The following is a 72,089-nucleotide window of genomic DNA, read 5'->3' on the forward strand; positions in this document are numbered from 1 at the left end:
GTCAGCCCTGTGATGAACTAGCTACATCTCCAGGGCGTACCCCCCCACCCATAAGTAGCTGCAAAAGTCTCCGTCACCTCCACAACCCTCACAGGAAATAAGTGGCTGAGAGAATGAATGAATAAATGAATGGATGTTTGTCCTTTCAGTCATTTTCGTCCTGTGCTTTGTTTTCATCTCGTTGCATCTTTTTTTGGTGTGTCTTTTTGCATATTTCATCTTTAAATTTCATCCAGAATCAACTATCAGCCTTCAAACTTAAAAGAAATAATGATTTGACATTGATCATGATAATTGTTAGCATCAGCTGACATGAAAATGTGTATGTTTTGGCCTTAAAAGACCAGTAGAAGAGTGTGACTACAACACATTCTCTTACTAGAAAATATATAGATGGCTCACAACAATATTTGCTTATTCTATGAATAAAAGGAGACTGTTGGCCTGAAACACTATTAAGTATGCAATTTAGAAACACCTGGAGGTTACATCAGGGCTTGACACGAAGGTCCGACTATTTGAATACTCATTCAATGGACAGGCACCAGGTGTCAGTTTTAATACATTCTACATTCACTTTTTAAATTTTCCAGCAGCAATAAGCTGGACATTCTTTGTAACTTAAAAGCCAGTGGGACAAAGTGAAAGATCCTGTCACATAAAAGCTGTATTTATTAAGATGGGAAGGTCATCTTCAGTCCAGTGCTTTTAACTATTGGTGTCCAAACTTTACTATTCTTCATTGAAAGTAATTAGCATTACTGTCCCTAGACTAGTGTTTCCCAACCAGTGTGCTGCAGCACATAAGTGGGCCGTGAGAAATCATCAAGTGTGCTGTGGAAGATTATCCAATTTCACCTGATTGGTACTCTAACTGAGCAGCGTGATATAGATACATATGACTGCACACACCAATGATCCACTCTACAACAGTCTCCTGTTTCCCTTTGCAAAATAAAAGTGAAAGTGGACCGGCCCCGATGCGGTGCGTTCTGTTGATAAAGCCACCCTCACTAGTGATGCGCAGATTAGCAGGTTACCCGTGAACCCTGGGAGAGTGTCCGGTGACTGCTGCCAAGGAGTTCCCCATTCTGGAAAACAAAGCTATTTGTACTGCTCCCTTTCTCCACAACCTATTTATGCGAGGTGGGCTTTTCAAGCATGACTGATATAAGGACGAAAAAAGAGAAACACTCAGAGCTGTTGAGGAAGATTCGTGTGTGTCTTTCTTCAATTCCTGCAAGAATATCAGCTTCGTGTTCAACTAAACAGGCCTAAGTTTCACACTGAGAAAGTAAATTGAGACTAGATTTGGATTATATTTCAATAAATATACTTTTTGTGACATTTTTGTTTGGTGGTGTGCCCTGTGATTTTTCTAATGTAAAATATGTGCCATGGCTCAAAAAGGTTGGGAAACACTGCCCTAGACTACCAGGTTTATTTCAGCCTGTTTTTGGTCATTCTCTAGAGTCTGTCAGCACTAGAAGTGTTTGGTTAGTTCTCTTAAATCAGAAAAATGGTGTACTTGTACTTACTGCCACTATTAAGTCATGATATTAAAATACATTCAGCTCACGCTCAGCTGCACATGCCCTTGAGTGACCATCTAAGTACAACAAGTCTGGATTCCAGTGGGCAACAGAGACTTCCCAGAACATCAACCTGTAGATCAATTCATGGACATTATTGGAACATTTACACTTATTTTGCCAGGTGCTATGTTCTCTTCATCATCTTTATGGCTTAATTTATCGTGTTATGTGTTAACATACATTTAAATGAGTTGTCAAAGCTGTGAAACAAAAAAGACTGGGTGTATATGTCCACTGTGGTGGTGGGGATTTTCACAGTGGCACTGGAATGAAGCCTTCAGTAACCGAAGATGTGTGTGAGGATTGTGAAAGAGATGTTTTGCTCTATATTTGGGGTATATGCTGTGAGAACCTTTTTTGAATTATCACTATTATTGTTATTGTTCAATTGAATTCTACTGCAAATTTAACCCACTGGCAAAGCATCAGAGCACTAAAAAAGGTATTCAGGCCAGCCCTAGCTCACATACAGTATTTATAAGACAAAACCTCACAGTTAATTGTGTGGAATAGGCTATTACAAACCTGGGAAGTGTGGTTATGTCCTGGCAAAGAGCAGAGATGTAAGTTTACATTTGTGCTGTGTGAACTGTGCTTCACCCCTTCAAACAGCCGCCACTGACAATGTGTTATGTTCTTCCGATGTCCCCAACAGCCAGGTTAATACAGCTGTCAGCAAGGCGTGTGTGTGTGTGTTTCTGTGTGAAACAGAGCTGACACCTCAGGAATGAGTGTGTTGTGTCTGTTCATGTATCCTCAGTTCCTGCGCAAAGAGATGTGGTTTTCATGCACTCTCCTGTCTAAGCTTCAGACTGAAAACAACACATAAGCACAGAAAGATTATTTTGTCTGTCACAGCTGGGAATGGACAATAGGACGAAAGACCAAGCTGTGTTTAGGTTTGTTTTTAAAGTGTGTTTTTTGCTGATCAGAACTCAAATGGACAGCCAAGACACTTCCTCATATATACCGTGGTCTATTATGTCCCTCAGAGCTGACAAAGTGTGGTCAGATTTTGTTACTCAGTGCATCAAGAAGGTACACATACCGTTAACACCAGTCTGCTGACAGATAAACACCAGATTTATTTTATCAGGAGAAGCAAAGAAGGCACAAATGCTTCAATAACTAATATGAGGTTGGTCACTAACATTTTTGGGGCCAATGCAGGTTGTTAAGGGCTAATTCAACAGGTAGTTTCTAACAGTCGACATCACCAACACCCTTAAAACAGTTTGATAGGGTTTGAACAGTTCTTTTGTTTTTTTTTTTTACTTTACTAGAAACTAAATAAATGTCAAATTAAACATCTAAGTAAAAAAAAAAATACCTAAATGCATAAAATAACCAATATAAAAAAATTCCTCACTGAAGATTAAAGAACATCTATGTAACTGTAAAAATAAAGTTTGTTCAAGGTGTGATTTTTAATAAATCTTTCTGAGCCATTATTTTCCTTTGAAGTCAGCAATTTTACTCTATACATTATGTATAACCACTGACCACTACCAGAGCTACCTTCTGCAACTACCAGTAATATTGAAAACATGTTATCAGTGTCTAGGGATGTCCCGATCCGATCTAAAGATCGGTATCAGCTGTCGATGTGGCATTTTTTACAAGATCGGATCGGATTTAGTCACAAGATCAGGCCGATACGGGCCCGGTTTTGGGGGGGGGGGGGGCAATGCCCTCTTAAACAAACGTCCTGCCCCCTCAAATGAAAGTTTCCAAAGGTAGGGAAAAGGAAAATGAGATGCATAAAAGAGGGAGACATAAGGCCCCCACAGAGTCGGGCGTACTGTGTCGTACTGTGAGTGTCGCGGACTCCACGCGCTCTGTCTGCGGGTGTTTGAAGTTAGATAGTTGAGCGTGCCAATTTCACATTTAAAACAGGTCGATGCAAAGACTTCCCACCGAGCAGTCTATTGTGACACCGAATATGCGTACGTGGAGTTTTCACAGTCGTAAAAATTAGGCTTTGTGCAGACGTCTTCTTTGGGTCTGCATCGAGTTCACCTCGAGTACGTGCAGACGTCTGTGGGGTCAAATATGCCCGACTCTATAGGGGAAGAGTCGCAGACATCCACAGACGTCTGTGAAGTCAAGTACACCAGACTCTGTGGGGGCCTTTAGGGAATTAGTAAAACATCTTAAGTTTCACTTTCAGTTTGTACGGTCGTATGGTCTGCGCATTGTGAGGTACATACGGCATGGAACGTACCCCCAAAATTATCATTGTCTGGACATGTCCATAGACACACAATAGCAGGGGTGGCAAACATACGGCCCGTGGGCCAAAACCAGCCTGCCAAAGGTTCTAATTTGACCCATGGTATGAATTTGGAAAGTGCAAAAATTATACTAAAGTTATTAAGAGTAAAAAGGTGCCATACTTGTTTTGGGGCGCTTTCACACACAGTACCTGAGTCCGTATCTCAGTATGTTTGACCCCATAGTCTGCTTAATTTTATCAATGTGAAGGCAAACGTTCCATGCTCGAGTACCGCACCCGACTCCTGTTGAGTAGGTAGTCCTGGGTACCAACTGCATGGATTCCAGTATGGTACGTTGCCGTGTGAAAGCGATCCATGCCTGAGACCGAAAGTGACCTAATCACTACGAGACCATAGATGGCGCTCCTGTAACTGTTGTCTCCTGAAAAACCTCAGATCCATGCGGCACGGGCTCACCTTATCGACCGAACCACTCAGTGATATATCAGGGACAACGAAGCTCACTCTTCTTCACTTTGCCTCAAATAGGCTAACAGATAGACATGTACTGCCACCATTGTAGACAAATGAACAGAACAGTTGCTCAGTTGATGACGTAAGGGTTGACGTAAGGGGATGACGTGGCGCCTTCTCTCACTGAGGTCCGCTCCTTTCTGGTGGGTGTGGGGCCCCAGTTGGCCCTCTCCCACTGGTTGGGATGCGGGGCTGTGTTGCTGGTGCCTGGTTGCCGGGGTCGGCGGCTGCCTCCTGGTGCAGATGGCTCCCTGAGACAGCGCCTCCTCTTTTACTTTTACTTTTATATTTTTGTTCTGGTCTACCCGTGCTCAGCCAGTCTTCTTAAGTATGTGTGAGCTTGTAGGTTTGCATATATATGTGTGTGTATGTGTGTGTGCGGGTGGGTGTGGGTGGGGGGCGGTACTGATTTTTAAACTGATATGTAAAGCACTTTGTGCTACAGTTTTTAATGGATGAAAAGTGTTATATAAATGAAGATTATTATTATATTATTATTTATCTTCTGACGTTCACGTTTGTTGGATAGCGACAGAATTCCTTCCACACCACCACCTACTGTTTCGGCCCTGTAACACCCACTCGTACTTGGGCATCGGCTGCAGTACATGCTTATGAATGCAACATCTGTGAGAAAGGTGTGAACGTATCCAAGCACAGTACGGACTTGAGTACGCTGTGTGAACACGTCCTTAGTTCAGGTTCAACATTCAGCCCAATTGTGATCTCAAGTAAAATAATAAGATAATAAAATATATATAACAACTCCAAATTTAAATCTAAATTTCATGGTAAAAAGTACTGGAGTGGTATCACCAAAATTAATCATAAAACAAATCGGAAGCAAATAATCCAAATCGGGACATCACTATCAGTGTCCCATCTCTAGTTTATCTACTAGAGCTGCATGCCCAATTGATTCAAACAATTAAAATTGCAATTTCAGCTTGAGAAATAATAAAATTGCAAAAGGCTGTAAGTTACAGTTCCAGATTTCTGGGGATTTAGGCAGATCTAACAGAAGTGTGAAAGGAAATACACACAACCTCTGTTGTCTGGTGATGTTTTGGATTTAGTCAAACTGAGCAGAGATAGGTACTTATTAGTATTCTTTATATCTCATTTAAATTTGTATGTTTGACATGACATTTCTAAATTAGAAACTTGCAGACATTACTGTCTGAGTGGGTGAGTCCCGCATGCCACAGGTAGTCATCAAGTGGAGTCTGCACATAGTTGATGCTAGTGCAGAAAGTGATGTCTAAGATGTTCATATTGAGGTTATACATCTATGATGCCGTGTTTTGCATCCACTTTTGCTGTGCCTGCTGCATGAAGTATACCACAAGTTTTACAGAACCCCAAAACAAGGGCATGACTGTAACTAAAAGAGCTGAAACACTGATTTACACAACACACTAACAGAAGACTGGATGCTATCAGTAACAAGGCGAGCCATCTGGACTGGAAACTTCAAACGGCTTGAAGGTGTTTGTCAGTTATACCGACTCATGTGACCTCAGGCCCAATGCATGCTACAATAGGCTCCAGGTCATTGGAAAGGTCACTTTTCACAGTGACACAGACACAAACGAGAAGTGTCATTTACCCAAAAGGCAGATATGAACACATTTCAAATGACAAAATCAAATAGTCCATCATGTAGATCATGAGTCATCTACAAGTTGTCCATTGATCCTCTGTTTATAATAAAAGCTGTCAAGATACACTGCTTGATCAACTTAAATTCACTCATTACATTTCATGGGGTATTCAATAAAATACCTGACACTAATAAGAAGTTTTTCCAATTTAATGATTCGTGTGTGTGTGTGTGTGTGTGTGTGTGTGTGTGTGTGTGTGTGTGTGTTTACAACTGACATATTTAGAATTTCATAGACACAGAACCAGACAAAGCATCACTGTTACCATGGTTAAATTTCACATCTGCATGCACCACTGTTTTGATTCTCTACTTCATCTCATGGACATATCATTTTCTGTCGTAGTCTTTTTGCTCCACCACCTTCTCAGTACTTAAGTTGTTTTTCACCTTGTAAAACAGACATTCAGTGCTAGAGTTACACTACTGAAGTGAGAATCCAAGTGGGATCAAAGTAACAACGGACATGTTTGTCACTGTAACACACACAGACATGTGCAGTCTGTCCTGACCTGTGGGCTTGGTAACTTATTGCTGCTTTGTTGCTGTTAACATTTATACTCATCTTACCACACTGAGTTGGTTGGATTTCTCCATTGTAGCTGCAACTGTCAAGGTTTCAGAGGCTGTTTGTTCTGTGTCTGGTTCGATGCATCTTGCACACATACAAGCACCCACGTACACACACAAACACATATTGTAAAATGGACTTTGTGAGGTTAGTTTCATCTTTTTCACTGCCCACTGTACTGATAACAAAACACTTAAAGTTCATTCCAAAATTAATTTACATAGTTAGCAACATGGTTAGGTGAGATTGTTTTTATCATTTGCAGGTCATTATATGACCATGGCAGAGGAAAACAGACTACTGCAACTATACAACACAAACGAAACAATGAGGTCTGTCGTGTGATGACATCAGAACCAGACCTACAACAACACATTATTTGCACTGTTCCAGCTCTGGAGAAAATACAACAATATTCTGAAATAGGTTCAAAACTCACTTGCTTGTCTGGTTAGTTCCTTAAACAGATCACAAATGTTTTGGGCAGCACCGAGTGAAGGGTGCAGCAGCAGTGACTTTGCCAAATAGTGTGAAGAGATGTTTTGATGAAACATGTGCATGGGGAAAAATATAATGGTATTAAAATGACTGAAAATCTACAAAAGAAAATGCCACAAAGTGTCTTTGTCAAAACTTGCCCCTATCAGAATGTAGTTTGAAGGTCACAAGTTGTGCTTTCATAATCAGAGGGGGCATTGAAAACAGTAACACACAGGTAACAGACACATGAAGAAGGAATATACTGCCACAGTGAAACTGAAAGGTTCTTCCAGTGGAATGCATCCTGCGGGCCAGACCAGTGGGTTGTAGTTGTTGAAAAGAGCAACAGCTCCGAGTTAGGACTATCGAGGTAACAACTACACTGTAATATCACATTATTTATAAGTAACTACAACAACCGCTAGGGTCACAGTGGTTCTTTTTGTTTAGAGGCTAGACAAAATCATGGTTTCCTCCAGAACTGTTATTTAAATTTGTCATCTAATCTGCTTGTCAGAGGAATCTGGTTCTCCAAAATACAGTCAGTGTGTATCTCATGTATAGACTCTTTATATGGATGGACAAAATGACAGTTCCCCAAAAGTGAAGCCAAAGCTGCCCAGGGGCAAGCTAGAGTACCAGTGTTTCCAGTGGAATTGGTCTCTTGATGTGTAATCCAGGGGGGTCCGCCGGTTTTTGTCCTACTTATAATAATATAGGCAGAAACGCTGTTAAATAAAGGTAAGAGCCACCCCCGTTCATCTGGTGGCACTTTATTACCTCCGCCAGGAGGTATTGTGATCGCTTTGCTTTGTGTGTTTGTGTGCGTGCGTGTAAGTTTGTTTGTCTGTTAGCAAGATAAATCAAAAAGTTATGGACGGATTTTCATGAAATTTTCAGGAAATGTTGATACTGGCACAAGGAAGAAATGATGAAATTTTGATGGTGATCCGGGGGGGGCACTGATCTGCCTTGGTGGAGGTCTGTGCTCTCTGAGTGCTTTTCTTGTATGGATTTTGTGTACTGGTCCTACTCACGCACATCCATTTCTACACTTCATCAGTTCTCTGCCAGTGCTCTAGCTAGGTCTGGCATCCTCCACTACCATTCTGAAATAAGGATAATGGTTCTATGGGTTGTTGGGCTAGTTCTTGAAAAGCACTGAGTGCAGGATGATGCATTTAGGGGTTGCATGAAACTGGGTCTATTTTGGTAGCCAGCTTTTTAAACCCAATAATAAAAGAGAAATTTAGACATATTTCCTCCTAGGATGTACCTAATGATGACCTCAGATAAATGCACAAAAAATTACAGTATGATCTTGCTATGAGACATCCCAAAATTAATGAATTTTTAATAAAATACTGGGGCCAAAAATAGGACCAAAATTGGAACAGGAAAAGCTACTGAGGTGTCAGCACATTTTATCTTGAAAAAAATCGCTTGAAACGGTCATATATACAGCTATAAATAAAGACACTGTGTTAAATTTGATGATCCTAGTGGCTTTCCTAATCCAGATATGCGGGTCTTTCATGAATCGGCAGTCTCATTTGAGGTTTCGTGCATAACCCATCATGTCCAGTTGCGTTACATGCAGAACCTGCTCATTTAAACACAAATAAATCACAAGTGAGTTTACAACAGTGGTCAATGGTGTGAAACACTCTGCCTTGCATATTTACTTAGATTCCGAAAGGTACCTATGAGAGAATTTTTTTCTAAAATTCCAAAAAATAGTAATTTTCATGTCCTTTTTATTTTGGTTACATCAAGGTAATCATTGCATAGCAGAATCATCCGCGCACCGCTGGAATACCAACTAGATCTAATTTCAGGGGAACAATCAGATATCACTGAGTTGTCTGTGGATTTGCCTTGTGCAATAGTGTTGGTTTGTGAAAAAAAGGAAAGAAAAAGACAAGGGAGTTCATTATAGAAAACTGATGTCTGTGTTACATGCAAATTTTTGTATGTGCGCATCAAAAAAAAAGTGCAACATCTGAAAAATAGTTTCTTTTATCTCAGTAAATATTTAGTTTTAAAATAGACCCAAAGTGCTTCCAAACTTGCTTCATAACATTAGTCTACATCTTGTTTGAATTTTTACCTCCTCTGCCCTGCTTTTAGGGACCAGTTGCATAGATGCACCCAGTTGCAGCTCACAGGCTATTCATTCACTCTGCAAGAGGACTTTCAATTTCATGACGCAAAGACTGTGAAAGGAAGGTGAATACCAGACCACCACAGAACAGATATTCACCCTTACTCCAGTAGAGTACTTCTGAAGAATTACACAGTAGATTTTGTGTGTTAGTCATATCATATCTGACTTTGTAAAGTTATCTTACCAAAGGGTAAAGAGAAATATAATACATTTTATGTTATTATGTGACAATAGTTGTCACTTCTTCACAAGGTGTATGTACATAATTATTACTCTTATACTACAGTGTAAAATATTTGTTTTAAAAAGTAAAAAATATAGTTAACACAACATCCAATGATACTGTTATTCATAATTATGTGTTTTACGGTTAAATACACAGTTACATATACTCATTTCCTGTGCTTATCTCTGTGGTTTTGACATTTTAAAATTCATAATTCTACAAATTGTAGTGCTAGAACTGCCCTAGTCTTAGGTTGTTTCATGAGAGTGTATTATTTTAACTCATCAGGTAGGAGAGAAAAATACTGTAAACAATACTGAAATCAGTGTGTCATTATCCCAGAGAACCTAATTCTCCTGCCTGTAAGCCAAAACCAGTCATTTCTTTTTCCAACACTGAAATGACAAATGAATGTCAGTTTCCTTTTCGTCTGAAGCACGTCAAGTATTTCCCTCTGACTGAAACTGATCACCCTTTTGCCTTTTCAGCCTCGAATATCACACTTCCCTGTTTGCACTGAATCAGACGTCACCCCCCATGACAAGCTCTGTGACATCATGGAAGTCCAAACACAGGCCACTGTCTTTGGTTAGCCTCACTCAGCGTCACATGAAACTCAAAAAAAAAAAAACCCAGATTATTGTGTTAATCCTAAACTGGACTAAACTGGACTTTAAAACAACATGTAAACAAATGTGTTAGCTCAGCTGAAAGTGAAGTTTAAATAGTCGGATTTGCGTACCTAGATAATGTAATTGAATGTCAACTTATTCCTACATATATACAGAACAGCTGGACTGGAACTGAATAAAGTATTCTGTGCATGCGTTAAAGATCTGTACTACATTTCATCTGTCTGGTCTACATTTTAGCAGACAAAAAGTCTGCTATGTACAAATTTGCAATGCTAACTATTGTCATGTTAGTTTATCTCTGGTTTAATGACTTGCTAAGTTGCTCCTGACTGTCACTGGCGTCTGTGATGGCATAGGTTAACAAACTGCATATCTCACAACATGATTTCAACAATAAATCTATTACACTCCCATGCATGCAAGACCGAGACAAACACAACAGTCCAATAAAACGGCTTAGACGAGCTGCAGAAGTAGCTCAACTAATTTGCCCATGTAAACATACGGACTGTGACAAACTTCACACAAATAGCAAGTCACACACACACTAATGTTAAGTTGTGGAAACCTAATGGTCTACATTTAATGTGAATATGACACTACTGTAACTACTCTGCTGGACAAACAATACAAGAAGTTCAGTTGGTTCAAAATGAAGTATTTCAGTTTCTTCTCATTTACCAGCTGAGTACTGCTACTGCTCTTGTGTACTGGTGTTAGAGAAATTACAATCATATATTACTGTAATTTCTGGCCCAGTGTGTACCTCTTCTGTGTTTGTTCACATCTTGCAGGTCACTTTCAATCATGGTAAGCTGGGTGACAGGGACAAAATACGTCAAAATTATAGTATATTTTGGCAGTTTCAGTTCTAAGTCAAAGCAATTTCTGTGTTTATATCCACTGTGTTTCAATCAGTTGAATTCACTATAATGCTGTTCTAGTTTACTTATTTGTCAAGTTCTGTTTTCAAACAGCTGAAATACTAATTTATACAAAAAAATTTGAGGCCACCCATTAACCACCAGTCACTGTGAGGTCATGGTAACAATCATTTATTTTACTCTACAACATCAACTGTCAATCATCATTATCTCATCTGCCATTATTGTTATTTTCTTAATTTAACCTTTATTCAACTAGGCAAGACAAATTAAGAACATCTTTTTAATTATTTAAATAAGCAGCAGTAGGACAATACATTACACAAACTCTGCAGGTCAAAGGGAATGGACAGATCCATTTTAACGCAGACAGATGCTAAAGAATTTAAATACAATAAAATTGCTAGCCAAACAACATTTAAGGCCCATTTATGCTGAATGTTAAATATGCATACGTATAAGGACAGAGCATTCATTCTCTGCGTTCATTATGTGCGTATTTCTGTCTGTCCTCTGGGAGCTTGCAGATGTGAACCCAAACAGAGAACTACATATGGAAATTGCAGTCGTGTTGAGATCTGAAGAGAATGATTTCCAGAAATGGCAGAACCTTTTAAAAAGCGGCTGTGTGAGTTGGTGGAAAAATCACAGACATATTTATGACAACTAACATTTTCAATATCAACACTAGCAATACCTCCTCTATCATCACTATGTTTGTAATTATTGACTTTCTTCTTCTTCTTTTTGGTATTTGGCCAATATGTTAATACCGAGCGGCTCCCTCTGATGGATTGATTGTCAAATGCTCATTCAAACACAATGGACACATGAAAGTATAAAGGCAGTGACGTTTGACGTTTGAAACAGACATAATTTCTGTATGTAAAGTAGAGCTGCAAACTAACAATAATTTTAATAATCGTTTAATCTCTAGATTATTTTAATATTTTAATAACTAATTGATTCATCAGATAAAGACAAAAGACTCAATTCTCAAAGATCGGTATTTAACCCAAAGCAATATAGTCTGCAGAAAAGTCACTAATGATTACATCCCCGCAATGGCTTCGGGTAACGTTAGTGAGCACTAACCCGCTACCTAGACTTGTTATAGGTAGAGACTAGCAAGCTATAGTCTTCAACCAGCTTTGGTTATAGGCTATCAAACTAGCGTTGTATGTATTAGGCTATTCCAGTCAACGATATGTAACAATAGTCTGGTGGCCTCATAAACGGAGATGGATGAAAATGTTATAATTATGACAGTAGTGTCTAACTAGCTAGCGGGCTAAAGTAATCATGACACGTAAGCTATCTTAAGCTAAGTTTACATTATGTTCTCATCGGCCACCCATTTTTGTTACATAAATGGCGCACTAGGTTTGGGCCAAATGGGGCTGCTGTGACCACCAGGAACATAATGTAAACCTAGCTTTAAAAATCTGGCCCAGCACCCGAAGCCTTAGCCGTGCTGTTCTGTGTTTTCCTTTGTTACACTACAGAGCGTGTGGGCATGCCTCCATACTAACGTGCTCAAGACCCAACAAACTGACTGACAAATTTGTTGCCAACTCTTTTAAGAATCCATTTGGATCAATTAAATTGATTCGTTGTTGCAGCACTAATGTAAAGTGAGAATAAACAGGCCTTTATGCTGCCAAAAACCTATAATGCAATGCTTTGTAAAATATATTATTCACACTGGTATTAAAAATTAATGTTAGCAGCACAGAAACACTGTTATTTATTTATCCTTCCAAAACACAGATCATGACACATTCAGACCAGCCTTTTATACAATCTGGCATTATAGCAAAAATGCAGATCATAAGAGACACTAAAAATGGTGCCTTGTATGGAGCATTATACCCATCAATGCAGATTTTAACAGAAAACACTGGAATAATGACGTGTCAAATAGGACAGTTCTAGTACCAGGTGGACAACAGCTGACGCCTGACGTGATCCATTACCACAATATTAGCATCTGCTTCCCTTTTCCTGACAAAAATATCCATGTGATGAATTGCACTGTTTCCACATGAGCATCAATCACTTCATGAATCACCACCTGACAGCAGCCGACTCAGGTTTACAAAGAAATTACAACTGTCTAAATACAAACAGCCAACTGTTAACACTGTCCACATGAGTAACCTAGTCCGAGTAAAACACATCCTCTGCCCCCAACTGTTTCCTCTAAAGCAGTGTTGATGAATGATCATGAATATTCCTGCCCACAAGTGCCGTGTGATATGCTGTCACTCATTTACATCCTTTGGCTGTATGGGCAGGGGAACAGTGTTGTGCCATGCTGTTTATGTTCAGATTATTTACATGAGATTATATGATACATAGGCCTGTCACAACTCATACAGTTCCTTATCACAGTCATTTCATCATGTGACATTTGTATGTAGTGTTGAGACTCAGTTTCACATTCATGCTGATGCAAATGCATGCTACATTTAAGTTTGCTGCTAGTTAGCCAACACTGATTTTCAGTGTTAGGTGTAATACTGATATTATGTACAAAGACACTCTAATATTCTCTCCTTGAGTTTCAGGCTTGTACTTAACATGAATTATGCATTAAAGTACATTTATTCAACACTGAGTGAAATGTAGTGAAAGATTCAAAATAAATTGTTCTAAGTTCAGGCAAGTTTGGGAAATGATTTTTCACCTTTCACAATATTACTAAGGATGTCTATCATCATGTTTTACTCCATTCTGTATCAGTATCAAGTCAAACATCTGGAGTGAGCAGCTCTCTGAGTTACTATGAGATGGCCTGTGCTCGTTTTATTTCCTCGGTGACACTTTTAGTGCTAACAAACTCTAGAGCATCAAACTAGAAATGTTTATACCTTCCAACACTGTGTTTTGCACTGTTGATTCAGCAAAAATAAATCAAGTTTACTTACACTCTTAAGTTGAAAGGATGGAGCAGTAGCTCACAGAGAGGAATCATTCTTAACTTATCATTTCATGTCATCATTTCTTCAGCAGCAGTAAAACCACATATTACACAAACTTTACTGGCTAAACTGTGAACTAGCCTAATCATTTTAGTGAAGACAGATGCCAAAGAATCCCTATAAATGGACACAAAAGCCTTAGCAATGAATAAATCTTCTATCATGATACATTCAATGATCTATTGCAACAGCAGTATATATTCACCACTTAACCTTGAGTGGGTCATGGGGGTGCTAGACCCTATCCCCGATCTACCCTACCCCAGTTCATCACAGGGCTGATACACACATACACATATATATATGGGCAAGTCAAGGGAAGGTAAACATCTAGTCAAAAAAATTTAATTACAATAATCTACACAAAACTTATATTTTTGGGTAGGTAATTACTTATATTTTCAAGAAAATGTATTTTGAAATGAGGAAAAAACTGGTGAAAAAAAATTTGAGGAGTTTTATGAGTGTGGATGTTTGGAAAGTCACAAAGTTTTGTGCCGTCATTCTGGGTTCATTGTATAAACTAAATTTATTCTAAAACATTGATATTTGACCATTATATTATTTATGCCATAAACACACAGTGTTTAAAATTAATAAATGCATATATCTATGCAAAATATATTTGAATATAATTTTAATATTAATTGTATGTTTTAAATATTGAAAAAAAAGTTTATGATATTGATAACTGAAATAAAAAATGTCTGATTTGACATTTACTTTTGTTGTCCATCTGTGACGCTGCCATTTGTCAAAACTCTTGCTATTTAGGTATGATAAAATATTTTTTTCCTCTAACCAATTATTAGGTTTTAAAATAGAGGGTTTAAGGTATACACTGAATACACTTCAAGATGAAAATGTCGTAGGAATTTCACTTTTGAGAACTTTGCAATTCTTGCAAAAAATAGATGTAATTTTTTTGTCCATCCGTGACGCAGTAGTTTTTTATATTTTTCATTTAAAAATACTTCAAAGTAAATGTTGCCCTTTGAGTATGTTTAAGATGGCATTAAGACCTTTCCAATTATGTGTAATATTTGTCTTAAACGTGTCTGGTTTAAAAGTTATGAATCAAAAAGTAGTGGGCTGTCCATTCATGACACCCTTGACCTCAATTTTAGCATTTTAATCCATAAATGCAGACAATACCTGTCTTCATGAGCATTCCAGCATATTTTGGAGAGAGATCAATAATTATCACAACAAATGTGAAGTCATTATTTCTGTCCAGCTTCAAGTCTGAGTTTGGGTCCTGAATTGAAGAAACCCAATGGATATTTGTGGGATTGAATTATATGTAAAATACACAAATACACAGTATCAACATGTAAACAACTGCAGTCCATAATTTTTCTGAGCTTTTCACTTTAAAAGCCTTTAATTCTCCATATCTCTACAGAGTCCTTGCTCTTCATCCAAATAAAAATTCCACACTTTTTCAAAACTGCCATTTTTTTCCCACCAAGACCTTGACTTTATGTACCTTTATATTTGTGTGCCTACTTTTTTGGTTGAGATTGTACCGGTTGTGTGAAGTAAAGAATTTCATTTTAATAAATGTATGAATGAATGAATGAATGCATAATTCGCAGTAAATTGTTTTACTGACAGAAACATTTTCAAAACCTATGAAACTCTCTAAAGTGCATAGATATCACACAAACCAGTTTCACTAGAATCATTCCAGTCCCAGCTTGTTAGTGAAATATATCAAGTTTCTTATATGTTTTCTTCATGTATTTCTTATCTTAGAAGATTATATGCCTTTGACCACACTCTAAAATTCGACTATGAGAGAAATTGTTATCAAGACTTTCACACAAAATTCCAGACTTTTCAAGGCCTGGAAAACAGCTTTTCAAAATTCCATACTTTTTAAGACCTTCAAGACCTGTGCAAGCACCCTGCTCTAATACCAATTGTAAAGCATCCTGTCAATTTCAATTAATCATCTACCACTGACTAATAAAAAGTGTTTTTTCCATCTTAAAAATATTCTGTTTAGTTTCAGATATGAGTGAAAATAATCCATTTGTTACATATGAGACACTGCCACAACACCAAAAGCTTGGTAAAAATACCTTCTCTTATGACATGTTTTTTTTTATCATGTAGCCATAGGAAGCCATGGGTCACAGGTTACATTGATCACTTTTTGAGCAGTGAGTGTAGCAGACTGAAATAAGTAATGCTGCTCATCTAAAAGATGGGGATGGGTCAGAGTTGCCACCAAACAAGTGGGAGATGGTGACAAAAAAAGACAGCGCATCATCAGTAGGGAAAAACTAACCTGTCTGACTAAACCCAGCTCGCGTTCCATGTTAAAGTTAATGTGTAAAATTCAAAGAAATTAAGTGCCACGGCTCAGTACCACAATCAGTGCCTGGGGTTCCCCAGCCAACACCTCCTCCTCAAGTAACTGTCTCATGTACTGTGTTGCAGATGCATCCAGAACAATGCAACTTTTTTTATTAGCATATTAATTTGGTCCATCAGCAGACTACACATGTATTATAATGTACATATTCAATAGCACTAATGTTACTTGCAGATTGACAGTTAAAACTGCTAAAAAATTGTATCTACACTGTAAAACACTCTTTGGACAGACACAACCCAAACATGTGGACGATTAGTGTCATGCATACTATTTTAGAACTGTCTAGCTTTCATTACAAAAATCTCCTCTTTCTATGTCATCTCTGTGAAAAGACTCGTAGTGTGAAACCAGATTGGAGTCAAGTGTGAGAGGACTCCATGTTCTTGTGCGGTTAGTTTACAGTAAACACATGCATTATTCGCTTTTTCTGTCACGTTGTCGCCTTCTGAGACTAAGTGAGACGTTTCAGTGCTACGAGCAGACCTACAGAAAACACTGGGACAAATCACTGTGTACAATGTACTGGATGGAATGCTTTAAAAGGACAAGACTGGTCATATCTAAGGAGTTCTAGATAAACACAAAGCGAGAGCCACCGACCGCATGCGCCTCACCGATCCCCCCCAAGTCCAGTCGTGAAGACAAACACAAACATGGGCGTTTCTTGGTCGCAGAAGCAGCTAACTGGACTAGCTTTGTCGAACACACTGAAAAGTGCCCCCGGTGGCTTCAGCTGGAGCTAGCGTGGCTACCAACTTCTAACTCAGTACTTTTAACACACTGAAAGATGTCAAAACAAGCCAACTTCAACAAGTAAGAGACAAATACAAGTCAGTCAACTCTTACCTTTAATAACATTACTAAAAATTGTTGCTCTGAATTCTTCTTTGGCTTTCTGATCGAAGTCCTGCCCATGGATAATGCGCATCTGCTTGAGGAAAGTGGACTTGCCGCTCTCGCCTGCTCCAAGCAATAAAATCTTAACTAGCCTCTTAACATACGTCTTATCTCGATTAATACACTTATCTATCTCTTTAGATTTCCGCAACTGTTCTGCCTCGCCACTTGTAAGGAGACAGTTAGGAAAACATACAGATAAAAAGGAACGGGACGGCAGGAAATCCGCCATCTTTGAAACAACTTCATCGATACAGACAGCGAGGAGGGCTGAGCTCACTGCACCCCACTGAGACGTTCATGAGCTGTAGGAATCCGCTGTTTTTAACGTCACTCCAACTTTCACTATCGTTCAAACGTTTCTTATACGACCTATTATTGGAAATGTACGCAGGTAAACTGTCAAACTCTGACGTTTGAGAGTATAATTTTAATCCCCGAAAGACAAAAGAGAGCTACTTCACAACATTTTTCTGTAGTAACAACAAAGAAGTATAGAAACTAAATGAACTAACAATATGCCCATTCAGGTTAATCCCGTCATACTCCCGTGCGTCAGTAGTTGTCTACAGAAAACCTAAGTGGAACTAGAATCAAATGATCCCCCTTTGTCAGTAGTGTAAAGCTTAGGCGCCTACTGTAGGATAATGTCCCAGTATTTTATGTACACTTGAACACAGCACAGTCGGAAGGTTTGGGCGGGTCGTACAGATTGCTGAAAGCATCATCTCTGTTACTATTCTGACACAGGACACACACTTTCAGATACAAGGGGAAATCCAATCACTGCCACCACTTTGCAGTCAAATCAAAAACATTTCTTTTTTTTTTTTTTTTATTGACACTGCTGTGGGAAATCTAACTTGACATTTGAGAATCACTATATAGGAAGCAAATTCTCTCTTACCATGACTCACAAAGTGGCATATGACTATATTTCATGTGGGAAATTATTAACATGTCATCATTATAAACAGTGGTGGATATCTATTTGAGTATTGTTCTTCAGTACACATCTGAGGAATTTGTATTTTAATTAAGTATTTCCATTTTGTGCAGCTTATAAAGTAAAGACACATCTACTTTAGGCTTGGTCATACACTCAAAAGTGTAATTTTTGTTCCTGAATGAGAGTTTGTGAAGAAACCAGAAAGTTGTTGTGGTTTTAAATTATTTTGAATTGTTCAAATTAAAGATAAAACAATAGGAATACAATCTAAAGTGTATAATTTTCTTTGAGGAGCATTCTTTTTAACATTTCAGACAAATTGAGAAACTCTCTCTCTCTCTCTCTCTCTCTCTCTCTCTCTCTCTCTCTCTCTCTCTCTCTCTCTCTCTCTCTCTCTCTCTCTCTCTCTCTCTCTCCTTATGTTCATGTAAACAGGCTTTTCTTCAGCTCACTGCAGCTGATTGGTGGATAAATCCATCCTGTACCACAATCCCTTTACAGGACGTCCACATACACTACGTTACACACACTGCTCTGTAACGACATTTCACAGGAGGGTTTTCAGAGGTTTTATTTGTGATTTGATTCTCATCTTGCAGCAAATATGACAATAAGAACAGCACGACCGAATCGGGGACAACACTTCAGACCCCGCATGCACTGCCTCAAAAAGGTGAGTGGATTTATCATCATTATTACCATAATCTATGTTTATACATAGTCCTTTCTTTGATCCATATTGTTTAAACTACAGCATTTACTGTTTTCACAAATGATCAAGCACTGGAGGAATGACTGGAGTTTTCACTATTCAATATATTTTAGTAGTTCAATCTTTCCCTCTTAAATGAAGCATCTCTGTAAGTGCACCTACAGCAGATTTACTGCCGAGGCTTGTGAGAGATCCTCCCTAATTCCACCTTAAAGCCAATTTGTGTACTGCTGAGAAGAAAGGGCAAAGTCAATAACAGAAATTAATGGTTTTACATATATATATATATATATATATATATATATATATATATATATATCCAACAAGACCTGCAGTTCTAGAGTTGCTCTGACCCAGACATCGCCATCACAATTTGGCTTTTGTAAAACAAAAACTTATGCTGCCTAGTTTGCTGCTTTTGACACATCAGCTTTGAGTACTAATTATTCACTTGCTGCATAATATATCCCACACACTGACAGATGCAACACAATCAGCAACATTATTACCCCTTCAACTGCTGGTGTCATAATGTTTGGCTGATTAATAGAGTTGACCAGTTAGAGTTTCTAGTCAAACAGAAAACAGGATCATTTGTAAACTCAGCTTAGAGTGTGTAAAATATATAACATAAATGACACACTTAGAATAAATTCTGAATTAGTTTTTTTTGTACATGAGATGAGTATTCAGTATTCACACCATCTCTGGATGTGTGCTGAGTGATCAGATTTGAATGCATCACATATGGCATTAACACTGTCCACATGATCGGATTTGCTGGAACAGATGTTAGAACCAGAATTTAATTAGATTTCAGTCCTTCGCAGTCTGAATATGACAAAGTTGCAAATTTCCCACCAAATCCCCAGCAGAGTACTGCACAGAATTCCAGCCTTTGGGATTTTGACACTTTTAGGAAGTATTTCTGGAACATGTTGTTGTATCTGAGAAGGTGGAAAGAACTTATCCCATGTCACTAGTGAAAGATGAATTACCTTAACATGGAATGAAATCATGTACCGTGACTACCTCACTGTAGTGGGACACACACATGCATTCATGTTTTCCTACTTTTAAATCTGTAAATAAAGTTAGAAGAGCTCTGTCACTATTGTATCATGTAATTTCAAGATTCTGCAAAGTAACATTTAAGCGGCTATCAAATAGATGACTGAAGAACATAGAACATAGTGATCAAAAGAATTTGTGGAGGCATGCATTTACTTGCTCTTGTATTTTAACTGTACACGAGAAATGCATTTCAGTATGGATTAGTTTAGTTTATGGAATATAGGTTATGAGATACAGTATTACTGATGGAAAGAGGAAATAAATATTTAAAAAATAATTTTCATCCCTTGTTGTGGTCTTTGTTTGTTCCAGGTGGAGGCAATCGTGGTGGAGATGCAGGACTCAAAAAGTGGCATTAAAGGCTCAGACCAGAAACTCAACGTCACCACCATCCCCTATGTCATCACTGGTGAGACACACACAGCCTGGAAGTGTTTCTAAAACCAGGAATATTTCTGTAAACCCTTTCCTGGGCACAGCGATGGACTCGACTGTTTTAAATTAATAATGAGGTTTCAACTCACTGAATGGGTGTAAATGTAAAAGCAAGTTTGTATTACATGTAATGTTGACATGATGAAAAACTTTGAGTTTATCTCTATAAAGCCATTTAACTTGATATTTTAGATTTCTGGCCAACAAAACTGAATTTCTTCAAACACTCAAGCAGCCGATACATCCTCTGTACATGACACAGCCTACTATAAAGAGTTGAGAAACACAGTTAGAGACCAGCTGGTGGACATAGTGGTGAAGACAAAGAGAGAGCTAAAAATATCTGTAATGTTAACCCATCTGCATCTTAAAGGGAACACAGGAACACCCCCTTGATATCACCCATAGAGAGTTGGAAAAAAAAAAAAAGTACTTTTGTCAGTGGTCAGAAACAAGAACATTTTTTAGTCCTTTGAAATAATTTACATATATGTTGTATGTCAATTTAAAAGATAATTTCACAAATCTAGGAAGTCACAGTTTTTGTAAAACTGTTGAAGTATAAGTTGTGTATACTCAAAGTTGTAAAAGTTATGCAAAGGTAACAGTTGTTTGTTTGCAGCCCATTAGTTCACTTCTCACTAAACTAGATGTTACATTATTATCTGAACTTGTAAAATTATATCATGAATTCATAGATACAGGGGTTGGACAAAATAATGGAAACACCTTCACCTCAAGATGATAATGCCCCAATCCATACAGCTAGAATTGTTAAAGAATGGCATGAGGAACATTCTAATGAAGTTGAGCATCTCGTATGGCCGGCACAGTCCCCAGACTTCAACATTATTGAGCATTTATGGTCAGTTTTAGAGATTCAAGTAAGACGTCGATTTCCACCGCCATCATCTCTAAAGAGTTGGAGGGTATTCTAACTGAAGAATGGCTTAAAATTCCTTTGGAAACAATTCACAAGTTGTATGAATCAATACCTCGGAGAATTGAGGCTGTAATTGCCGCAAAAGGCGGACCTACACCATATTAAATTATATTTTGTTGATGTTTTAAGGTGTTTCCATTATTTTGTCCAACCCCTGTATAATATATGCAAAAAGTGGCACAATTCAAATAGGATATAAATAATATTGCCTCTTGCCATTGATCACTGATTATATTTTTTCTGAGGTCAGGTCCCATAGGGTACAACAGAAGGGCTAGGACTGAATTTCTCTATTTTTTGTGGATTGCTGCTTTGAAGAAGAACTAGGTATTTTGGGTGTCATCATATTGGTTTTTTTTAGAGTCAAAACTGGCCACATATTTGGACAAAAGTGAAGTGCTGGGGAAGCACGAGGGGTAAAGGTTGCAAAGTTAATGCTATCTTACTGAAAACACTGACTGCTAAGCAACACTGTTGACCACCAGGTAATTTAAGATACTTGATCAATTTTAACATACAGGTAATGACGCTAACATAGTATAATGTATAAATACACAAATTCATGCTATCTGGTCTAGTTAGCTAAGTTATCATGTCATGTCACCATGACATCATTAAGAGTACACTTACAGCTGTGGTGAGCAGTGATTTTAATGAAGTATACAAGACAGAATCTTGTTAGACCCTGTTAAAAATAAATATACTTTATTCAGGAAGCTGAAGCTCAGGCTCAGGAACATTTCTGCATGGACTTCATTTATCAGCCTTGAGCTTTTTTTTGCACCTACTTTATATGGTCCAAGTTTTCAGACTTTCCTGTTTGATTCAAACCACTTGGAGGTTGAAACCTACAAATATGGCAGTTTGTCTAAACTTCTGACCAAAAGTGATGGCCTGGATCCCAATCAAACTAAACCATCCTCCTCCTGTTTAGGATCACTTTTACAGTCCTACAGTCCTTTTCTCTGATATTTAACCCATAAAGACCAAAACCTCCACTGCTCATCATAAGCATCTACTGATGTACAATATTTGCTAACTCTTGATCCACTAATCCTATCAATCTGTGTAAATAATTGGTGTAAAATGCAGTTTGCAATCTTTTCATGGTCATCAGACATGACCCATTTGGACGTTCAGAGGCTCCATAGTGAACATGGAAACACTGTCATCTTCTACAACATTCATCCACCAGTAAAACCCATGGAGTTGAATAAATGACAGTGGATGGAGACATTGGGTTAATGATCAGCTAATGATATATTTTACTGAAAAAGTCACTTTTTTTTTCATTTTTCTCTGTTTTGATATAATAAATGATAAACATAATAATATAAATACCTTGAAGTTTTCATGAACATCTTAATTAAATATAGAAAAAACATGATTCACAGTGAAAAATGCAAAATATAAAGGATAATATTGTAATAAATAGTGACAGATGGCTTAAGAAAGGTTAAATCAAGAGGAAAAAATCATTTGGGAGCTGTCACAGAAGTAGTACTGGGGCTTTATTGGTTAATATTGCATACTATTAAGGGAAAGTATTCCACGTTGTAGTATGTGTTTCATTAGTTTAAGTGCAGACTGTGTGAAAACACTGGCAGCCGGGTGTTTAAGCTGCTAACAGACTAAAAAAAGACAGCCCACAATTGGATGAGATCTGTGCAGTTCTTTAGGAGCCAAAGTTGCTTTTTAATCCAGCCTAAGACCAACATGGGCCAAAAGTCACCATCTGAACTGAGAAGGTCTGAGTAAAAGCACCTCCTGCTGAGAGGAGCTACCTTCCCACACTGTCTGTGCCAACATCATGATAACAATAGTCTGATTTAGATTTAGATAAATGTGGTTGGACTTTCTGGGAAAAGCCTTCTGCTGTCTTCCAAATGCTTCAGTACTAATGTCTCCACAACACTAACTACTGTTTACTGAGAAATAAAGTTAGCTAATGGCAACAAATGACAATCTCTCAGCTCATGAGGCCCCAGCACAAGCACAAGAGCATGCAAGAAGGTTCCATGTATGAAAAGGGGAGCTAGAAAGCTAAAGCAGTTTCATTAACCCTTGAAGACCCACAAATATTTTTGTCACGACTTCCAAATGATTTTTTTTTTTTTTTTTTGTCTTTCCCAAGTGATTTATCATGATCATCCACATTTTGCATTTTCAGTGAAAATCAAGTATTTTCCTATATTTAATTTACTGATCATGTATATGTTTATAAAATGTCACAGTAAATTCAAAGGCTGTTAGATCAAATCATAAAAGAATTAGGAAAATGTGACTTTTTTCAACAAAATATATCATTAAATGAACATAAAAACAAGTATGTTCATCCACTGTCATTTATTAAACTCCATATGATATGTTAAAAAGGAAAATTTACCTGACCTTGAATCCAGAGGACATTTAGATATAAAACAGGGAAAGAAGTTACATCCAGAGGAAGTTTATCATGCATAAAATATTTCTATAAATAATTGTTTTGACTAACTTTCTGTCTATGAATCCATTAACAGTCAGATGAACTAATAAATCTGCTCCTTGATTACAAATCATATTTATATGTAATGTAAATCTTTGTATCTGGTAAGAGTCATTATAGATACAAAATACACAGAAATGTTGATATATATCACATGTTGTGCACTCTGTCTAAGTTCCCTGACTGACTCCATGGCGTGCACACATTCAAACTATATATTAGAGCTGTAACCGATTAATCGACTCAAAGTGATCCAAAAAAATCCTTCAACCACAATTCTCCTGAATCAAAGCTTTGTTTCCTTCATTTCTCCACTGTTAAACATTGGTTCCACTGTTGTGTTTCACACGGACGCTTATTGTGACGCACAAAGAAGCTTCAATTCAGGAAAACTGCGATAGAATATCTCCCTTCAATCAATTCGAGTCGATTAGTCGAATCAGGACTTTTTGCATTGACTTCAAGCACCTAGTCGATTAATCGGTTGCAGCTCTACTCTATACCACTGCTAACAACTTTAGACACGCCCCTCCCTAACCCTAAGGCAGAGGAGGTGGGGGGTCCATATGTCTCACACTGTTCTCAGCCTGTGTTTGTAAATGTACGTGTGCTAATTTTGTGGAAGAGGAACCACAGTCCAAAAGTCCAAATTAAGGAGGAAACTAAAGCATGTATCAGATGTACCCAGTGCATGGTCTCTGCAGTTCTAATGCTCGTCTGTGTCTCCACGCAGGTAAAGATGTCATTGCATGGATTGCCAACAAGATGAAAACCACTGTAGAAGGTCTGGCTGCAAACTGTAGAAAATGAAGACATGTTCTTTGTATTGAAGCATGACATTTCAAACTGCATTTCCTGCTTCCTCATTTACCCATCTGTCTGTGTTCCAGAGGCCCAGGTCTTTGGTAACATGCTGGTGGCCTATGGGTACATTTACCCACTGCAGAACCACAAGAAGCTGGTCATGTGCAACGACAACACTCTCTATCGCTTCCAGGTAAAACGTAATACTCACCACTCCTGTTGGTGGCATCAGTGTCGTACTTTAATAAGATAGCAAAACAGATTAAGGGGAAGATTTTCCATTTATAGACCAATGACAACATTCAAGTAAGGAACAGCTCCTCCTGTGGAACGTTTCCTGTACAGATCATGTTCTATAGTCGTCAGGGATCTGAAGACTAAACAAGGAGAAAAATCTGGAAACTCTGTGGGGTGCTGAATGGGACAGGTGCTGGAGTTCACGTGCTCAATACAGTCCATTTGACACTTAAATATTCCCGGTAAATCTTTTATTTTATGGTGGATTGTCCAACTTTTTGGGCCCAGGATAAAACTTTCCAAAGAACTCCTCAACAACAAAGCATTTATCAAATATATACATTGTCATTTATACTTTATAAAGAGTTACAGTGAGACAGAAACATTTAAGAATGTTGCAGGTTAAGGATGCGACAAAGTGGAGTGACCTATCTTAGCTCAACTCAAACTAGTTGACTTGAGATGCAGTTTGTCAAATTTCCACTGGCTGGTTTCAGAATGTTACGAGCTGTAGCTCCCCAGATATGAGGAAACCCAGTGCTATTGTCAGCTGCTTAACCTATAAAGACCCAGTGTTACTTTTGTGTCAGTTCTCAAATGATTTTTTTCTCTATTTTAGACTTTTTTTAAGTGATTTATCATCATTCATTCTAATATCATGCTCAATATTTTGCATTCTTAAGTGAAAATCATGTATTTTCCTATATTTAATTTACTGATCATGACTGATTTTCATTAAAGCTCAAATTAAAATTAGGGTTATTACATCAGAAACAGAAAAAATAGAGGGAAATAGAGGGAAAAGTGACTTTTTCAGTAAAATATATCAACTGAACATGAAACAAGTGTCTTCATCCACTGTCATTGATCCAACTCCATGGGTTTTACTGGTGAATCAATGTTGTTGAAGATGATGGTTATTAGTTTATTAATTGGTTTGATCCCCATTAGCTGCTGCACACCACAGCAGCTACTCTTCCTGGGGTCATTAACAACATAAAAACAAAGCACCACAATTTACCACAACTCACTCAACAAACAGGATATACACACACTCAACACAACACAAAAACCAAAAATCAACAACAGCACACAATACAAAACAATTACAATAACAATAATGATACCAACAACAACAACAGAAAAAAAAGAATAAATAAATAAACCCAAAAAACAGAAACACTACAGAGCCTCTGAATGTGCAAATGGGTCATATCTGATGACCATGAAAAGATGAAACTGCATTTTACACCAATTATTTACATGTATTGATAGAATTAGTGGATCAGCAGTTATTTATGTTTTTATATCAGTAAATGATCTTGGTCACCAGTGGATGTTTGGGTCTTTATGGGTTAAATACTGTTTCCATTGTTTGTTTACTCTGAAATACGGAAATGTTCAAGCACTATCGTGTCATTTGTCACTGTTTTCATTAATCCCAGAAATGAAACTACAATAAATATCTTACTGTTACTTCTGATTTCTTCTGGCTATGAAGACGTTAAAAGCAAGGAATTAGAAAGATTAGCGAAAAAGAGTCTGTCAGGACGATGACAATAAACCTCAGGTCTCATTGATTGATTAACACAGTGTATGGATTAATACAAGTGTACAGTGCAAAAAAAACCCAACATTAATATTAGTATAACAACAATACTCCATTCTGTGGACAGAACCAAACACTATAACCTCTTGTGTTACCGTGCTTTTGTTTCTAAATAGACTCACTCTAATAAAATGTCACTAATCTGCTTCCTTTCTAGACTCCATACTTCTGGCCAACACAGAAATGGGTTGCAGAGGACTCCGACTATGGTGGGTACAAGGTGAAGTTAAACAGATATACAAACAGCGTAGGCAGCTTTTGGGATGGAATGAAAAAACCTGCTGAGTCATGGTTTTTTTTTGAAGAAGCAGCTTAATTCTCACTCCCAACTGATCAAATGTGGACAAGTAAGGCATCTCCTCCCCAGCCAGCATGTCCATGTGGGCCCTAGAAGGGTTATAATTGGGCTGCATATAAGGGTCTCATTTGGGTTTGTCCACAGTTTCCATGGTGGCCCCACATGTGTTTGCCCATATCAGAATCAGAATCAGAGACCTGAATATCTCATATTATTTATTCTTCACACTATTTATCCCACAATATTTATCTTTCATGTCATTTGCACTACTTCTCATGTTATTTGCACGCCTTAAATTCTGTTATATAAATATCTTAGTTGGTAATACTTGTTATTTTTTAATGTAAATAACTGTGCCTTTTACTGATATTTGTTGTCTGTCTGTAAATTCTTGCACTGAACCTAAGAGCTTTGCCTCAATTTCGTTGTACTTGGAACAATAACAATAAAGAGATTCTGATTCTGATTCTGATTCTGATTCTGATATGGGCAAACACATGTGGGGTCACCATGGAAACTCCGGACAAATCCACATGGGACCCTTATATGCAGCCCAATTGTAACCCTTCTGGGGCCCACAAGGACATGCTGGCTGGGTCTTGGTGTTACTGGCAGATACGGGTCTGGACAATGCCCTTGTTACCATTTGATTTGGTTTACACTTAAAAACAGCTTAGGGCTATAGAAAAAGGATCTCCACATTATTATGTATAATTTCATTAGTGCCAGTGCTGACATCCTTCAGTATCAACTGCAGGGTTAAAATTTATGAGTTGTTTGGCTAGTTCTTTAAACAAATCACACTTATCTTGTGCAGAGAGATGCACCATCAATTCAGTTGTAAAATAGTGTCTCAAAAGAAGTTTTTTTGTAGAACACGTTTGCATAAGGAAGAATGTTTATTAATTTGTTCATTCATTCATTCATTCATTTTCTGAACTGCTTAATCCTGTTGGGGATGCTGGAGCCTATCATTGCTACCGGTGGTGGGGGTGAAAGCGGGGTACACCCTGGACGTTGCCAATTCATTGCAGAACAGGAAGCATGTTGTGGTACGCCCTAAGAAAGAAAGCAACAAATAAACAGATGTGTGTCAGCAAAATTTAACATTTTTTTGTGGGTGTAGTTCCAGTTGTGGTTCGTTTTCATAGCAAAGGGTACTAAAGGGTACACTTACAGTAACACATATAGCAAAAAGATTTACAGCAGGATTTGCAATTACAGTCCTGCCACTGCATAACTGAAAAAGTAATGCTTATCCTAGTAGGGTTCATCCTGGAAGCTCAAATAATAAAGACAGAAAAATAAATAAATAAATAAATAAACACAACATGAAACAGGACGCGAACACTTGAAAACAGATGCTATGTTATTGCCGTCAATACCTGACAACTTGCAAAATGTGATGACCTGGGAGTGAAAACAGGCTCTTCTAATGTACCGCACATACAGTATCTAAATCCCAAAGAAGACTCATTTGGATGAGGAGGATGGATGAGATACATTTGAGTAAGACTTTTCCATACATACAGCATCTCAGAAGGCCTGCAGAGGGACTGGACTCCCATAACTCTAAGGTCCAGTGATATTCCTATAGAAGAGTCTAAAGAGGGAGCAGGTCGCTTTTTTTACAGTTACAGCCATGTTTCTACAATAACTCAGAACAAAAGTCAGTTTCAAAAAAGACTGTAACAAGGGACAGTTGTGGCTTTTGTGGCTACCATAAGAGTAGGTAGGGTGAGGGTATTCAGTTGGATGCAATCTGCAAATTGGCATGAGATGTCACTGAACATCACATAATGAACCTTTAAAGGGGTCATATTTTGCTAAACCCACTTTTATTAGTCTTTGGTTCATTTATTTGAGTATTTGGACCTTAATAGTTCATGCAGTTTGAATTTGAACCCTCCAGGTGCTGCAAAGCTATCTTTATATTCATTTTGGCAAAAATCGAGTGGATTTCTACAACCTGTTTTAACCCTTTCATGCATAGTGGTCACTACAGTGGACAGCTATTCTCCAGCTGTTCTCTTGTGTATTCATGGGTTTTGTTGTTTTAGTTCCATATCAGCCAACACAGTGGACATTTATACATCATCCCATAAACTGCAATTCATCCCATTACTGTAACTTTGCTGTTCTTGGTAAACCTGATCTGCAGTAACATATTTTAGTGTAAATCAATTGTTATTTGTTTGACAAAAAGTTTTTTCTTTTTTTGCATATTACTTCCATGAAGTGAGTATTAACTAGCTGTAGAATATGTTAAAATGTGAGAAAACATCAGATTAGTAGGACTACAATCTTTTCATTTGTTTTTATCTCACTGTCTGATATTGGGTTTTAAACACGTTTCTTTACTTCAAAAATTAAACGCATGGACATTTTTGTAACTTCATTAAAAAAAAACTCAATTTTTTTTTTTTTTATGCCAAAGGGGGAATAAAAACAAGAAGGAAGAAAAAAATCTTGACTCTGGTTGTCATAATTCATGCATGAAAGGGTTAATTCCTGCTTAATTTGTTACGTCTATAACTATTTATGTCACAACATTTGCACAGATAAAGTCAAGACTTCCCTTGAAAATTTGTCTGAGTACGACATAACTGTTTGTCAGCAGCAGCGGTTGTAGTCCATACTAAAAATATGTCCAAACTTGGAGCCGATTACCTAAAATGTTCAGTTGTTGGTTGTATTAACAAACACAAGTGGCTGAACAGGATAGAGAAGCACGGGCAACAACCTGGAGAGGGTGGGGTGTGAAGTGGCTCAAGTGCATTTAAAGGGCCAGCGCTCAAAATGACCTTTCTGGTGTCATTACTCAGAAATAGGGTTGAAGATGGACCTGTGGAATTGAATTAATGAAGAATTCAGACCCAAACATAACATTTACAGTTTATGTAGACCACAGGGAAATGTTTGAAAACGCATAATTCCATTTAAAAAGGCAAAATATCACTATTTAATAATTTTTATAATGTGCTTTGTTCTGACTGTAGCAATTTACCTGGCAAAGAGGAACATCCGCAAGAAAGGCATGCTGGAACCATATGAACAGGTACGATGTGAATGTCTGTTTGTTCGTAAACATCACACACAACAAACAGCACAAGAAAAATGCATCTGATATCTTGACTTACTGCATGCTTTAGTCATTTCATCCAGTAAATCAAAAGCGAAGAGAGCAATCTCAGTACTTGTTTGTCTAGATGAAAACCACATAAAAGGCCTAACAAGATCAAACTGTTTACTTTTTACTTTTATACTTTAAGTGCACCGCTGAGTGTGTAGGTTCTCACGTTTCACTGAGTAAAGGTACTTTTACTTTCACCAGAGCTGCCTTTACACAACTATTTGAACTTCTACTGGAGTAAACAAAGCATTTACTTTTGTCACCTCTGATTATATTACTACAAATTGGTGATAATTTCAATCATAGTCCTTCAGTTTTGTTATTTTAACTCATAAAGACCCAGTGATACTTCTGTGGCAGTTCCCAAATGAATTTTTCTCTATTTTCAACCCTTTTTAAATTATTTATCATCATTTAATCTAATAATATGCTCTGTATTTTGCATTTATAAATGAAAATCAGGTATTTTGCTATATTGAGTATACTGATTATGTAGATGTTCATTAAAACTCAGATTTAAGTTGAGGGTTATTATATTAAAAACAGAGAAAACTGAAGAAAAAGACGATTTTTTTTTCTGCAAAATATATTGTCAACTGAACATAAAATAAATGTCTCCATCCACTGTCATTTAAATCATGTATTTTCCCCTATATTTAATTCACTGATTATGTAGATGTTTATTAAAACTCAGAATAAATTCAAAGGTTAAAGTGTTCTGAGTCGGAATCTGAAAGGTTATTATTTTACAACAGAGAAAACTGAAAAAAAAAGTGACTTTTTCAGTAAATACATCAATGACTGAATGTAAAAACAAGCATCTCCATCCACTGTCATTGATCCAACTCCATGGGTTTTCTGGTGAATCAGTGTTGTAGAAGATGACGGTGTTTCCATGTTTACTACGGAGCCTCTGAACATCCAAATGGGTCATATCTGATGACCAGGGAAAAACGACAAACTGCATTTTACACCAGTTATTTACATGTATTGATAGGATTAGAGGATCAACAGTCATTAAACATTTTATATAATAATGATTTTGGTCACCAGTGGATGTGTGGGTCTTTATGGGTTAAATAACTTTGTTTAGATAAAAGTGCATATGTCTTGTGAAGAAAGTGCATGCATGAATTGCTTTAGCGTTTGTCCAGTGTTATATTTTTATATATGCTTTGTTCTTTATGAACATATGTAAAGTGCTCAAAGTACTAATGCTGCATTTTGTGTTTTTGCACAGGCACATTACAATCACCTCCATAAATGGCTCAACCACAAGTGGGACTTCATTGTGATGCAGGCCACCGAGCAGTACAAGTAGGTGAAACTATGATTATTGAGGTTCAAAAGGGGGAATTTTACTATAGCACTGACCCCTGAACTGCCAACTGAGTAGGGTCCTATATCACTGGTCTCCAATTTTTTAGAGATTATCTGCATTAAAATTTCAAGTAGTATGGGGCTCCGTGGTTTAATACAAAAAAAAAAAAAAAAAGACATTCTAAACTACAAAAATGCTTTTGGTACAGTTTTCCCATACACACATTTTTTCCCCCTGTTTGGCGTGCTATATATACTTGTGTACTCTCTAATAATATTAATAACACTACATATTCTCTCCATATCTTGTGTGTAGGATGTAATTGTGAATAAGCAGATTTGTATACTATTAGGCTAATTTTTTTTTTCTTTCTATGCTTTTATTATTTTATTTTTATTTTTTTGTATTTTGTTCTTTTTTTTTATTTTACCTTTTTTGTTCTATGAGTACTTTGCTGTTCTTTATTACTATCATCAAGTATGTCATGTAGGACCAGGGGTAGGTGGGAAAAATAGGACATGCTTAATGCCTCTGAAATTGAGTATTCAAATGTTCAATGTAACTTAAATCTGCACCAAAAAATGATAAATAGATATGTTAAAAAAAGAAAGAAAGAAAAGAAATTATCTGCCTCAGAGATTAAATGTGCTAAATGTTACATATTTTAATAAGATTAAATGGAAAACAAACGAAAAAAGTGCTGGTTTGCTGATGTTTTCAAGGTACACTATATTGCCAAAAGTATTTGCTCACCTGCCTTGACTCGCATATGAATTTCAGTGACATCTCATTCCTAGTCTATGGGGTTCAATATGACGTGGGTCCACCCTTTGCAGCTATAACAGCTTCAACTCTTCTGGGAAGGCTGTCCACAAGGTTTAGGAGTGTGTTCATGGGAATTTTGGACCATTCTTCCAGAAGCGCATTTGTGAGGTCACACACTGATGTTGGACAGAAGGCCTGGCTCTCAGTCTCCGCTCTAATTCATCCCAAAGGTGTTCTATGGGGTTGAGGTCAGGACTCTGTGCAGGCCAGTCCAGTTCATCCACACCAGACTCTGTCATCCATGTCTTTATGGACCTTGCTTTGTGCACTGGTGCACAGTCATGTTGGAAGAGGAAGGGGCCGGCTCCAAACTGTTCCCACAAAGTTGGGAGCATGGAATTGTCCAAAATGTCTTGGTCTGCTGAAGCATTCCCAGTTCCTTTCACTGGAACTAAGGGGCCAAGCCCAGCTCCTGAAAAACAACCTCACACCATAATCCCCCCTCCACCAAACTTTACACTTGGCACAATGCGGTCCGACAAGTATCGTTCTCCTGGCGACCGCCAAACCCAGACCCGTCCATCAGATTGCCAGATGGAGAAGCGCGATTGGTCACTCCAGAGAAGGCGACTCCACTGCTCTAGAGTCCAGTGGCGGCGTGCTTTACACCACTGCATCCGGCGCTTTGCATTGCACTTGGTGATGTATGGCTTGGATGCAGCTGCTCGGCCATGGAAACCCATTCCATGAAGCTCTGTGCGCACTGTTCTGGAGCTAATCTGAAGGCCACATGAAGTTTGGAGGTCTGTAGCCATTGACTCTGCAGAAAGTTGGCGACCTCTTTGCATTATGCGCCTCAGCATCCGCTGACCCCGCTCCGTCAGTTTACGTGGCCTACCACTTCGTGGCTGAGTTGCTGTCGTTCCCAAACACTTCCACTGTCTTATAATACAGCTGACAGTTGACTGTGGAATGTTTAGGAGCCAGGAAATTTCATGACTGGATTTGTTGCACAGGTGGCACCCTATCACAGTTCCACGCTGGAATTCACTGAGCTCCTGAGAGCGACCCATTCTGTCACAAATGTTTGTAAAAGCAGTCTGCATGCCTAGGTGCTTGATTTTATACACCTGTGGCCATGGAAGTGATTGGAACATCTGATTCTGATTATTTGGATGGGTGAGCCAATACTTTTGGCAATATAGTGTATATGATAAAGTGTTATTACACATAAATATTGCTTTATGTACATTTATCCAATAGATTTATAAATGTTCCACTGATAGAACCTGTAAAGTGAATGTATTGTCATGTGCAGACAGTGTTTTGAAGTAGATCTGGTAGCTCTGACACAAATATTCCTTTGGATTTAAACCCATTCTCTGGTTAATTCTCGAATTTCACATTTTGACCCAAGACTGTATCTTGGAAACTTCAGCCAACCAGCATTTAGGACTTGATTTTCCTTTATCAGTGACTCACACGTGGTAAAATTTGACTACTTTTATTCTGGAAGCATTTGACTTTTAGACCAGTGTAATCAGTAGAGATACTATTTTAATTTCTGTAATTCAGAGATTTGTTTCTACACCTATTCTACATGTTATGAAATAGTTGCTGAAAATATGTGAACATATTGTGAACTATGTAGACATGAAATGTGCAGTTAGACTGTTCATCTATTTTTATATGTTCTGTGTTTACAAGTGTTTAGGCATTACAGAAATGACTTGATGATACGCCAGAGCCATAATTAGTCCAGCCTCACCCCTTAATGCTGTAAGGATATACAGACTAGAGTGCATTAATATCAGTGGCTCTCAATTTCTTGGTTCATGATTTCACTGAGGTCAGTAATACACATTGCTAGTTTGCACTTACAGAAAAAAGAACAGTTGACACAGCTTCAGTTTGAAGAATTTGGCAGCATTAACATCTAAGCTATTTAGAGTACAAACATTTAAATACAAGTTTAAATGCTATATTTAGATATTTTCAGAGCTTTATCTTACCATCAGACAGCTCTATCCAACAAGGAACTGCACTGCTGCAGCTCTTTTTTGTCACCTTTGACAGAAACATTATGTCTGTATTTAGCACAAGCATAAGCTGGAACATATTAATACTGAATGTGTTGTTTTTATTTTTATTTCCTTTGCTTCTCACTGAATTTCAGTGAATTACAAACCAAAAAAAATGCCAGATTTTGGTAATAGTGTGCTGTGAACTATAATAGTATGCTATATAAGTTTTACGGTTTAATTAACCAAAAATGAATACAAAACTGCAAAAAAAAAAACAAAAAAACATTAATTTCCAGTTGTCAGACACAGACACAGTGGAAATGGATGAATCTATAACTTGTTTGGAGCCACATTAAATTTTGTGTTTTTTCTTGTCTGACAATGTGACCCTTAAAGCCTAAAGCAGTGTTTTTCAGCCTTGGGGTCACAACCCCACGTGGGGTCACCTGGAATTCAAATGGGGTCGTCTGAAATTTCTAGAAATTGATTTTTAAAAAATTACTAATAAAAATATTTTTTAATGATTCAATATATATTTCATTATAATTAAAACATCACACATTTTTCCTAATAAAAATCAAGTTCAAATAAAATGCAGGATATTATATCTGAGAGGGCATATCTTGATTTACCCAATCATGTGACCATGAGTGTTATTACGCTTCAACCTGCCCAGACACAGTCAGAAAACAGGACGGAACAGAGAATGGAAAGATTTCTTCACCCACCTGGCCCCGTTAAAACATCTCCAAGAGAAACTGAGAAGCAGACACCAAAAATGTGCATTATATACATTATAGCCTAAATGTTATCTAAAATGTACGTTTATTTGCAATATAGACCAGCAAACTATTACATGATCCCAAAAAAATTAATTTTAGCAAAACAATGTCTCCGTTTTGAATGTCTGGGGTCACCAGACATTTGTGATGTTAAAATGGGATCACGAGCCAAAAAAGGTTGGGAAACACTGGCCTAAAGACTTACAGAATCTCAACTATGAGTCTATTAATTAAGAGTTTCACCCTATTGCCATATTAAACCAAAAATAAATCAGAGCTAACATTTCTGTTCAAATCCACAGAAACCAGAACAGGCCACATCTAATCTTCGTTATGTTCTAAAGGTTTTAGTGAAATGAAGTGTTTGAGGACTACCCTAAGCCAGATTTCAGTCCCTGTTAGCGTTGGCCTCCTGGTTGTTAAGGTGTGATAAACAACCAGGGAAACTGAGTGAAACTATAGATGTATTTCTCTAAATATATTTAAAGTGTATGCTGAAATTTCACCCTGGAAAATGTTTAAAAGCAAATTTGGAATAACTTCTCAAGTGAATTTTTATATTTAAACAAACGAAGTTTTGCTCACTTCAGGTGGTGCTTTTTTTTCACCAAGGAGTAAATGTACATGGAGGAAATGGAAACATATATGGGTGCTTCCATGAAACTGGGTACATTTTGATACCTGGCACTTTACCAGCTTTTTAGACCCAGTAATGAAAGAGAAATGTAGACATATGTCCCTCCAGGATGGACCTGATGATGATCTCAGATAAATGCAAAAAAATTATACTCTTGCTCTGAGCCATCCCAAAATTACTGAATTTTTAATAAAATATTGGGGCCAAAATAGGACCAAAATTGGGACAGGAAAAGCTACCTAGGTGTCAGTGCATTTGATCTGAAAACATGGCTTGAAATGTTCTTATTTAGTGCTATAAATAAAGACACTGTGTTAAATTTGATGATCCTAGTGGTTTTTCTAATCCAGACATGTGGGTTTTTCATGAATCTCAGTCTCATTCCAGGTTTTGTGTGTAATCCATTGTGTCCACTTGTGTTACATGCAGAACCTGCCCATTTAAACACATATAAATCGCAAATGATTTTGCAACAGCGGTCTTTTTTGTGAAACACTCTACCTTGAATAATTAGTTCAATTCTCAAAATGTATCTGTGAGAGAATAAAGAGCTATTGAAAAAAAAATAGTAGCATGTAATTTTCGTGTCCTTTTGACCGTGTTATATACAGATTTTGTATTAAATATAATGTAAAGTTATATAAAAAATGTGTTTTATCTGAAAAATAGTTTCTCTTTTATCTCAGTAAATATTTATTTTTAAAATAGACCCAAAGTGCTTCCAAACTTGCTTCATAACATTAGTCTACATCTGGTTTGAATTGTTAGCCCCTCTGTCCTGTTTTTAGGACCAGTTTCATAGAAGCACCCATATTGCACTGTAAAGCGAGAGGCACATTCAACATTTGGCAGAAATTTTCTACTTTCATTGCACAGAAGTTGCTGTTCTACTGGTGCCTCGATCTACTGTCAACATGACACATTAGTCAGGACAGCGTTGCCAGTTGTGTGTGTGTGTGTGTGTGTGTGTGTGTGCGTGCGTGTGTGTGTGTGTGTGTGTGTGTGTGCATGTGTGTGTGTGTGTGTGTCTGTCTGTCTGTCTGTCTGTCTGTTAGAGGTAGAATAACCATTTTCAACAAAGGAGTCTGATGGCTTTGGGAACAACATAACTTCACTTCCCTGTCAGAAGGGCTGTCTGACAGGGAAGTAAAGCTCAGCAAATAACCAAATATACTAAACGATTTGAGAAATGACTTGCAGGCAATGAGGACCAACAAATATACTATATTTGTGTAAAAGTTTGTTGACTTAGTGATACATAAAGACATATCAAGACAGGTTATGTAATGGCTTTAATTGTCATGAAGTTACAAATGGAAATCTCTGTATCGTCTGTGACCACCACTGGCACCAAGCAGAGCATTGGATGTGCCAGCCTCAGTGTCAGGGAGGCTGATCTGTGACACTGACAGTCAGTCTGTAGTGTCTACCGAGTCTAGATATAGAGCTGTGATAAACTCCAAAGTGCCTTGCCTTGCCTTGCACATCTTGCTAACAGTTACAGAGTTACTTGTTCATGTTTTTGTTGCCACTGGACACAGTGTGTAACTTACAGAAACAACAACCTGGTGACTTCATCCTGACTTTGAAAGCATGACTGGATTTTGTACCAGCTGAGTATAGATGTAGGTACATTTGTTGTGAGACAGTGTGGGAGACCAGCCAGTGAAAACCATAGTGTCAGATAGATGTTTTTGAAGATTTACACTAAAATGTTACTATTTCAAAACTGTGAAAAATGTTTTAAAAATTAAAGTCACTGAGTGTTTACTCGAACAAATATATAATATTACAATCCTTTTGACTATTCATGTATTCCCTGCAGTAGGTTGTATTACTTAGCTTTATGTCAGTCATCCTTCCTTATGAAAGCTAGTTTTATATAACTGACTTTTTCAGTCATTCAGATTTGGCTGGGCGATTAATACTTTTTCTCTGGTGTGACAAATAAAACACATATTTATTACCGATGTACATGTGAACTTAAGTAGAGTAAGAATAACTTATAATAACTGCACCTGGCGTTTGATCGGTCAACCAATCCATCAAATTTTATTAATATAGTGCCAAATCATAACAAAAGTTATCTCATGACATTTTGCATATAGAGCTGGTTGAAACCAGACTCTTAGGCCAGTTTGATTCATTTGGTGCTTTTTTTTTCTTCCAGTGACTGACAGTTTTTGATATATTGGTCAAAATCAAAAATGCATTACAAAACAGTCTCGTGGATAAAGTGTGGAGGTCATTGTTCACAGTCTGACCAGTGACCAGTCTTTGCACTACAGAGTTTGACTCCATACTCCTTCTCTTAACAGGGCTGGAAAAGAGAGGAAGAAACCTGATCGTGTGGTGTTTGATTGCCAGGAGAGGGCTTACTGGATGATCAATAGACCACCGGTCAGTATGTGTGTATAAGTCTGCAGATATTTATATTTATATACATGTTGTGGAACCACAGTATATGAATCATCATGTTTCCTGTGTGTGTCCAGCGTCGTACCCACAGCGCTATGGACTGTGGTCCAGACCGTCTCATTGATCCAAGTGTAGAGGAGGTAAAAGGTTAGTATATGCACATGCAGACTTACATGTACCCACACTCACACCCTTAAGAGATTGAGGTCAGCTGGTCTTTTAAGAAACTTACTGCAGCTTAACACTGGAGAGCAGTGATCTCTAGACAGGTCCACTTAAACACTGGAAGCTCACTGACCTCCCCTCCTCTCCCCTCCTCTCCCCTCCTCTCCCCTCCTCTCCCCTCCCCTCCTCTCCTCTCCTCTCCTCTCTCTGAAATTCTATAAAATTAGCAGTCAGACTTTATATTAAAACATTCTCTGCACATCACAGGAGGTACATGGTCTCACATCTTTGAAATTACATGACAGTGTTTCAGTTTTTACATGATCTGTAGTTTTATCCGGTAGGTAGCTTAAAGACTTAAAATGAAAACACATGTGGGGCTGCCAGCAGATTAGATATTTCAGTGGACAGAGGAACCATGATGCACACACTGGTTTCTGAGCTGCCATTATGAAGCCAGTAGTTTGCGATTTGACCATTGATTTGTTGATTTTTCTGAGCCAGTTGTGACCACATTTGGAAGAAAGGGTCAGAACCATAGGACCATGAAGGGTCAGAGATGAGCTAATGCTAATGCTAAGTGCTAGCCCACTGATTTGGTAAAATGGTAAATTTCATCAAAACAAAGTCATTTTACAGTCTTTAATAGAGCCTAAAAATCTACTACAAATGAAATCTAGTTGTCTGTCAGGAAAAAATGTGTTTTTGTAAATGAACTACAACTCTGAAACTCCAGAGCTGTTGTACAGACCTGTCAATCAAAGACCAACCATGGCAGACATATTGTATTTGACCTAAGATCTGATTAATGGAGAGAAAAACACTTAAAGGGGGACTACAATATCACTTATTAGAGCAGTGGTTTTCAACCTTGGGGTCGGGACCCCATATGGGGTCGCCTGAAATTTCTAGTAATTGATGTAAATTTTTTAAAAACTTACTAATAAAAAATACATGGTGAGTTTACAGAGATAATCCCAATCCATAAAAGACATGACAAACTCTGAAGCTGAAACTGAAGCACTGTGGTTCTGTTTATCTGTCAAATGTTCATTGTGGTTGGTTTCAGATGCTGCAGCTCTTTCATAATTCATAGTTTGAGTTTTTGTTTGTTCAGTATTAATTGTCAGCCTTGTAAATCCAAGCTGGACTGACTGTACATATCCTGACCAAGGAAAATCAAAGTCTCACTTTGTGCAGTAATCTACACCTGGCTTTACTGCCTCCGTCCATAATAATATACATTATATAGACTAAATGTGTCTAAAATTAATGTTTATTTGCCACATAGTATAGCAAACCATTACATGATCAAAAACAAATTAATTTCAACAAAAAAAAGTCTCCATTTTGAATGTCTGGGGTCACCAGAAATTTGTGATGTTAAAATGGGGTCATGAGCCTAAAAAGGTTGGGAACCACTGTATTAGAGTGTCCAAATTAAGCAGATTAGACTCAAATCTGTCCTGGAAAAAATTATTAACTTTTCTGGAAGAGGTTCACTGAAAGTCTTTGGGAGCCGGAACTTTTTGGAGTCAATCATTTTACCATGTTACAACTTTGAGATACTGAAGAAACACTGTTTGTTTGTTTTTTACGTAGAGGACTAAGGCTGGATTTTCCACTAAAATCTTTATGCTCATATTGAGTTGTTCTGTGCCTCTTTTTTAGCTTCTCTGACAGTTAGACACTGTTAACTTGAAAATGGAGTTAGTTTAGCTATCAATAAATGACCACTTCCCTGCACAAAACAGTCACCAACACAAATCTCACACAAACACACAAGCATAACTGACATTACATATTGAACCATTAACCCATAAAGACCCAGTGTGACTTTTGTGGCAGTTCCAAAACATTTGTTCCTCTATGTTTAACTTTTCTTAAGTGATTTGTCACCAATTATAATATTGTCCTCTGTATTTTGGGTATTAGGATTTTTTTTCCAGTGTAAATCATGTTTTTTTTCCTCCATTAAATTCACTGATCATGCAGATGTTCATAAAAGCTCCAATTAAAGTTGAGGGTTATTATATCAAAAACAGAGAAAACTGAAGAAAAAGTGACTTTTTCAGCAAATCTATCATTAACTGAACAGAAACCAAGTGTGTCCATCCACTGTCATTGCTCCAACTCCATGGGTTTTAGTGGTGAATCAGTGTTGTACAAGATGACAGTGTTTCCACAGTAGCTACGCAGCCTCTAAACATTGAAATGGGTCACATCTGATGACCATGAAAAGATTTCAAACTGCATCTTACACCAATTATTTCAACGTTCAAATAGGTTTAGTGGTTCAGAAGTTATTAAACATTTTAGATCAGTAGATGCTTTTGGTTACCAGTGGCTGTTTGGGTCTTTATGGGTTAACGACATAAATATATACTCAAACTTAAGTATTGTTAAGTCCATATGTGTTCCCCATTCTAAAGTAGCAAACCTATCGCAAATAAATAATGAACTATAGGCTAATACGCTAATGTAGGCTAACAAGCAGTCACAAAGGAAAATGGAAATATATGCACATATATTCTCAGATTTTGTTGACACATTTCTCCAGAATCCATTGATAGTGCTCCATTGTGAACAAATGACATTGAAGACATGAATTTATGAATAATATTTTTATGAAAAAGAACTGTTTTATTAATGGCATTTTTTCTGTCTTGTTCTGTCCTTTTGTCTTTTCACCAGATGTCCCAACAATGACATTTATATGGGATTAAAAATTTGTAAAAAGTAGTATAGATTGCTGCTGTTTATATAATGTTGTCGTAGTCAATGTAAGTGTAAGAAGTGTTTAGTCAGTTCCTCCAGGATATGTCAGTGTGATAAATGTATTAATGACGGTGTCTTGTTTAGTAAAACCAAACCGTCTTCTACCTGAGCAAGAAATACTGTCATTTTTTTTTTTTTTTTACTTCAAAAACTAATTTTTGGCTGCAAAAATCACAAACTATTTCTGATGTTTCCCTTATCCTGGATGGACTGTTAATTACTGTGTTTGTGGTTTTCATTTAATCTTCCTGTTTGTAAATGTGTGGGTGTACAACTGTAGAATCAGTGTGTTACTGTGTGTTTCACTCTTTATTATAACACACGTTCACGGTAAGAAGAGTCGACTAAACTGACACACTTTGTTTCTTCTCCTCTCTCAGAAAATAACTTTTGATCAGTACAGGCGCATGGTAAGTCACACTCTACTGAATTATCAATTTTGTTGTAGAACTGGTTCATTAAAGTGCCCTAAAAGTTTGCACATTTTCTAGTTGGATGATGATAGATGATTATAAAGATCATTATAAATGTATTTTTCCACTGCAAATGACATTGTGTGTGCCTATTTCTATTTTAGAATATATTCTATCAACAAGCCATCATGAGGTCAAAGGTCAAATCCAGTGTGTCGCTTGGAGCGTAAGTTTATGTACTCTTGTCTCAACTTGTGATGCATATAAGAAACAGCAGCGGAGAGCGTCTTTCCTGCTGATCTCTGAAAACTTGGAGTCTCATTAATTGTTCTGTTCCTGCAGGTTGGTCAAATATGTCACAACCTACAAAAACCACGACGCCTTCCTGGCACCCTGTCTTCCCAGCAACCCCTGGCAAACAGACAGCGACGCATACTGGAATCTGAACATGAGGAGGTTAGTGTTTCTCACAGTATGTACAGTTAACATAAGGCTTCCTTTTGATCCAATAAAGCTTCAGCTAGCATTTATGTCATTAACCCTGTACTGTCATACATAAGGGTCAAGTCACGCGCCTATTGACTCTGAATCAAAGAATTTGAATTGAGATAATGATTTCAAAATTTTTGTAGTTCAATAGTATAAAACCGTAAGTTTCTAAATCCATTACAATTTTTGTCAAAAAAGGATTTTCAAGAAAATTACGGAACTTTTTATGACCTAAATTCAGTCCCTCTGAAAGTTCTCTAAGCATGAATAATAGCATAACTTATCATTGCTATAATTTGAAATCTCAATCATATATTTCTATTTTCAACATAGTTTTATGACCTTTTATACATCCTTTTATCATTATAAAAATCATTTTGTCTGAAAAATTGGTGTGGTTGGTGAATTGCTTTTTTAAGCATTTTAATATCAGATGGTGCCAGTTATGTAGGGAATTTCAGTTTTCTCAAAAAACATGTTTTTTTTTCATCACTCATTAATAAAATGAGCTAAACCAATAGAAATTTTTGAAAGTAAGCATTTAACCCTCTGCTTAAGCATGGCTTTATTAGAATTTAAGATTATTTTGTCACTTGTTTAAAAAAAAGATTTTTTTTTTTCCCCTACTTAACCAAAATTGTCAGCCCTGTGATGAACTGGCGACTTGTCCAGGGTGTACCCCACCTTCGCCCATAAGTAGCTGGGATATGAATGAATTCCTAATTCCCTGCATAACCATTCCATTCTTCAAAACTCTTGCCAAAAGTCATAGTTATATTTAAAAAATAAAAAATGCATCCATGGCTTATCAAAATAGACACCTTAAAGAACATCTCAGCAAATTTTCATGGTTAGTAGACACTTGCAACTGCACTTTTAAAACATTTAGAAAAAAAGGGAAATTTAGATGTTAATTTTTGCTACCTACATAACCATGCAGTTTTTCAAATTTTTATGGCAAAAGATGGCCTTATATCTTTTGTTTCTTTTTATGAGCTTCAAGTACTAGTTAATACCTTTAATATGATGTGTATTCATGTCTCTATCTTAAATACTTTTTGAATTACAGTATAAAATGTAGTCAGGCACTCCCTACATAACAGCGTGACTTGACCCATAACAAAGGTCTGCTCCAGTATTCAGTAATAAACAGTACCAATGAGCCCGTGTAGTTCGATGACATATAGATGAATGATGGTTCATCATACAGTGTTGTCTGAGGGATTTAAGATCACAGTTTCAGCTTAGGCTCTGAACCTTTACCATTTTTTTTTAAACGTGTAGTTACTGAGATTTTTTTTTAACAATACAAGTTACAAATGAATGAATGAATGAATGAATGAATGAAGGACGGACTGAAGGAATGAATGAATTTATTTTTGGTTTTACATCAATCATTGTACTTAGTTCATTAATTGTAACAAACATAAAAACCAAAAAAAGAATAAGCTAGAAGCAAAAGCTTTTTTTTTTTGCCTATCCTTTTCACCTAATACACTGCATACATCAACTTAAATATGTACAGCATCTACAACATTCACACCATAATAATAATAAAATTAAAAAAAAATCAACAACAAGAAAAACATATCTATCATCTCAGTTCAATATTTCTGAATAATTTTAAGGTTAAGGCACTTTTTTTCTGTTTTTTTTTTTGTTTTTTTTTGTTTTTTTTACTTCACCAAAGGAGTGAATAACTTAAATGCACCATAAGGTCCATTCCATAATTTCACATCCATAATCCCAGTCCATCTAGACTTCTCAATTGTCCTCATTTTAATCCACTCACACATATGAAAATCTCTGAAATTATAATTACTCTCTCCTAATTCCAAGAAACTGCAACTGGTATTTGAGACGATACTATTTTTATCCCTCATCTTTCATATACCTAAACAAACAAGACACATAGAGAGTATATACAGTATGTTAATGAAAATACAAAAGAAACAAGACACAAGAAAGTAACAACTAATAATAATAATAATCATAATAATAATAATAGATTAAAAAAAACATCAAATAAATGAGGATATATATCAACGTATGTCATCCATCCAGCCATCAACAGCTATATTATTATTTCCAAGAAAATTGTAGAAAAGGGACCATATTTCCCCAAACTTGTCAAGTCTATTCCTTGTTATGTAAGTTATCTTTTCCAGAGAAAGATAAGAGATCATTCCCTTCACCTGTTGTGAAACAGTACTGGGGGTGTCAGATTTCCATGATGTAGTTAGACACGGTTTAACTTCCAAGAAACAAAGATTTAACAAGGATTTTACTTTGAACCTTTGCCATTTACATGCTCAAATACATTCAGATTTCTTGAATGCTTTAATTCTATTCTCCAATGAACTTCCCAATGAATTTGTCATGCATTTGTTGACAAATAGGTGATCCTAGCTGCCTTTTGTCTACAAGAAAATACAAGTGTAGTATGCATGTTCCGTACCATCCTAATGTTTTGTTTTTGGGGCTCTACTGTGCATCTTAATCTAATCTCACTCAGTTGCTCAAACTTCGCCTTTATTTCCTGTGTGAGTTTGACACAGTCTGTGTTTGTGTCCAGAGTTGACGTCCCCACTAAGATGCGAGTGGAGCGCTGGTCTTTCAGCTTGTTTGAGCTGCTCACTGACCTGCGAGGCAGAGATGATTTCAAGATCTTCCTCAAGAAGGAGTTCAGTGGTATGTTTCCAAGTCTCATTGCACATACGTCTGTTTGGAGCGTCTTCAGGATGTGAAGTACGTTAATGTGTATATTCCAGGGGAGAACTTGGCTTTCTGGGAAGCAGCTGAGGAACTGAAGTGGGGTACTGCATCTTCCATGAAAACAAAAGCTGAGACCATCTTTAAGTAAGTTCAGTTGTACGGGTAACAAAACACTTACATCAACATAGATTCAATCCAATTTTATTTCTATAGCATCATATCATAACAAAAGTTGTCTTGTGACACTTTACATTTAGAGCTGGTCTAAACCAGACTCTTAAGCTGATTCACAGACAACAACAGAATCCAACAGAGCAAATATTTGATAACAGTGGGAGGAAAAACTTCCTTTTAACAGGTAGAAACCTGGAGCAGACCCCCACTCTGGAGGATGGCCCACTGACATGAGCAGTTAAAGGGTTAAAGCAGTGGTTCCCAACCTTTTTTGGCCCGTGACCCCATTTTAATGTCACAAATTTCTGGTGACCCCAGACATTCAAATCGGGGACATTTTTTTCACTAAAATTAAATTGTTTTTGATCATGCAATAGTTTGCTATACTATATTGCAAATAAACATTAATTTTAGATGACATTTAGTCTATATAATGTATATTATTATGGACGGAGGCAGTAAATCCAGGTGTAGATTACTGCACAAAGGGAGAATTGTATTTTCCTTGGTCAGGATCTGTACAGTCATTCCAGCTTGTATTTACAAGGCTGACAATTAATACTGAACAAACAAGAACTCAAACTATGAATTATGAAAGAGCTGCAGCATCTGAAACCACAATGAACATTTGACAGATAAACAGAGCCACAGTGCTTCAGTTTCAGCTTCAGAGTTTGTCATGTCTCTCTCAACTCACCATAGGTTTTTTATTAGTAAGTTTTTATTTTTATCAATTACTAGCAATTTCAGGCAACCCCACTTGAATTCCAGGCGACCCCACGTGGGGTCCCGACGCCAAGGTTGAAAAACACTGGGTTAAAGAGAGTAGGTTAAAGAGAGAGAGAGGGAGAGGGGGAGAGAGAGATTTGAGGAAAAGTGAGGATATAAGTGGAGACACATGGATGCACAGCAAATTGAACTATAATTGTTAAAAACTAAAACTGCTGTTACTAGTATAACTACCAATAACTCGTACAACTATTGGGTCAAAACACAGTAATGTCCCGTCAGAGAGTGAACTTTAATTGATTGCAGTTCCAACATTTATTTCAAAATAAAGTAGCTCCTTGTTTTGGATAATCCCTTATGGTCCAACTAAAGCAAAAAATAAATTTAAAAGTAAAAATGTGGGTCATTTAGCAACAAGAATCTGTCAAATTGTGTCTAAAATGTCCCGTCAGAGAGATTTCGAATACCGTGGTTTGACCCTACCCATAACTGTTAATACTACTACTCCAAGTACTAACAGTGGATATACTAGTACTGCAGCTGTTAGTACCAGTAATAGAAAACTGTACCTTCACAGTAACTATATGATAAACACTATCACAACCATATGGATAAATGAATAAAGATAATGGAGGAGGAGAGATGCAGGACCACAGCAGCAGGTCCAGAGATGATCCAGGGAAAACCTGAGAGGACATAAAGCACAGAGACTCCAGGGAAGAAGTCAAGTCTGAGGAATGGGGGACTGACCGACTGACTGACCTACCTGTCTTTAACATCCAGCCATGCAACACCATGTTCATTTGGAGTGTTTTTATGTTCAGGACCTTTCTAGCACCTGGTGCCCCTCGCTGGATCAACATTGATGGCAGGACCATGGGTCTGACAGTGAAAGGCCTGGAGCATCCACACCGTTATGTTCTGGAAGCAGCTCAGACACACGTCTTCCTGCTCATGAAAAAGGTTTGTGTGGGGTGTAGGGAGTGGGAATATGCCATCATCAACAGTTAGTTCAAAGGATTCAAAGGAGTTTATTTATCATTCCATCACAGAGAAAGAACAGAACTAGTTACTGAGCACCTGTATTAGCCATAGCAAAATAGAATAAATAACTAAGAAATAAATGAATACATAAAAATCGACTAAAATCCAAGTCTAATTTAAAAAAATAAAATATACGTCCAAAATTTAGCTTTAAAATACCTTCATAAAATAATGGCACATTTATAACCCTAACCTAACCTAAACACAGTACACACTGAAGCACAGAACAAAAACAGCAGAGCAAAGTGTAGGGTGCAAAGAGGCTTGTGCAAGAGTCAGTGAATCTGTTATACTTTGAGGGTTCACCGGCTGTACACCATCACTACCATCAGTACAAGTGTCACAAGTGCAATGTAAAAGTGGGATTGGGTTTTATTCTTTACCAGTATCAATCTTTCATGTTTTCCTAAATATTTAAAATTAGACATTGTGCTGTTTCCAAAGGTTTAACATACTATATGGACAAAAATACTGGGACAGTATAGGGATTTTATTGCTAACAGGGCTGGACTATAAAATAATATGATAAATGTCATAAAACATCCTAATTCTAGGATAAATATAATTTCAATTTTGTCTTTGTTGTAATTTTTTTTTTTACACTGTCATCTAAAATGCTTACAAAATTCTTCATAGTTTGCTTTTACTTAATTTTACTTTAATTTTAACACTGACGTTTATTTAATCATTATAGTTGTTTGAAATTCTACCTCTAGATTTCTGAAATATTTGTCATGTTGTTCTGGCCATAAATAATCATTTTAAACCATCACCACTCAATAACCGTTTGTTTCTTCCGAGTTGCTGTTGTTCCAAATTGCTTCCACTTTGTTTTACTTTGTTTATATATATGTATATACAGATGGTAATCATGACATTACATTACCACGCTTGACTTCACTGAGCTCCTGAGAGCAACCTGTTCTTTCACGAATGCTTGTAAAGGCAGTGTGCATGCCCAGGCCATGGAAGTGACTGGAACACATGAAGTCAGAGGTTTGGACAGGTGGTCTAATACTTTTGGTAATAATGTGTATGTTCTAATGAAGACAGGGAGCAAAAAGTGTTAAGAGTAATAATTTCTTCAAATGAGATCTCGTCATAACTAACTGTTGGTATCAAAGGTTAGAGCATCATCTGGTGGATGTTTACGGTAACTGTCACAAAGAACTGTTCAACACTAAAGAGCGAGGTCAAGGGTGTCACTGACGGACAGCCCACTACTTTTTGATTCATAACTTTTGAACCACACAAGTTTAAGACAAATACTAGAAGCACTCGGAGAGCGCAGACCTCCGCCAAGGCTGATCAGTGGCCCCCCCCGTGGGCCCCCCCACGCCAAGGAGGTTATGTTTTTGCCAGGGTTTGTTTGTCTGTCTGTCTGTTTGTCTGTCCGTTAGTGTGCAACATAACTCAAAAAGTTATGGACAGATTTTGATGAAATTTTCTGGTCTGCACCCCCTCCCCGTGGGCCCCCCCACCCCCGATCACCACCAAAATTTAATCATTTCTTCCTTATCCCATTTCCAACAAACCCTGAAAATTTCATCAAAATCTGTCCATAACTTTTTGAGTTATGTTGCACACTAACGGACAGACAGACAGACAGACAAACAAACAAACAAACCCTGGCAAAAACATAACCTCCTTGGCGGAGGTAATTACACATAATTGGAAAGGTCTAAATGCCATCTTAAACAGACTCAAAGGGCAAAATTTTGTTTCAACTATTTTTAAATGAAAAATATCAAAAACTACTGCATCACGGATAGACAAAAAATTCACGTCTATTTTTTGCAAAAATTACAAAGTTCTCCAAAGTGAAGTTTCTATGACATTTTCATCCTCAAATGTATTCAGTGTAAACCTTAAACCTTCTATTTTACAACCTAATAATTGGTTAGAGGAAAAAAATATTTGATCATACATGAATAGCAAGAGTTTTGATAAATGGCAGCGTCACGGATGGGCAACAAAAGTAAATATCAAAATCAAATAAATCATTTTTTTATTTCGGTTATATATATATATATATATATATATAATTTTTTATGATATTTACAACATACAAATAATATTAACATTATATTCAAATGTTTTTGCATAGATATTTGCATTTATTAATTTTAAACTCTGTGTGTTTAGAATCTGACGTAAATAATATAATAGTCAAATTTCAGTGTATTTGGAATAAATTTAATTTATTTATGAGAGTTTATAAAATGAACTCAGATTGATGGCAGAAAACTTTGTCACTTTCCAAACATTCACACTCATAAAACTCCTCAAATTTTTTTTCCCACAAATTCTTTCTCATTTCAAAATTTTCCTGAAAACATAAGTAATTACCTACCCAAAAATGTAAGTTTGGTGTAGATTATTGTAATTACATTTTTTTGACCAGATGTTAACCTTCGCTTGACTTCGCCCTAAAACCTTACACAGTGGGAGAAAAAAAGGCCAGAACAGAGCATTTTAAAGTATAAATAGTAGAAATTCCACCTTAAAGTCAGGTTTAGGATATACACTGTTTACTCTCAATATGTGATTAATACACATAAAGTTGTAAGACACTTTGAATTACAGCATCACCCACTTTCTTTGGTACAGGATACTTTCTTTCGTTACCTCAAGTCTCCAGTGTACAAGGACATTCAGAAGAAGGCACTGAATCCTGAGCCTCATAACTTCAGGTTGGTGAATAATCTGTTCCTGAAACATGAAACAGTGCTAAAAGGAAAAGTGTCCTGTTCTCTAGAAATCTCACAGTTTGAGTGTGGAAGTTTGTTCTTGAGTTTTGAAAGAATTAAACCATTAAATATTCTGTGAATCCTCTCTATCATGGTGACTGTACCTTGTTTTTGTCTCCACCACAGTCCAGCTCAGTTGGAGCAAAACGCTCAGAGTCGAGGCCCTGGCATCCACCCTATCATTCTGTGGCAGCAGGAAGAGGAGGAAAAGGCCAAGGCTGCAGCTGCCTCAGCTCCAGTTGATGTCAAGGCCATGATGAGCAAAATAGACAGGAAGAAGTAGAGACCGTTAAATATTCAGCCCATACACTGTGTATGAAGACAGACGCTGTGATAACCCTCAGAAAGTGAAGCCAGAACATGTCCGTCTTCCCCCGGTACCTGAGCGCAGATGTCTCGATACTCAGCCAAACCAAAACTCCAAATACAGAGACGGTCTTTTTGATCAGTTCACTGTTAACAAATTGTGACTGACAGCTGTAATGACCAATTGCAGTCCTGAAAGCAGATGGGACGCAGTAATGGCATCACGACATCCATCTTTATGCACAGTCTGTGGTTGAACCAGTTACCAAGGCCAACTACTGAAACCAGGCTTCTGTTAGGGTTAGCTTTACTCTGCTTTACTAATACATGTTTGTACTTAGAACATTATGACAGAAGAGGTTCAGAAGATCTCATCAAAATCTGTACAATAATTTTGAACTTTATCTCGCACTAAACCTATATCCTTCAACTGCTCTGGTTTTTGTTCTTCAGAATGTTTTGTCTGTCTTTCAAGAGTCTGACCTGATGAAGACCCACAGATGAAAGATTAAACATTTTCAAGAACAGGAACAGTCCAGTTGAACTTCAAAAACGACTAAGGATGAATGATGACTGGACAAAGGAGAACCTACACACACACTAAATATATACTTTTTTCCAAACCATAATAGGGTACTGAAGCCAAGCTACTTGAACTGTATGATCAAACTGTTTTTAGCTGAAATCATTTAAAAGATGGAAAGGTAATATAGCGGTATTTGTAATGAATATGACTGAAAATAAGTAATACTGTCATACTGAAATGGTATGTCACTGTTTATGTACATTTATCTACAACTAGAATCATCAGTTGGATGTATTGGTGTCCATGTTTCAACAGATATCAGTTTAATTTTTACCAAACTATCTCAACATCAGTGGAATTCATAAGTGTGTCATTTATGCATAAATGGTAAAGAAAGTCCATTTGTACTGTCTGTTAATGAATAAATTCAAGGAGAAAGCATGCTGTAAGTGACTGTTATTGTTGGGTTGTGGGACCAAGGCTATAACACATATTCCTGACAGAATTTAACAAATAAACTAAACTTATGAGAGGTGGAAAAGTTGGCGTATTGACAGTCAGTCAGAAAAACCCACAGTCTGTCTGTAGCTGTAAAAGTCAGTGTTTCTAACTTAGACTCTTTGTTGGAATATTTAGTGATTTTTCAGACCCCTCTAGAGACTAACAAAAAAGCCACTAGTCACTAGTGGCTTTTTTTCACTAGTGACTAGTGACAAAACTATCCCCTTTTTCTGGTGTTATTGGACACTTCTGGAGACTCTGACATGAAGGAATGTACCGTCCCATTGACAATGACAGTTTTCTCTATTCCAGCCTTTTATGGCTCGTGACCCCATTTTAACATCACAAATTTCTGGTGACCGCAGATATTGAAAACAGAGACTTTTTTTTTTTTTTGCTGAAATTAATTTGTTTTTGATCATGTAATAGTTTGCTCTACTATGTTGCAAATAAACATTAATTTTAGAGGACATTTAGTCTATATAATGTATATTATTATGGACGGAGGCAGTAAATCCAGGTGTAGATTACTGCACAAAGGGAGAATTTGATTTTCCTTGGTCAGGATATGTACAGTCAGTCCAGCTTGTTTTTACAAGGCTGACAATTAATACTGAACAAACAAGAACTCAAACTATGAATTAAGAAAGAGCTGCAGCATCTGAAACTGACCACAATGAACATTTGACAGATAAACAGAACCACAGTGCTTCAGTTTCAGCTTCAGTTTCTCATGTCTTTTATGTATTGTGATTGTCTCTGTCAACTCACCATTTATTTTTTATTTGAAAGTTTCTGGGTTTTTTTTTTTTATTAATTACTAGAAATTTCAGGCGACCCCACATGGGGTCCCGACCCAAAGGTTGAAAAACACCACTCTATTGTCCCTTTTTGGTCCGTTTAGATTGTTAATGTAGATCAGGGGTGTCAAACTCATTTTAGTTCAGGGGCCACATTCAGCCCAGTTTGATCTCCAGTGGGCCAGACCAGTAAAATAATAACAGTGAAAAAGTAAAATTATATTATGATCAGGTTTACATCTACAAAGTTTCCTTAAAAATCTGAATAACATGAACAACTTGAATTGTCTTAAGAAAAGCAAGTGCAATTTTAACAATATTTTGTCTCGGTTTATCAGTTTCTTGTTTACACATGTGCATTACAATCACACAAAATATTTAGTAACAGGCAGAAAATTGGTAAAATTGCATTTACTTCTCTTTAGACATTTCTGTTTGTTCATATTTGTTCAGGTTATTCACATTTTTTGTAAAAGTATAGTTTGGTAATGTAAACATTTTCATGTAATTCTACTTTTTTACACCAAAAAAATAAAGGAAAATTTGGTGTTGTCATTTTTTATAGGTTATTATGATAATATTTTACTGGTTCTGACCCACTTGAAATCTAATTGGACTGTATGTGTCTGTATGTGGAACCTGAATTAAAATGATTTCGACACCATTGATTGTTAATATCCTCAGTGTAATTTTTGCATTTCACAAATTCACCCCGTGGGCCTGATTGGACCCTTTGGAGGGCCAGATTTGGCCCCCGGGCCGCATGTTTGACGCCTGTGATGTAGAGTGAAAATTAAAAATCCTCAGGTTAAAAATGTTCGTGTTTTACCGGGACCTGCTGTAGGCTCTTAAGTGGACTGCAAGGTGAAAAATTGAACTGAAGAAAATGACAAACACAACAAAGAAATCAATAACTAACCTAAGTAATTCCTCCTTAGTGTCTTTGTTGGGTCCCTTTAACCTACCCCCCCCCAAAAAAAAAAACAAACAAACAAAAAAACAAAAATTGACAGAGTATAGTTCATTTGTAGTTCTAAACATATTTAAGGTGTTTCTATACTCACTTTTTGTCTCTATCACAGTGTTGTTCCTCTCTCCTACATCGTTCATTATCACATACACATTTCCAATTATGCAGATTCGGTGATGATGTCATTTAGCTACTTCCAATGACTTTTAGGACAGACAATAGATATTCTCCTTTCTGAGGACTTGGAAACACTGAGTTTACACCCTTCCTTCATAGCAAAGGAGGAATATCCTGGAAGTTTCCGCTCATCTTAGTTTCAGGACGAAGGGTGAAGAGCAGCTGACAGTTATGAACAAACCTGACAGAGTCTCTGCTGCTGCACTGCAAAAATCTAAATCCTACCATGTGTATTTTTCTCATTTCTAGTCGAAATATCTCATCAAACTTAAAATAAGACAGAATCACCTAAAGAGTAACTTTTCAGTGAGATATAAGAACTTATTTTTAGACAATATATCTTGAAAATCTTATTTCAAGAAATCTTCCCAAGATAATTTTCACTTGTTCCATTGGCAGATTTTTTTTTGCTTGAATTAAGAAAAAAAAAATCTTGAATTAAGCAAAAAAAAATCTACAAGTGGAACAAGTGAAAATTATCTTGGGAAGATTTCTTGGAATAAAATTTTCAAGAGATATTGTCTAAAAATAAGTTCTTATATCTCACAAGTTACTCTTAAGGTGATTATGTCTTATTTTAAGTGAGATGAGATATTTTGACAAGAAATGAGAAAAATACACTTGGTTAAGTTTTGATTTTTGCAGTGTGTCACAGAGCCCACAGGTGAAGAGGCCCACTGAGGTCAATATCAAAGCACATATCCCCACATACATGTGGGGATCCCCACAAACATGATTCATGTTTAAATGAGCCTTCCTTGGGCTCAAACTACACTTGGGAGGCCCAGACAGTGTGAGCAAATGAGTAGAAGCAGGTGATCAGCTTTGTATTGATCAGCGATGTCAGCTATAGCTGTAGTTAAATCATAAATATGTCCATTTTAAGTTGTTCATTTTTTTCTGATCATGTTTACACTTCAGTTCATCATGGCATATATTATTTACATTTATGTCAGATTTGTGAAGGTCTAACACCATGAGTGTAAGTGTTACATGCCTGAGGGCATGGGTATGTATATGTGTGTGTGTTTCTCCTCCCCTTCTGTTTACCAGGTTGGGGATGGCCTGGTCGTCGGGGTGTGGACATGGTTCTGGGACCTCCTCCGGGGCTGTGCCTGAAGGGGCCGGCTCAGGTGAAGGAAGGAGGAGCAGTCCAATCCTGACCGGCCACAGAGACTATAAATCCACCCCTGCCTCTCTGTCTGGGCTGCTGCTCTTGTTTCTGTCCATGCTTTGTCAGAGCCATTTTGCTCTTTTGTGTCCTACCTTTGTTCTTCTGTGGTGAGTTGAGTTGGGTTTAGTTAAGACAGGGTACCCTATACACTGCAATGAGTATTGTTTTATGTTATACACACTAGATTAGTTGGTTGGTGCCACCCTCTGTATTTCTATTTTGGGACCAGCAAGGAGGTAGATGTTTTTTTTTTTGTCCCACCAGTTTCTTTTGGTAGTGCAGGGGTCACCAGTTAGTTTGGTTTTGGTTTGCTGAGTTTTTTTTATTTATTTTGGTACCACCTTTGTCCAACTGTACTCACCTGGATTACTTTGTTTCATTTTTTGTAAACACCTTGTTTAAAGAAAGCAGCCTTGAATAAACTGGCTTTATTGAGAAACCTTTTTCGTCGTATGCTTTTGGAGACTGAAGTGGTGTGACACCCCTCCCTCTCCTGGACACCTTTATATGGGGGGGGGGGGGGGGTGTAACAGTAAGGCTGAAGACAAGCTTCATGTCAGTCACTGAAGTTGTACTTTAACCCATAAAGACCCAAACAGCCGCGGTGACACAAACTATCTACAGACATAAACTGTTTAATATCTGTTGATCCATTAATCCTATCAATACATGTAAATAATTGGTATAAAATGCAGTTTGTCATCTTTTCATGGTCATGAGATATGATATGATATGACCCATTTGGACGTTCAGAGGCATGGAAACACTGTCATCTTCTACAACATTGATTCACCAGTAAAACCCATAGAGTTGGATCAATGACAGTGGATGGACGCACTTGTTTTTAACTTTCAGTTAGCAATATATTTGCTGAAAAAGTCACTTTTCCTTAATTTTCTTTGTTTTGATATAATTAACTTTGAATTTACTCTGAGTTTTCATGAACATCAACTTGATCAGTAAATTAAATATAGGAAAATACATGATTTACACTAAAAAATGTAAAATACAAAGGATAACATTCTGAACAATACTGGTGATAAATCAGTTAAGAAAGGTAGAAATAAAGACAAAATAATTTGGAAACTGCCACAAAAGTGACACTGGGTCTTTATGGGTTAAAACAGCAGCATAATGTTAACAAAGGTCCAAACTGTCCAACGGTCTCTGTTAACAAAAAGTCCTCTTGTCACAATATTTTCTACTATATCTGAGACTGCTGCAGGTAAAGTTACACTATAACAACTGCCCACAGTGTAAATAATTAACTGACAGTGTTTTTCCCCATAATGTACACCCATTTCTAGTCACTATTGAATGAAGGGAATTCACAGGGTTTGCACACATTTTTCAAGGTCAAATTAATGCACTTTTCAAGCACTTTCAAGGATCATTTTCAAATTTTTCCTGCACAGTACCTTATCACCAGGGTAAAATACACATCTACAAGAACATATATACTCATGAATATTTTTTTCACTTTTTATCCCAGTGATGTACATTGTATTATGCTATAAACATCTAAAATTATCTTTCATAATGGCAGAAAGTTTAGAAGTTAAAAGAGAACACAAAGTTTAATCCAAAAAAGGGAAGCCACTTGGCGTTCTTCAGGCACACTGGCACTTTTAAGATAAAGTTTAAGATTAAAGTTTAAGATAAAAATGTACCTGGAGTCGACCTGAGATATTTTTCACCTCTCTGTAAGTAGCTTTGGCTTGAGTTAATATTTAAAAAAATTAATAAATCACAATACAGAGATATAATTGCAAGCATTTTCAAGCACTTAAACAACTAGAAGCACTCGGAGAGCGCAGACCTCCGCCAAGGCTGATCAGTGCCCCCCCCCCCCGTGGGCCCCCCCACGCCAAGGAGGTTATGTTTTTGCCAGGGTTTGTTTGTTTGTCTGTCTGTCTGTTTGTCTGTCCGTTAGTGTGCAACATAACTCAAAAAGTTATGGACAGATTTTGATGAAATTTTCAGGGTTTGTTGGAAATGGGCGCCCCCGTGGGCCCCCCCACCCCCGATCACCACCAAAATTTAATCATTTCTTCCTTATCCCATTTCCAACAAACCCTGAAAATTTCATCAAAATCTGTCCATAACTTTTTCAGTTATGTTGCACACTAACGGACAGACAAACAGACAAACAAACAAACCCTGGCAAAAACATAACCTCCTTGGCGGAGGTAAAAATTCAAGCACTTTTCAGACCTTGAAAGTACAACAATGATACTGAAGCATTCTCAAGGATTTCAAGCATCCATAAAAACCCTGTATTCAGTTAATTGCAGTTTGTAACGTCATCGTTAAATTCCACTACATCTTACACACTTAACCTTTTATTATTCATGTAAGGTGAAGGAAATCACACAAGACAGATTTTCTTCTAAGTCAAAATTATATTTTCTATACATAGTTTATACAAAGCTTCTGCAAAAGCAAATAAACAGTCTGAAGCTACAAAGTGTTATTTGGCCATGCCAGACAGCCAGCTGAGTTTGAATAATGATGGACTGGCTGTGTCTTCTTCCTGATTTGCAAGCTGTCTGAACAGGCTGCCCGGCCGAAGGCTGTCCTCAGTGTCTGCTGTGGAGACAGCCGGAGTCTGCTGGAGGAGGGACAGGAGTCACAATGTCACTGATGTTCTGGTATGTTTTCACAACTACTACATTATAACAGCACATGACACCACTGTCTACTGAGCCTGACACATACAAGCACACTCCAGGTCTATTCACTGCAAAAATCTAAATTTTACCAAGTGTATTTTTCTCATTTCTAGTCCAAATATCTCATCACACTTAAAAGGTGCTGGAGACTTTCATGACCATTTTTTAATCAAATCTGTAAAACCTCAGTCATATCCTCAGTATCACGAATCTGTAAGTCTTTCTGTGATTACTCACCTGAATCTCTTGCATTACAGTGAGCAATTTCAAAGTGTCATCCACTATAAACAAACCGTGTGTTTACAAACCGACCCGGGAAGTCACTCAGGCATCTTCGGACTTTTGTTGTGACGTGCATTGTAGAAAACGGACGTTCGCGCAGCCACCTGACAGAGGCAGCGGCAGCACGACCACATGGTATTATACGGATGAAAAAAACAAGCAGAAACGGCTGGAGGAATATGTATAGAAGGAAGGGAGTTCCTGCTGTTTCTGATCATGTAAGGTGGCTGCGCGAGCCTTCGCTTTCCACAATGCATGTTGCAACAAAATTCCGAAGATGCCCAAGTTACCGGCTTGTTTGTAAACACATGGACTGTTTATGGTGGATGGCACTTCGAAATTGTTCACCGTGATGCAAGAGATTCAGGTGAGTAATCACAGAAAGACTTACAGATTTGTGATACTTAGGCTATGACTGATGTTTGACAGATTTGATGAAAAATTGGTCACGAAAGTCTCCAGCACCTTTAAAATAAGACATAATCACCTAAAGAGTAACTTTTCAGTGAGATATAAGAACTTATTTTTAGACAATAGATCTTGACAATCTTATTTCAAGAAATCTTAACAAGATCATTTTCACTTGTTCCATTGGCAGATTTTTTTTTTTTTTTTTTTTGCTTAATTCAATATTATTTTTGCTAAATTCAAGTAAAAAAAATCTGCCAAAGGAGCAAGTGAACATTATCTTGGTAAGATTTCTTGAAATAAGATTTTCAGGATCTATTGTCTAAAAATAAGTTCTTATATCTCACTGAAAAGTTACTCTTTAGGTGATTATGTCTTATTTTAGGTGTGATGAGATATTTTGACTAGAAGAGAGAAAAATACACTTGGTAAGATTTTGATTTTTGCAGTGTTGTGGAAGATTGAAAGTAACAAAATAACAAAAAGTATGATATACTCTGAGCAACAAAGGTTTCTTCCACGGTGGCTAGATTCTGTATGTGTATTGGACTATGAGTTAAAAAATAAACTTACAAAGCGCTGTAAAAAAAATGTCTTTACACATGGAAGTGAGTCAGCATTCTGCATTTTCACTTTTGTTTTGTACAGTGCCTGATATAACGTTTGTGGATAATACAGGCTTAAGATATTGTCTTGTGTTGTTGCATGACATAACCTTACAGAGTAAATGCCCCACTCATTGTTTTTAGCCTTTTTGCTGTCTTTAGAGGCTTTTGCCAAAAGGTAGGATGGGGGCAAGATTAAAAGAAGGGTCACCGTAAACCTGCCCTATTCCACTGCCTTTGGTCTCATGATTAAGCAGGTCGGACTCAGAGGATGATTAGATTAGCAAAAGCTGAAAGCAGGGGGGACTGCAAACCCATACCGTTGTTGACATCTAATATAAAGACAACAGAATACTAAAGGGAAGCTAAAATATAAGATTGTAGCTTAAGTCTGGTTTATTGGTTCATGCTAGATTTTGGATGAATCCCAACTTGAGCTGCAAACATTTATAAACATTATTTCAACTGACAAATGCTAATTTTTACTGTGTGTGTAAACTACTAGATGGGACTGGCCCTCTCCAACACTGCAGAAAACCCCAGGCTCACTGCTGTTGTGCTGTCTCCCCGTAAAACTCTTCTGTTAATGGTTTGATCCTGAGCTGGTGGCTATAAAAAGTCCACACACTCCTGTTAAAACGGTTGGTTTTTGTGATGGAAATAGAATAAAACCAAAGAAAAACTATGTCCCACATTTAAAGTAATGAATGACAATACACAGAGGGTGGGAAAATGTTCAGGGGGAAACAAACTTACTGATAAAAATGGGGAAAAAAAAGGTCTGATGATTTACTGTGGTTTACTTTTTTATATTTAATATTTAATAGGAGTGTGAAGACGTACTGCACTTTACAAACCCAAGCAAAATGTGGGCGATTAGTGGGAAGATAGCAGAACAGCATTTATTAGCTTACAGCCACCCAAATGTAAAGGTTTAGTAAATGAATACCAAACAATCACACTGCAGGAAAACCACTACTGACAATAGGACAAGAACACACACCACACACAACATGTGCACCACACTGATGAACTTGCCTGAGTTTCTCGCACTCACAAATGCTGGGAAGGCAGAGGATGTAACAGACAACATTTACCCAGAGTGTAACAATCAATGAGACCCAACAAAGAAGTGAACATACTTCATTATGTTAACATTTGGGAGACTAAAAATCTCAGTAGAACTCAGAGCAACATTTGATCTGTTACTCACCAGCTGATGAGCAGGGTCCGAAGGCCTGGTGGATGACTTGGATTTACGTGGATTTGATGTGCTGAGGGGCAGCAGCCCAAACCTGCAGAGGACAGAGCAGTTACGATACAGATGAATGGACAGACCAACAAAGAAGGTCCAGCATTGCCTCCTTCCTGTCCGTGTGTTCAGACTAAAAATGAAGCTCAATTACATACAAAGTCAATGCGAAGTGTAATGAGCACCTCCCTGTGTACTGTTGCTTTAAATAATTTTGGTTATTATGGTGACGCACACCGATGTGAGGATGTAACCTGTACACCTGGAGGTCAGACACGAGTTGCTAACTGTACGATATGCTGCTTTTGTTTTATAAGTTGGGACTCTCAAAACTCTTTATTTACTTTTTCCACAACAGAAGTGTGCTTATGTGACATGTGAAGAATGTCTGAACTTCCCTGCAAACATTAAACGTGCAGTGTGACGGTAAAGAGCTGTTTTGAGTCAGTATTTTCAAGTCTTCTGACTCGTGAAGGCTTCCCTGACCACTACAAAAGACATAATAAAAATATACAAATTCACAAGCTGAAATGTCACATTGAAATTTCATTTTCATAGACTTTCACAATGTGTAACCCACTTTTTGTCAGTCAATCACAACTGAGATTCTCCAGGAAGAATCACAAATACAGGCTTACATTTCTATATTGTGTAATGAGTCATTACAGCCATCTACTTTGTTTTTAATGGCATAATAAGCATCTTCCCATATGTTCATCCATCTCATGGCAACACACGGATTGTCACCAAAAGATTAACCTACTTTACACATGGTTTTAAACATCGCCTTTCATAAAAGTAAATAAACACTGTACACAAAAGTTTAAATCCCTTGAGAGAAACAACAGAATCCGGTGTAAATCCATTCAACCACGTTTCTAACAGTAACATGAGACTCCTTTCCTTATATGCTCTCTGGAGCTGGATCAGTACCATGAGCTCATCAGTCTTCTTGGAGAGAGAACGGACATTTCTCATAATAACGGAGGGTAAGCATAGCTGGTACCTCCGTTTCCTCTACTGGAGATCTTGTCCTGCTCTGCAGCCTCATCTTTTGTCTGCAGCGATCAAGTCATACTGTGCAATTGGTCAGAAATTTAAAGTGGGTGTGGTTAATGCAGAAAAGCGAAGGACCACCCCAGCGTCTGGCATTTAGAATAGAACAGAATGCCTTTATTGTCATTATACATATGTACAACAAAATTAAAAGAGACAACTCTCTAGTGGTGAGTAGCGCAAAACAGTTTAAAAGAAAAGTGTAACTGTATATACAGAATAAAAACAAGCAAGGAAAAAACACGCTGACAAAGCAGAAAAGAGCTAAAACACGCAAAACCACTGGGAGAGTTGTCTGACTGCTGCACTCCTGCGCGCCACCATTTTCCCACCATTTGAGTTTCTCGCTAAGTATGAAATGTCTTGGCCAGAACAAACTTTACTTTTTTTTTTTCTTGCCATCTCGGGAAAACTATTTTCTGTGCTCTTGAACATGGAGTATATAGCAGGTTTAACGGCTGATCTGTGGTGTAGACAATGAAGCTGTGACTGAAGCTGAAAGAGTCCCTGATGCAGTTCCAAAAAGTTCACAAAACAGTCAGAGGCAAAACCCAAAAATAATAAAAGCAGTCTCTGTGTGCCCAATTTCAACTGGACATGACCATATTAAAGAAAAAACAAACATGTCAAAAAAGAAAAAGACTAAAATGAAGAAAAGAGTGGGGAGAGCTGCTGTAACCTGCTGCTCATGTAGTGCCATCTTGAATTAATTAATTATGAACCAAGTTAGTACTAGTGTTACCTTCTGTAGCATTAACTCCCATTTTGTTCTGTGAATATTCACATATAATGAAATACTCAAAAAACCTCAGTGGCTGTGCTTGTGCATGGGGTAAAGCACAACTGAGCACAGCCGAACTAAGACCAAGTGGAATTAAACAGAGAGAACTCAAAATGTGGACAGGGTTTCATATCATAACATTATGATAAAATCTGTGATGTGCCACCCTGTGTCTTATTTCTTATGTGAATAAGTGATGTGTCAGCAGCTGTCGGGCTATCAGTCAGTCTTGTCTGGAAAGTGGTAATTATCAAGAAGAATGTCACTTATAATAGAACTGAAACTGTTTCATATTTAGGAGTAGTATTATAATAGTCTGTTTCATGCATCTATTGTGTATAAAATATCATGAAAGCTCCCCTTGTGCAGAACAAGGCTTCTAGTCTTGTCGTTCATGCAGCGTCATTTCAAACATGTATGTTTTATTTGGTTCAGTCGACAGCTAAATTTAGCTAAACAAGAAAAGCTTTTTTATTATACATTCTCTTCAACCTGGCTGAAACCACTACAGAAGTTTTCACTTCAGATCCTCTGATGCCAATAGTTCAGTACTTTTTTAATCTTACACAGAGTTCTCTTGATTCATTAGAAACCAGCATTGAGTTCTGACCTGATCTGACTGCTGGCTAGCGGGAGGATGTTGTATGGTTCCTGGGAATTCACAGTGCTGGTCCGTAAGGAAAACTGCTTCTCAGAGCCTGTGAGCAGCCCAAGCAACACCTGAAACACAGGCTTCTGTCAGCATTTACAATGTGGTGACCTGCAAAAAACCAAGACTCTTGTATTCAGAAGAAATGTCACAGTACCGAAGTCCTCTGGGACAACCGGTTCAGGTTAGCATTTAGCGGTGGTGTGAACACATCCAGGTCAAAGGGGTCAATGAAACTCTCCAACCAATCACAGATTTCTTGGATTCTGGAGAAAAACCAAAGAGTTAGGAGCTTTCTAGTGTTTTCGTGTATGGCAGACTATAAGCTGTAAACATATTCAATCATCTGATGCATTATAATATCATTTTTTTACTTAGATAGGCTGATAGAAGAGTGGTACTTTCTGCGAGTTACCTGGGGTCTTGGTGGGACCGAGAGCTCTTGCCCTCCTCCAGTCTGCTTCCTAGTGTTGCGTTGAGATAACGAAGGTCAAACAATAACTGCAAGGCTCTGTTCTGAGTCATGGGGAACACTCCATCCTGGTGGATGGAAGGACAAACAAAACAAAACAGAGAAATTTGTGAGAGTCGTATCAGAGTCCAATGTGGAGATCCTTTCTGCTTCCACTCTCCCCCATTGATCTTCCTTCTGAACGACATCTTTGTACTTTTTACTACCTCGAAGGCTTGCTTCTCCTTTCCCCCAACTAGCAAAAGCTTAGATGCTGAAGCCAGGCCATTTTGGTCATCACTTAAGAATTAATACCAAACCATTGTGCACAGCACCAAAGTTATCATAACTAAATGACTTTTTCTAAATGTAATAGTTGCATTGGTCCCAAGTGGACTTCCCTAGTAAGTTTTGGTTACTGTGGGTCATACATCTTGGGTCTTGCTTTTTTATTATCTGCTCTACACTTTCATTTTTTGTACACAGGTAAGATAATAATAAAGGTCCAAAAATACATTTGCACAGCCCGACTGAAAAAAAGTTGCTACCTGAATTTAACTAAGCAAATACTTCAGATCATTCCATTCCTTAATTACTGCAGTGATTAATATGTTTAAGCAGATATAAGTTCTTTAACTCTTAACTGATGATTGATTGATTGATGTATTTATTTTGAATATGAATGTCAAAACAGAAGAAAATAAATAAACAAAACACTTAAGCATAAGACATATAATACATTTTCGAAAAGGAGTGAGAAGAAGCATAACTTATAAACTCCCACCCCTTCTCTTTAAATAATAACAGTAACAATCTTCCTGGTCTAAGCATATCTATACTATATACTATAATATGACTGATACTTATTATTAAGTAATAATAGCTTCTCATCATCAGTCAACACAACCATTAGTTTGCTACAGAGCAAAGGACTGGAAGACTGGACTGTGAAGAAAGGGAAAAAGGTCATGTGGTCTGATGAGTCCAGACTGACCCTGTTTCAGAGTGATGGTCCATTAGGGTGAGAAGAGAGATGGATGAAGTGATTACCCAACATGCCTAGTGCCGATAGCACAAAGCTGTGGGGGCAGGTCTAGGTTCATCAACATTATGTATCAAAAAAATGTGTCCAAAAACATGTGTATGACCTGAACATACTGAACGGCCAGGTTTTTCATCAGTGGATTTTTTTTGGTATTCTGATGACACAGGATACCAGGAGGATGATTAAAGAATGGTTCAGGGAGCATGACACATCATTTTCACATATGGACTGGGCACCACAGACTCCAGACCTGAACCCCATCGAAAATGTTTGGGGTGCGATGGAGAAAACTTTACATAGCAGTTAATTCTTCCATCAGCAATCCATGATCTTACTGAAAAATATACTGAACTCACATCATGACAGTGTATAGGCATCTAGGGTGTGGCTGGATAAAGGATGCTACAGTGAATGCATCATATCACTAGGGATGTAACGATTACCGATATAACTATAAACTGCGGTAAAATTGCCAACGGTTAGTATTATCGTTTAAATTTTAATTATCATGATAACCGTGTTTGATTACCTCATTTTTCCGGAGAAAACACCTATGTAAAGATCTGCTTTTATGTCAAATATTGAGTATAGTTTTAATTTAGTCAATTTTAATTGTATATACCTAATATTTGGAACCAATATTCACTTTTAAAGTCTTTGAAAAGGTTCGTTAAGCATCTTTGTGTTATTTATGCAATAAATTATATACATTTTTCAAATTGGATTTTTTTTTTTTTTTTTTTTGTGTGTTTTCTGGCCTTTTATGTTGATATAGTAGGTTAAAGTGAAAAAAATAATAGATGATATAAATGAAGTTGTGCTGAAAAAACAGATCCCAAACATGGGTATAGTAAACATTTGTTTATATAGTACATAAAGGCAAAATCAAAAGGACTGAAAAACGTCCAAAATAGGCTCGGACCCCTTGGGGTTAATATTTGAATGTTTCTGCCAACAGAAAGTGCATTGTGCCAATTATTTTATTTGTTTGTTTTTTTTTGTTTCTTTTTTTTCAAATTACAACTTGGTTAAATTATTTCAGTGTGTGTATCAGTACTTTTTGAACATTTTGAGCACAATTTCGAAAATACCGTGATAATAATGATATTAATAATGATAATTTTGGTCACAATAACCGTGATATGAAATTTTCACATCGTTACATCTCTACGTATCACATAGCAAAAGGCGGTCCAATTTGACTTTTTTGGGGGCAGGCCCACCTCTGTGCCCTAGTCTTCCATGAACATAATGGAAATGCTTTAATAATATCAACTGAATGCACAGTTTTCAATCAAATAACATCAAACTGTGTGAATTATGTACACAACCTTCCTGTTTTCCTTACCTTGTATCGTCCCTGCTGTGTAAGACTCTGATAGTGATTCAAGACCTGAGACAGACAAGTCTGCAGGAGCTCTTGCAGGGTGGGCCGTGGCAGGGCGTGCCCCCCCACTCGATTCACCTCCACACACAGCTGGAACAGCAGCGACTGAGCGAACCAAGATGGCTGCACAGAACAAGAAGAGTCACATGAGATCACTAAGTGGGTTTTAGAAATTATTCACCTATCTGTGTGTCAGTGTGAACATGTGGAACCTGGATAGGAAGACGGATTTTTGACGTGACGCTGCTCCCTGACTCGGCCTCTTCCTGGATCTCCAGGTCCTCCCAGTTTGTTGCTGTTGTGAGGATCGCACTAGCGGATTCAGCATGGAGAGCTGTGCCAAACTTGTCCAGCAGCGCCTGTTACAAAACAAGTGTTACTGAAAAAATTCAACATAATATGAGGCTGATATAGCAAACATGTTAGCAAACAGCAGCTGCCAGAGTAATGTTAGCATACATTTAAAGCAGTGCTTATATGTACCTGACAGAAAGTTCAATATTCATTTTCTTTGTTTCAGCTGTTGCAAATTTTCTGTTTTCCATTGACCCTAGCTAGTTACTAACAACACCACAATTTAATTGAGCTTTTTTGTTTTACTGTGGTCAATTGTCTGAGGACAGTACAATTTATGGACTATACTACCAAAGCTTTTAGCTATAGATAATAAAATAGACCACAAAATACAATTTTTGCATTCATGCCATGCAAATGTTGACTTGTATTTACTTAACTAACATGCTATCTGAACCTCTGTATTTGGTCTGTTATATTGAACTCATGGCAAAAATCCTTATTAATCCAAATGGTCTTGTTTATCACATGATGACAGAAACTTAATTTCTCTAAATCACAGGTGTCAAACATGCGGCCCTGGGGCCAAATCCAGCCGGCCAAAGGGTCCAGTCTGGCCCTTACGATGAATTTGTGAAATGCAAAAATTACACTAAGATATTAACAGTCCTTTTTTTTTAGGTTCCACATTCAGACCAATTCAATCTCAAGTGGGCAGGACCAGTAAAATACTATTATAATAACATATAAATAATGATAACTCCAAATTTTTTTCTTTGTAAATGTAAATATTTTCATGTATTTACACTAAAACAAAGTATAATTTTGCAAAAAATGTGAATAACCTGAAATGTTTTAATATAAGTACAATTTTAACAATATTCTCTCTGTTATTACATGTTTTGTGTGTTTGTAGATCCACTGTAATCTGGAAGTTATATTGTACATGTGTAAACGATAAACTGAGGTATAATATTGTCAAAATTACACTTATTTTTTCAGTTTGTTCATGTTATTCACATCTTTTGAAAGGATAGTTTGTAGATGTAAACCTTTTCATAATGTACTTTTGTAATGTCCTTTTACTTTTTTCACTCTAAAACAGAGAAAAGTTTGGAGTTGACATTATTTATATATTATTATGTTATTATTTTACTGGTTCGACCCACTTCAGATCAAATTTAGTTGAATGTGGCCCCTGAACTGAAATGAGTTTGACACCCCTGCTCTAAATCTTAAGGCCAGAGTTTGAGGTTGTCATGTCACTTTTTCACAACTGTTGTTCACATATTAAAAATAGATGGGAGTTTGTAATATTGTCACTGTGTGTTAAAAGATGGTTTCTGGAGTCAGATGGAACTAAGAACATCAGCCTCAATGCAACTAAATCTTCCTTTCTTCAAAAAGGGGCATATTGACAGATTATCTAATTACATATACTGACCAAAGAGATGAAGAATACCCTTCCATGGGGAAATTCTACAAGTTTCACCCAACTAAAAACCTGCCCTCAGTCAATATTCTGTGTTTAGCAAATTATTCAGCCACAAACTCCATGCACACATCAACATTTCAAACAATGTCTAACTTTGGAGAGGGCGGAGTTCCATATCCGGTAGGCCTCCATGCTGCAGTTGAGAAGTTCCTCCTTCAGCTCTGCCCACTTGGCCTGGGCAGGGCTGACCTCCGCCGTGGGCCTGGCTTTGCCCAGTTTCTTGCCTTGTCTTGGTGTCCCCTTGACTGGGACCTCAGTCATGTTTTGTTTTCCCAAAATGCAATTCCTCAGGTTTGGGCAGAGTTCACCCATGGATTGGCATAACCTGGCCATGAAAAGGACTGAACTGAGGCGGGTGGGACAGGGTTGTGGTGAGGCTGCAGCTAGTTCTGAGCTGATGGAGGATAGGATGTGACGAACACATGCTACGCAGCCTTCACGTAAAGCCTCCACTGCCGGTGAATCCATGGAGCGGTTAAAGGAAGAGACTGATGAACCCTCAGCAGGCTTAGAGGAGGAGACTGTGGTGATGGAGTCAGATCCTGCAGAGGAGTGAAAAAAAGACATTAGAGTAAAAAGTCATTAATATATTATTAAGGTGCAGGAGGTCAAGGGACTGTGGAAGTCCCTGGTAAAGAGTTTGGAAATAGTGACTGGAATGGAATCATGGATAAGCTGGTTTGACAAGTCACTGTGGTTGTCAGAATATGTCACTGGATGGGTGTCAACACAAGAAAATAGGTTTGGTCAGTTTATGGTTTATTCTGTGAGGACAGTGGACACTAGCACTGAACACAAAGGGGTAAAATCCCATATTTATCAAATTTTTTCACTCACATTTAAATGTGATTCCCTAATAGTATTGATTCAATTATTTTCTACTCAATTTTATTACCTGACACTGTTTGAGTTCTCATTGTAACCCATCATGTCTGGACTAGGTAAAAACTACTACAACATTCTCTTCGATACAAACACAAAATTTCATCTTTGTTAAAACATCTGCACCACCACCTTTACCATGACATGGTTTTGCAATAATCAGCAGTATTGGATATGAAAATATAAAACTATATAACAATCAACCAGTCAGTCATCTTCTGAACTGCTTTAACCTCAAGAGGGTCAAAGGGGTGGTGGAGCCTATCTCAGCTATCTATGGGTGAAGGCAGGGTACACCCTGAACGTATCACCAGTTCATCACAGGACTGACATATAGAGACAAACAACCAGTCACTCTCACATTCACACCTATGGGCAACCTAGATTAACCAATTAACCTGCATGTGCATGTCTTTGGATGGTGGGAGGAAGCCGGAGTACCTGGAGAGAACCCGCACAAACACGGGGAGAACATTCAAATGTGAAGTTTGCATGCTCTGTTTCAACTGTGAAGAAAAGACTTCCAGTTGCAGGTTTGATGGGTCAAGTTGCAGCAAGAAAGCCATTGCTGAGACTTCAGAATAAGAAAAAGAGGCTTGCCTGGGCCATGAAACACCGCCAGTGGACTACTGAAGACTGGAAGAAGGTGTTATGGACTGATCAAACCTGCAACTGGAAGTTTTCTCTTCACAGTGGAAACTCAGACTTGCTTACTACGACCACTGCTGTGCTTGAAGCTGTTGTCCTGTCAGTCTCCTCTCACGCCAGCTGTTGACTGTCATAAACTTGTCTTCTGATTCTGTTGTGGCTTTGGCTCTGCCAGACCTCTTCCTGTCAGCATTTCCCCCAGTTTCTGAGTGCCTTTGGATGGTGAAGGAAACTGGACTTACTGACACCTGGACTTTCTTGGACATTTCTCTGTAGGACAGACCTACATTTTTAAGTGTTCTGATGGTCTGTCTCTCTTCTATCATTAATTGCCTTTTCCTCTTTTCCATTTTTATAGTAACACACTACTTTCTGCAGTACAATACTGTTCAAATAATGCTCACAACGGTATGGTACCAAAGTGTGTTCCAACACTACTTTTCTGCAGACACAGAGGGTTGGAAGGAATTCACAAACGTTGGGACACCTGTAGGAATGGGTAGCACCAACTTTCGAGGCTTGATCAACCTCCATTGCATCAGAAGTGCTTTAAGTTGTTAACCCATTTCGTGTTTGCCTTTTTGTATAATTCTGAAATGTACATTATTTTTCCGTTTTGTTTAACCTTACCTTTTTTTTTTTTTTTTTACCTCTGGCAGTTCACCGCTTACCTTTGTACCATTTCAAGCTGTTCATTGGACTTCAGCTGCTTGAATTTCAATAAAAAACTGGAAAAACTGGGGTGTTCTAAAACTTTTGATCAGTAGTGTACATGATTTGTGAAGGCGCCATTGAGTATTGTAGTTTGGCCACAATGACTGAACTTTGTCAGTAGTAGTCACATCGCCGATATTGCCTCTAACTTTGAACCATGATGGAGGTATTAACAAAAAATACTAAGAAAAAAAGTTCTATAATAACAAAAAAAGACAAGACTGAAGTTGAATCAAACCCAAACGCATCACTTAGGTATACTTAAGTATAAGTACCCAGTATTCTACGGTTAAGGACAAGGACACGGAGTTGAACTGCCCATACCTGTGTCCTGTGAGGTAAGGTAATGTTGGAGGTCCTCCAGCCTGGCCTTCAGTTTGGTGTCCATAGAGGAGCAAAAGTTTTGAACACATGGTGTCAGAGCCTGGGTTTTCATGGCTAGACCACTCCTCTGCTGCTGCTGCTGCCCCCGCTGGGTCACGGTGACCCACCCCGCATCGTTCAGCAGGTCTCCTGGAGACTCCGACCACAGGAAGGAGGCCACATCTACCTCATACTTGGCCCCTTGACCAGAGTTTGGGCTAGAGCTGGTGCCTGAAGAGGCATGCATGGTTTGACCCTCCAAATCCCTCACAGCCGAGGTAAGGAGTTGGACGGAGCTTGACGCGATGGCTTCAGTTTCTTCTTTGGTAATGACCTTGGGGAATAAAATTAAGGAATCGTTTTTACTTAGCGAGTGAAAAAAAATCAGGTACACAAAACGTCACATTTGCATCAACTAGTAACTTAGTGCATTTCCATCTTAGGAACAACACCCTAAATTGACTTTATTGGACTTAATTTTACTCCACAAAGGCCCTTAGTCTGGGAGGTGTACTTTCTAGGACTACAGGAACTTAACAGGGTGGGCTGACAGCTACCAACATTTTTGACTGATCAGTTTTTATAAATATTTTAATTCTTACTGTATAGACAGTTTTTCTTTGTGCTGTAAAACATTACCCTGGAGTTATAGAGGACAGGATGTCACAGACGGACAGATGACTAAATACAGGCTTGATAAAAGTGTTTGGTGTACAGTTACATGCAAACACTGTAAGTAAAGCCTTGCAGCCCTTTTTATGTGAAACAGTGGAAGAAGCACAGACAAAAACTGTTTGAAGGAAAGGTTTACTTCCTTGGATCTGATGTCTAGGACTAAAAAGTTTGCATAAACTGGATGGACACACAGTTTTATAGGTAACATAATTATAAAAAAAAATGCTAACCTGCAGACGCTTAATGAAGAGCTGCTGCAGGAAATCATTCCACACAGCCAGGGGGCGCTCCAGTAGGCACTGACACACAGTGTTCCAGTGCTGACTGATTGAATCTGTGGACAGGAGGTCCCACACAGCATCTCTGATAGCTGCCAGTCCCTTCAGGCTCTTTACATAGACCAGAACGTTGCCAACACCATGGCAGATGTCCTCCTTACAGCTGGAAGATACCCACAGGGGATTAACACATTAGTTCAGGTGTTCCTCTGTATATTACATGCATCTGTAAAAACTGGAGCTGGAGCTTACGTATCAATCCACTGCTGCAGGGTGTCCCGGAGCTGCTCTCTCTGGATTGGCTGAGCTAGAGTGCGGAGGGCCGGCTGGAACTCCGTAACAGAGGGAGGCAGGTACCTGAACCAGCTGCCAGTGCTCGCCTCCCCCTGCAACACCCTTCTGCCTTTAGCTGAGGAGAGAGGACAGGTTTGGATGCACCATGATGTCAGAAACTCTGTTCAAATGTTGCCCTGGTGTGGTTACTGGCGAATGAATCATGACAGTCTGACTTGTAGAATCCTCCTTGTTTGGTGTGGGTAAGAGGGATGGTATTTTGACACATGCTCTTCAGTACCAATGGATTTTGTTTTGCTGGCTAAGGATAAATGTAAATATATCAATTGTAATTCATGTCATAATCTGTAGTAGAAAAGCAAAGTGGCCTCTGTTTGTGTGCATGTGTGTGTGCCCAGGGATTCACACAAAATCTGGGAAGAGCTGAATGCTGTAGTTTGGCACACCTAAGAATTTTTGGTCAAGGAACAGACTAGCAAAAATGGTAAATTAATTAGGCCAATATTTTGGGAGATATTAGTAATTTTGGAATATAATAAAATTACAACCACGTTGCTATGGCCAGAATGCTTTGGCGGTGACTGCTGGACAAATGGAGTACAGCATGCACGAATGCACAGCAGCAAAAAAACTACCACATTTAGAACCCATGGATCCCCACGGGTCAATGCACTAGTTCAAGTTTATAAGTGACCCAAACCCCTGACCCAGAGTTGAGACCGGGATGCAGACGTGCAGTCTTACATACTTCTCTGCACTTCCAGAGTGGCTGCCTACTGTAAACCCTATAGAGACCATGTCTGTCCTCCAACCATCTAAAGTTAGTGTATTTGAAGTAAAGAGAAAAAAAAGTTTAAAAAAAAAAGTAAAGAAAAAGAGTTGTACACAAAAGCCTAATAAAAATTAACACCACTGCTCCAACAGTCGAAAAACACAAGAAAATAAAATGTGGCCTTCTGAACATTAGATCTTTATCATTCAAAGGTGCACTAATAAATGATATTATATCAGATTATTAAACAGATTTATTCTGTTTGACAGAAACCTGGCTTTGTGAGGAGGAGGAGTATCTGTCTCCTGCCTCCATCATCATCACTCGTTTATCCATATGCTTGTGATAGTGTTTATCATATAATTACATAGATGGTGGAGGTTTTTATTATTGGTACTAACAGAATAAATAATATTCTACAAACACCTGCAACAGTAGCTCTGGAATATCACAAAAAGTAGACAAAAAGGACGACATATGCATTTGAGAGTACAATCAAAATATAGCATTAATTTGATTTTAAAAACTTGTTTGTTCTAGTAGTAGTGTGCTCCAGCGTGGGAAGCCAAGTAATGCTGCTAATGTTTGCTTTAAGAAGGGAGTATTTGCTATTGTGCATTGGTTAACCACTAAAATCTCTTGCGATTTGCAGGACATGTCAGCATCTTACCTGCTGCTGAGGTGGAGGTAACATTCTCCAGGATGGAGAAGAGCATGCCACAACTCAGGGCTCCCTCTCCTGGTCGGGAGCTTCCCTCAGGAGGAAGGTAGAAGACAGCGTAAGCCTGGAACAGAGTGGTCACCAGCAGCTCCACCAGGCTGCATACCTGAGCCTTGATCCCAGTACCTGAACAAAACAAACAGGTTCAGCGACATGTCGCTGACAGATCATGTTTCTACATAAAGGGACATTTAATAAATAATAATAACCTACATTCTAATGTGTTTCATGGGATATTTACAGCAGCAAAATGCATGCAGTGTTACCAAGAACAGTACCATGTTGTGGCTGGTTCAGCAGTTGATGGATAGAAGCCTTCCGGGCCAACAGGAAGTCAGCCAGGGCCTGGCGTGGCGAGCTGCCCTCCAGGAGCATAGTGGACACCAGAGCCTCAGCGATGGCCTGGTCCGACACAGCTCGGCCCTGCAGCAGAGACCTGCTCTCCAGAAGAATGGTGGACCTGGGGAAGAACAGGCCACTTATTTATCTACAAGTTATGAGATAGCTTTCTAGAAATGGGCCCACTGACAACATGGACCTGGCAGACCAGAAAGTACTGAGTGGTAGACTGGATCAGCGGCACAGTGGTGCAGTGGTTAGTGCTGTCACCTCACAGGAAGATGGGTTTGATCCCAGACATGTCCAAAGACATGCACCCGTAGGCATCAATGTAAGAGTGAATGATTGCTTATCTGTCTATGCCAACGATGAACTGACATGTCCACTGACCACCATGACCCTCTCAAGGATTAAGTGGTTTGGAAAATGAATGAATAACTGAATGAGCAAA

At 37.8% G+C, this 72,089-nt stretch overlaps 3 protein-coding genes across 9 annotated transcripts in view; 1 reads left to right on the forward strand and 2 right to left on the reverse strand.

Annotated features, from left to right (window-relative positions):
* Positions 1–17,508, reverse strand: part of gna13b (guanine nucleotide binding protein (G protein), alpha 13b) — a 36,528-nt gene extending 19,020 nt beyond the window's left edge. Inside the window, exon 1 of the mRNA XM_030141536.1 lies at positions 17,188–17,508. Coding sequence (XP_029997396.1) covers positions 17,188–17,470 — 283 coding nt within the window. The 5' untranslated portion in view covers positions 17,471–17,508. The remainder of the gene's footprint in view (positions 1–17,187) is intronic.
* A 1,155-nt stretch (positions 17,509–18,663) lies between these two features.
* Positions 18,664–50,394, forward strand: rgs9a (regulator of G protein signaling 9a). 2 transcript variants are annotated; one of them, XM_030141532.1, is made up of 17 exons: positions 18,666–18,860; positions 20,286–20,382; positions 24,570–24,620; positions 24,727–24,833; positions 26,644–26,695; positions 29,784–29,842; positions 31,158–31,234; positions 37,765–37,846; positions 37,942–38,004; positions 41,188–41,217; positions 41,385–41,446; positions 41,563–41,676; positions 44,285–44,400; positions 44,481–44,568; positions 46,152–46,290; positions 48,982–49,064; positions 49,248–50,394. In XM_030141532.1, exons 1-17 carry the CDS (start codon positions 18,792–18,794, stop codon positions 49,402–49,404), a joined length of 1,446 nt encoding a protein of 481 aa, XP_029997392.1. In that variant the 5' UTR covers positions 18,666–18,791; the 3' UTR covers positions 49,405–50,394. The 2 variants fall into 2 exon arrangements, with proteins under 2 accessions (XP_029997393.1, XP_029997392.1); XM_030141533.1 differs by lacking the exons at positions 48,982–49,064; positions 49,248–50,394 and adding an exon at positions 46,671–46,686 and having other exon boundaries at positions 18,664–18,860; positions 46,152–46,337.
* A 5,568-nt stretch (positions 50,395–55,962) lies between these two features.
* Positions 55,963–72,089, reverse strand: part of cog1 (component of oligomeric golgi complex 1) — a 19,793-nt gene continuing 3,666 nt past the window's right edge. The window contains exons 3-16 of one of the 6 annotated variants that reach the window (XM_030141512.1): positions 71,566–71,759; positions 71,249–71,425; positions 69,765–69,921; positions 69,465–69,675; positions 68,521–68,893; positions 66,046–66,494; positions 64,376–64,522; positions 64,125–64,286; positions 61,696–61,820; positions 61,438–61,546; positions 61,242–61,351; positions 58,756–58,837; positions 58,581–58,604; positions 56,068–56,183 (exon numbers count right to left, since the gene is read on the reverse strand). In XM_030141512.1, the coding sequence (XP_029997372.1) occupies positions 58,596–58,604; positions 58,756–58,837; positions 61,242–61,351; positions 61,438–61,546; positions 61,696–61,820; positions 64,125–64,286; positions 64,376–64,522; positions 66,046–66,494; positions 68,521–68,893; positions 69,465–69,675; positions 69,765–69,921; positions 71,249–71,425; positions 71,566–71,759 (2,305 nt within the window). In that variant the 3' untranslated portion in view covers positions 56,068–56,183; positions 58,581–58,595. Of the gene's footprint in view, positions 56,187–58,580; positions 58,605–58,755; positions 58,838–61,241; positions 61,352–61,437; positions 61,547–61,695; positions 61,821–64,124; positions 64,287–64,375; positions 64,523–66,045; positions 66,495–68,520; positions 68,894–69,464; positions 69,676–69,764; positions 69,922–71,248; positions 71,426–71,565; positions 71,760–72,089 lie in introns of all 6 variants that reach the window. The other 5 variants (XM_030141514.1, XM_030141511.1, XM_030141510.1 and 2 more) reach the window with 5 other exon arrangements.

This window comes from Sphaeramia orbicularis, chromosome 8, assembly GCF_902148855.1.
Source record: "Sphaeramia orbicularis chromosome 8, fSphaOr1.1, whole genome shotgun sequence".
In the NCBI taxonomy this organism is placed as follows: domain Eukaryota; kingdom Metazoa; phylum Chordata; class Actinopteri; order Kurtiformes; family Apogonidae; genus Sphaeramia; species Sphaeramia orbicularis.

Bases quoted from the DNA above. Each gene is read 5' to 3' on its own strand.
- rgs9a (XM_030141532.1), top strand. From the start codon at position 18,792: ATGACAATAAGAACAGCACGACCGAATCGGGGACAACACTTCAGACCC. The intron at 20,383-24,569 runs GTGAGACACACA...GTCTCCACGCAG, and splicing joins CATCCCCTATGTCATCACTG to GTAAAGATGTCATTGCATGG. The intron at 46,291-48,981 runs GTTTGTGTGGGG...TCTTTGGTACAG, and splicing joins TCTTCCTGCTCATGAAAAAG to GATACTTTCTTTCGTTACCT.